Source organism: Nelusetta ayraudi, unplaced genomic scaffold, assembly GCF_046127955.1.
Source record: "Nelusetta ayraudi isolate G7.1 ecotype Tasmania unplaced genomic scaffold, CSIRO-AGI_Nayr_v1 ptg000084l, whole genome shotgun sequence".
NCBI classification, from domain to species: Eukaryota; Metazoa; Chordata; class Actinopteri; order Tetraodontiformes; family Monacanthidae; genus Nelusetta; species Nelusetta ayraudi.
Genome location: NW_027466134.1, coordinates 3,049,132 through 3,118,691, shown reverse-complemented (window position 1 = coordinate 3,118,691; position 69,560 = coordinate 3,049,132). Strand labels below are relative to the sequence as shown.

The 69,560-nt window shown below is 43.1% G+C and overlaps 6 protein-coding genes across 9 annotated transcripts in view; 4 read left to right on the top strand and 2 right to left on the bottom strand.

Moving 5' to 3' along the window:
• Positions 1–3,131, top strand: part of LOC142900929 (regulator of G-protein signaling 21-like) — a 7,812-nt gene extending 4,681 nt beyond the window's left edge. The window contains exons 4-5 of the mRNA XM_076045555.1: positions 1,093–1,259; positions 2,092–3,131. Of these exons, the coding sequence (XP_075901670.1) occupies positions 1,093–1,259; positions 2,092–2,259 (335 nt within the window). The 3' untranslated portion in view covers positions 2,260–3,131. The remainder of the gene's footprint in view (positions 1–1,092; positions 1,260–2,091) is intronic.
• Positions 3,132–15,091: 11,960 nt separating this feature from the next.
• On the top strand, positions 15,092–17,916 carry LOC142900905 (regulator of G-protein signaling 1). Its single transcript, XM_076045517.1, has 5 exons — positions 15,092–15,380; positions 15,475–15,558; positions 15,745–15,800; positions 15,918–16,081; positions 17,403–17,916. The coding sequence occupies exons 1-5, from the start codon at positions 15,118–15,120 to the stop codon at positions 17,586–17,588; spliced, it is 753 nt and encodes a 250-aa protein (XP_075901632.1). The 5' UTR covers positions 15,092–15,117; the 3' UTR covers positions 17,589–17,916.
• A 5,195-nt stretch (positions 17,917–23,111) lies between these two features.
• LOC142900789 (regulator of G-protein signaling 21-like) lies at positions 23,112–26,761 on the top strand. Of its 2 annotated transcripts, none has more exons than XM_076045312.1 (5): positions 23,112–23,557; positions 23,931–23,990; positions 24,311–24,372; positions 24,459–24,625; positions 24,796–26,761. In XM_076045312.1, exons 1-5 carry the CDS (start codon positions 23,478–23,480, stop codon positions 24,982–24,984), a joined length of 558 nt encoding a protein of 185 aa, XP_075901427.1. In that variant the 5' UTR covers positions 23,112–23,477; the 3' UTR covers positions 24,985–26,761. The 2 variants fall into 2 exon arrangements, with proteins under 2 accessions (XP_075901427.1, XP_075901426.1); XM_076045311.1 differs by having other exon boundaries at positions 23,119–23,557; positions 24,308–24,372.
• An 11,961-nt stretch (positions 26,762–38,722) lies between these two features.
• Positions 38,723–41,008, top strand: LOC142900660 (regulator of G-protein signaling 21-like). Its single transcript, XM_076045073.1, has 5 exons — positions 38,723–38,875; positions 38,994–39,068; positions 39,444–39,505; positions 39,736–39,902; positions 40,030–41,008. The coding sequence occupies exons 1-5, from the start codon at positions 38,790–38,792 to the stop codon at positions 40,222–40,224; spliced, it is 585 nt and encodes a 194-aa protein (XP_075901188.1). The 5' UTR covers positions 38,723–38,789; the 3' UTR covers positions 40,225–41,008.
• Positions 41,009–48,882: 7,874 nt separating this feature from the next.
• On the bottom strand, positions 48,883–56,063 carry uchl5 (ubiquitin carboxyl-terminal hydrolase L5). Its single transcript, XM_076045282.1, has 11 exons — positions 55,857–56,063; positions 55,112–55,175; positions 54,932–55,037; positions 54,395–54,520; positions 53,409–53,470; positions 51,651–51,781; positions 51,051–51,114; positions 50,685–50,787; positions 49,741–49,854; positions 49,358–49,456; positions 48,883–49,244 (listed from the first exon to the last, which is right to left on the bottom strand). Exons 1-11 carry the CDS (start codon positions 55,930–55,932, stop codon positions 49,200–49,202), a joined length of 990 nt encoding a protein of 329 aa, XP_075901397.1. The 5' UTR covers positions 55,933–56,063; the 3' UTR covers positions 48,883–49,199.
• A 586-nt stretch (positions 56,064–56,649) lies between these two features.
• On the bottom strand, positions 56,650–59,568 carry glrx2 (glutaredoxin 2). Of its 3 annotated transcripts, none has more exons than XM_076045285.1 (4): positions 59,499–59,568; positions 58,302–58,364; positions 57,977–58,153; positions 56,650–57,015 (listed from the first exon to the last, which is right to left on the bottom strand). In XM_076045285.1, the coding sequence occupies exons 2-4, from the start codon at positions 58,359–58,361 to the stop codon at positions 56,857–56,859; spliced, it is 396 nt and encodes a 131-aa protein (XP_075901400.1). In that variant the 5' UTR covers positions 58,362–58,364; positions 59,499–59,568; the 3' UTR covers positions 56,650–56,856. The 3 variants fall into 3 exon arrangements, with proteins under 3 accessions (XP_075901400.1, XP_075901398.1, XP_075901399.1); XM_076045283.1 differs by lacking the exon at positions 59,499–59,568 and adding an exon at positions 59,263–59,477 and having other exon boundaries at positions 58,302–58,362; XM_076045284.1 differs by lacking the exon at positions 59,499–59,568 and adding an exon at positions 58,460–59,250 and having other exon boundaries at positions 58,302–58,362.
• Positions 59,569–69,560: the final 9,992 nt, after the last annotated feature.

Genomic DNA, 69,560 nt, shown 5'->3' with positions numbered 1-69,560 from the left:
CTGTCAGGGCTCCTGCTGCGATTTATGCAAAGCTATTTGTGTGAATAACGCTGATGTTCTCAGCTAGCGGTATTTGTCGCTGCTCCCCGCGGACGAGTTTTTTTTTTTTTTTTTTTCTTTTCACGGCTGCATCAAAATCAGAGCTTTGTGAACACTCCCCCCACGAAAAGGTTAATGGGTGTGAGGAGAAGATAAGCAGCGCGGCACAATTACATGACACTGAGGCAACGTGCCATTTGGATGCAGGACTTGGTTTCCGATGTTTTGAGGTTTAAAGGCGCCTCCTCCGTATACGCGGCAGAAAACCGGTCTGGCAGTTTGCCGCCTCGCCTCTTTGTTCACCGACACCTTTGAGGTTGGAGTGTGGAAAATATCAAAAAATATTTAACCTTCACCAAAAGCATAGGACCCAGTCGTATCTCCCCTCAACCCTTTCATATCTCTCATTTTGAAGAGAAATGTGGTAAAAAAACAAAAAAAAACAGGTTTGTTTTTTCAATGATTCGCGAAAACTTTAAGAATTCACTTTTACTTCACTCTCCACTTAACCTTTTTTTTTTTACCCTTAACCATGAGATATATATATATATATATATGTATATATATATATATATATATATATATATATATGTATATATATATATATATATATATATATATGTATATATATATATATATATATATATATAACAGTTCTTCTGTCAAGAAAGAGCAGTGAATGACACTGAAGGCTTTGCTTTGGCGAGACTTGAGTGAAACAAAGCAGCGCATCAGTTTCGGTCACGGTGGTGATGTGTCCTTTGCACAGAGAACTCCGTTAGCTGCAAGGGAAAGCACTCTGTTTGGCTCAATTTGATTGTACGAGACAGAAGGTTTGCCCAGCCACCTTTTAATTTTCTTACTTAAAGTGCTTCCATTTCTGAAGGAGACAAAGGCACGATGGGGTAGCGGCACATCTGATAAAAGCACACGGGCCACATCCTTAAGGACGCGGAACATTTGAAGTACCGGTACAAGTGCTTTGGATTGACAGTGTGTTTGTGTGTGTGTGTGTGTGTGTGTGTGTGTGTGTTTGTGTGTCCATCTGTGCAGCAGGCCAGCTGGTGTTTGAGAACTTCTTAAGGACAGAGTACAGCGAGGAGAACCTCTTGTTTTGGTTTGCCTGCCAGAAATACAAGAAAAGGACCATCGAGACAGACATGGCTGAAGCGGCCAAGATGATCTTTGAAGAGTTTGTTCAAGTGGACGCCCCCAGACAGGTACAGTATGTCTTTGGAGAAAAGTACTCCAGGCTTAAAGGAGGCTGCGTGGGTTTCATTGCACCACTAGGTGTCGTAGTTTTGCACCGCTTGTGCAGCAGAACAGCCGCCTGCGGTGGCGTCCGGCATGCAACACTATAGCCAATAAACAGAGGATATGGTGAATGGACTGTGCTGATATCGTGCTTTTCAGCACTTTGCAAAGCCTCTCATACACTCTCACTCACACACACACACACACACACACACACCAATGCAAGGCTCCGCCAGGCCCACTGGGAGTAATTTAGGATTCAGTGTCTTGCCCAAGGACACTTCAAACCGCTGACCCTTCAGTCTTTATACAACCTGCACCTGCAGCTGAGCCACAGCCGCCCTGCTTGTCAGTCATACAGTGATCATGACTGTGTTTCGGACGATATCAAGTGAAGAAGTGAGTACTAACGAATTGCAGAATAATGTTGTGGGCAAAAAAAGGTTCATTGGTTATTATTCAGTATTGTAGGCGACGATGTTTGTGAGTTAGGTCATTATTAGTGTGATGCCACGAAGCCGCTTTTCTGTACTTAACGACATTGCGCAGTATGTCACATGTAGCTTGTTTATGTGAAAATGTTCAACAACAACTCCAACTGTTTGGATAAAACCATCACTGCTTCACCCACCGTTGCTTGCATTTCCATATTTTCCCCTAATTGCATTTCTTTGGACTGTTTGCGCCTTTTTTTCTCTCCTCTCTCTTTCTTAGAACACAAATAACTTTGAGGCATTTTGCATTCCAATGAGCTATTTCAACAGGACATGCAGCTAGAATGTGCTGTTTTCTTAACAGATAAACATTGACTGCGTGACGAGAGAGGAAATCAGCAAAAACATCTCTCATCCGGCGCCAAATTGCTTCGACAGGGCACAGAGGCTGATATATGGACTGATGGAAAATGACTGTTATCCCCGCTTTCTTAAATCAGAGGTCTACCAGGCTCTGCTGGAACAACAATGAAAGAACGCGGGGAGGGGAAAAAATAAATGAAATAAGTAAAAGCTTGCCCGACGCCTCCGCAAGTGATTGATTCTACTCCTCGGCCGCCTCTCCTCAGAACCAACAAAACAAGCGCTGTTTGCAGTGGCAAGAGGACACACGGAGCTGGTAGCTACGGTGCCGGCAGCCAAACATGATCCAAATAATGCATTAAGCTGCATTTCAACTCCGAGGCTCGGCTCTGATCGCTTTAAGGCACAAAGAGCTGACATCCACTTCCAAGAGGCTGAGAAAACTCTTCTGTCTAATCTACGGGGGCCTTTGTCTCATCTTTTTGATTGTCTGCACAAGTTGTAAAGTGTCAGTTGTCTATCTCAAGGTTTGTGTGCTTATCGCTTGCTGTTCACAGCCAGGGTATTAGAGAGTGCGCGGTGTGGAGCAAGACTTGGTCCTTTGCTTGCAGCCGACTGTTTCATTCCATCCTGCGCCCTTCATCTCTCTGTCTTTGTTTTCCCGTTCCCCGCTAACTTTGTCCCCAGATAAAAGTCACAACATTGTTTTTTTTTTGTTTTGTTTTTTTTCAAAAAAGAACGCTCTTAGCAGGCGAGAAGATAGAACTAATATAAAACTATACTGTTCTTGTGGAAAGTTAACTCTTGTGCGATCTCTGTCTCTAACTCTATTAGCCTGTATTTTTCTGATTCTATTGCAGACACTATGTGTTGTTTTTTTATTATTATTTACTGCACAATAATCACCAGTTGTAAGTTAAAAAAAAGTAAAAAAAAAAAAAAAAAAAAAAGTGTGTGATATGTGCATGGGAAATATGGAGCAACGCTGGTATGTGAATGACTAATTTTTACTTCTGTGTGCAAATAAAGGCAAAACTCTGTAAAGTGCGTGTTGTATTTTGGTTCTTTCCACCCACACTCATGCCGCCGAATCTGGAAGACGTTGCAGAAATCATTGCCGCTTCACCACTTTGTAACAAATGTAATATGAATGCAAATCAATTGCGTTTCCAGAAGATTAGTTTGCAGTTAAAGATGTTTTTATCTACCCAGTTGGTTTTTTTTGTCTCACTGCTTTTGTTCCACGTGAAGAAAATATAACAAAATTGAGAGTGCCCGACTTTCACTAACTTAGGCAATATGACCTACATTAGATTCACATTAGCTCCTTACCAAGTCTGAAAGCTTGAAAATGCTCAACATGTTCTTTATGAAAGAGAAGAAATGATAGAAAGTGGGTGTGGCTCGTGACTTCGCGATAAGGAAATAAATGTGGGTCCTGAGACTCGACTGGTTGACAACCACTCCTTAATCAGTGGTCAGGTATCGTTTGTCTGTACGTTATATCGTGCAGTTTTGCATCTTCACAGTCGTGCAAAGCCAGACAAAAGGAACGCCCTGGCAACCAGAAACCAGGTGTCATCAACTTGCCTTCGTGTCAAGAAGCTTAAAACATGATCTGTGTCACAATCCTCCCTGTGTCAACACAAACAAGGAGGCAGGGTGCAAAATGTTACCCAGGCCCTGCGGTCAATAATACGAAGATGATTTATGAGAGGCGCGTTGAAACATGTCGAGCACGTCAAGCAATGCTAAATGAAGATGTAGCAGGCAGACATTTGAGGGAGCTGAGCGGGTCGTAAACAACTGAGTGGCATAATGAGATGCAGGTGTGCGAACAGACGGGAACGAGCGTCGAACAGGTGAGCCCAGGTGGGCGGGAGCGTCCGAGGACATCTGGTGGCCAGGTGGTGAATGGCACCTCTCCGACAGCGCACGCGAGTCGGGGGAGGGAGAGGGGGAAGTGAGGAGTGGCCGGAGGTGGAGAAAAATAGATGGGCAGACTCTGCAAATGAAAGGGGAATAAGTAGACAGAAGTAGTTTGGCACCAGCGCAGTGGGAATGTGGCACAACAAAACGAGCGGCCCCACAAGTGTGTGGGAGGCTCTCTTCACAGAGGGGGAGGAATAATAACAGCCATAAAAAAAAGGGTAATTTGCATCAGATTGTGTATCCTAACAGATGGCGGTAATCAAGTTGACTGTGCGCACTGAAAGCCATCAGTGCCGCACGGCTTCAAATGCTGTGATAAAAAAGGGAGGGACGTTAAATGACGGATAATGTCTGCTTTCAGGCAACTGAAGGATGAGGGGAGGAAAACGCAACATACACAAACAATATTCTCCACACATTTCCATTAGAAGTTCGCTGTCATGCCCTTTGAAGCGTCTACGCAAAACTTCCCTTCACAATCTGCCGTCGCCCATGTTTCCAGCAGGTGATCCCAGTTGGAGCCGAGCACACATCTGCTTCCCATAAGCCTCCTGATAGTCTCAGCTGATTTGTACGTTAGCCACTGTGATGATTCACAAGCAAGCGCAGGGAGAATCATAGTAAAAAAAAAACATTAAAAAGGTTTGTTTTTATTCAATCATACCGTCATCGTCGGTTTATCATGAGTGTCCAACCTGATATCATTTGTAAGCTTCTTCCATTTCTAAAGAAGTCAAATCAGTCACCTTAATGAATTTGTGATGCCCTGCACAAAACCTTCTTCGTTCCACCTGCTGGTGACGACTTGTTGATTTGTTGAGGCCCTGGCCAATTAGCACCTGGTTGACATCACCTGTTGACTGTATGAAATCCCGAGCATCACCAGTGGAGTGACAGCGTTTGGTGGAGACGGGGGCTTGGTTTAGGGCAGCATTTCCCCTCACTGGCCGCCTCCAGTGGTTTGTCAACACTGAAGACTCTTCCCCTGCTGTGACCTGGAATTCTGCTGCCACTGGCAGAATTTAGGGACCTAGAACTTCCCCCTGAGATGACAGTTTCTGCCCTCAAAGTGCTGCAAATGACCTGTAGAAGACTGGAAGACCTCAACCAAACCAAACACTTGTTGGGTGACAGTGTGGTGCCAGTATAATAATAAATGCCTCATGGAAAAACACAGAGCTGTGTTCGCCACCGCAGAGATTAGACCAAACTCAAACACCAGCCGCGCTCACGCTATTCATAGCCGTTCCTTCCTCCTGTTTGCCACTTCCTGCTTCCGTCAGCATTACAAGAACAATGCAGCCTTATGTCTGATGCCCACACATGGCTTTTGACAGCGTATCTCAGTTGGTGTTTTTAAGCACACTGTAGCAGGAAAGATAAAGCGATGCCGTGTTCCGGGTGTAACCCCACTTCATCCTGAGACGGCCGGGACAGGCGGCAGGACCCAGTGACCCTGAGTGCAGGACAAGTGCTGATATGAATGAGTGGATTGATAGCAGGGTAGCAAGCATAATGCAGCATATAGCATTTCATAACTCTGCTTAACAAAGGTTCAGTTTGTGTACCGGGTGCATAAATGAGCAACATGATAATAGTGGAGAGTTTTGACACTTGAAAGATTTGTGTTGTCGATGTCAACCTCAGCTTCCAAGACAGTCAGCGTAAATGATGGCACCCCTCATGGTGTCATAGCATCCCATTTTGTTTGGTAAGCAGATGTTTCCAGTTCTGCACAAATCCAGCGCATGCTGGTACCACGACAGGTGGAATCCGACAGTCAGTCACTGCTATATTCCAACAATTTTCATGAGCTTCTAATTATGGCGGTGAAAACCATCACAAAACAAAGAAAATGTATTTTTTTTTTTTTTTTTTTTTTTAAAAGGTCACTTTCTTCGTTCATAGCAACCGACCAAAGCCATCTGTGCAATACTAAGGGACCAAAATGAAAATTTAAAAAACGGCAGGAACGTTGAATCCCATTAGTTTTTCTCTTTTTGTGTCGCAGCGCCTCGGCTCTGCAGGCGCTCTGCTTAAAATCCTTCATGCACCTTTCAGAATCTACACGTGCATCTCCACAGGGCAGCCGCGCTGCCTGCCATTCCTCAGGAAACCTTCTGCCAGCATGATTGGAGGTCCAGCATTATCAGATTGTACTTCTTTGCCTTGCTGGAACCCAGCATGGGTTTAATACCTGGGAGAGATGGGACAGGGATAGGAGGGGTTGAGTGTGAGGGTCGTAAAGGGAATAAGAAATCTGTCACTTGGAGGATGGAGGAGTGCAGGGGTTTGGACGGAAAGGATGGGTGAGGCGATGAAGAGGGTATCGGATGGAAGTTGGGAAGAAGATTGAGGGAAAATGTAGGATTAATTCAAAAGAGGAGCCAGCGATGTGACAAAAATGTGAGGCGAGACCATCAAGGCAGGGATGAAAGAATGCAATTAGTTGATTAGTTGGGGCCGATTTGAAAAATTCTAAATGAGAAACACGGCAAAGACGAGGTGAAGGATGGATGACAGTCTGGCAGGAAGGAAGGAAGGAAGGAAGGAGGGAAGGAAACTATGCAGAGGCCCCAGCAGGACCACCTCCTGTCAGCGGCACAGTTTTAGATAAAGCCCCAGGACTTCGGACCGGAGGAAACACTGGTGTCAGACTTCGCAGTTGGTGGGAGATAAGGAAAACACGTCGCTGCTGACTGGCCCCAAACTCTCCCTTCTTCCCAACAGGGGAGACGGACACCACGCTGTGCCGGCGCTGCAGACTCCCAGAGATTAACAACTCCTGCGGCAAACCGCCACTACTTTATGGAAGGAGTGGCGAGTCTGTGCCCTCTTCAATATTTTTCCATCCAAGGATCCGGCAGTGTTTCCTCGACAGCCGAGTCACTGTGGTGGTGGTGGTGCTGGGATGACTCGCAGACTTTCCTGTCATAAAAGTGCTCTCATTTATTCCGCCAGAATATTTACAGTGAAATATCTATTTGGGGGGGTGGAAAATCAAGCTCATCCTGCACGTTGACATAATGTCCACTTTGTTTTTAGACTCTGTAACACAGAATTCTGTTTTACATGCGGACGGCTACGTTTTCATTTTTTTTTTTTTTTTTTTTTTTTTTAGGTCTACTTGAAGCACCGGCTTTGGGATTGAAAGTTATTTTTTGTGCTTCAGGTAGTTATTCGTTGTACATAATTTACATAATTTTTCTTTCTGATATTTTATCAACCACATAATAACCGCTTCAAGAGATCAATCATCAAGAAAACAGTTTACATTTGTTTTTTTTGTTTTTTTTTAAACAAAAACCAAAATAAACCATCCACATGTATTTCTGAAAACAAAGTGATTTGGTGTGGCTCCTACATTCGTAGTGGTTGCTGCCCATTAAGACAATATTCAAGTAAAATCATCCAAATTACAACCTTTGGGTTTATCTGACAGCCTCAACGCAGCCATCCGGGCCATCGAGATTGGCAGTGTGTCTGTCTATCAAATGTTCTTAAATCAGTGTTTGAAGTTGGCCACTAGATGGAGACGTGCTCCTGCTTTTTATCAAAGTGCACTGAGCCGCTGTCACTTTGAACCGAGTGTTTGAACTCGAGTTTAGGAAACGGTTAAAAAGAAAAAAAAAAATGATATCCGTTTTCACACCAAAATCACCATATGAAGCATTGATCTCTCAGTATTAATTGTGACCGTTTCATTTTCATTGCATTTGGAGTCTCTTCCACGTGTCTGTGGGCAAAGGCAGGTTCACATCTTGGACGAGTGGCCAGTTTATCGCAGGGCCACAGAGCAAGACAAACAACACACACCTAAGACCCATTCAGCCAGACGAGCTCTCAGTCCTCAGACGAGATCACGTGCGCCATTTTGGACCGTGGACCTTATTGCTGTGAGTGCAAACCACTATCGTCATGTGACTAATGCTGCCATACTGCTTGACTTTTATTTTATTGCACTCATTATTCCATTATTATTTTCTTAAAAATATGTGACCCCAACATTTGCTGGACTCCAGTGAGATGATGTCATTGTTCGCGCATCAGTTTTCTGTTATCTGAGTTCTTGGTTTTGTTTTTTTTTTGTTTGTTTTTTTAAACCAATGGAAACCATAAAATCAAGGTGGGTGAGACGTGAGCGGTGCAGTGTGGAGGATCCCTGCTGACAGTCAGATCAGTCGGTCGCATCAGGAACTGAAGTGTGACGCTGGCTGCAGGGTCTTCAGTCTGGGGACCCTGAACGGTATAATAGGAACCTGTCAGTCTGACTTCCCCTGAATTCGCCCCCGGGCCTCACGTCCCCTGACAGTCCAACGTTGTTTCACTTCCACACTTTCTGCTGGAGAGAAATCTTGCGACACTGATTTCCCACCGTGTCAGACGGAGGCGACAAGAAGCGGCTTGCAACATCGGCGACAGCTGACCGACGCTAAAAGAAAAAAAAGAAAGGAGAGTTCCAAAAAGTTTTTGTTAACACAAATTTGTGAGTAAAAATTGTTTTTGGTACGGAAACATGACTTGTTATGATATTCAAGAAAGGGAAACATGGAAACCTTTCATTGTGAGAAGATACGTGAGGTCAAGCTTGACAGTTCTCTGTACGACAAAGAAGAAGAAGAAGCGGACGGACAGACAGACAGACAGACAGACCGAGTTTGTATCCTGTCACTGGTGCAGTCTGATCACCAGCCAATGGGAAAAAGAAACCGAGACATCAACTTCCTTTTGACATGTGATTCATCTGCCAGTTCCCTACCAGGCGTTTGCCGTCTGGATGTGCCGTGAGTCAAGTTTTAAGACACTCCCCCCCCCCCCCCCCCCCCAAAAAAAAAAAAAAAATACAGAAACACCATTGATGAAGTGGAAATGTGGCGTCAATTCTCCCGTGAAGGCTCATGTTGCCTTCTCCAATTCAGCAGTTCAGTGCTCTTTATTCACACGAGGTCAAGTGATGCCCATCTTTGTCCGCAAAATCTTGCGTCCAGGGACCATTGCTAGTTAGCCACGTAGCCGCTGACGCAAACTCAGCGGCTCAACTGCAAATTGCTTTCCCTCAGATTCCCACCATGCAGGCCCCCAGAGTCTAAGATTGTGGCCCGTTCATTCCGATGGGGTCGCTCACCCAGCGCACACGGTGAAAAGGTTTTTGGCTTCCGCATTAATGGGCCCAAAGAGCGTGCGCAGTAGTGTCACTTCCCATCATGCCTCTGTAACTCACATGATCTATTTGGCCAATCTGAACGTCACCTACAGACACGTCAGGCTGCAGCCAATCAGAGCGAGCTGAGACACAGCAGCACGTACGACGATGTGACGTCACGCTGGGAATAAAATCTTTTCTACAGATTTTCTGGCCTTCATCATTTTTTTTAAAAGACTAAAAGACCATAACTGAAAAATCTACAATAGAAAGATTTGCTATGGATCGCATTTGAGGTCACAGCCGTCCTCTCAGCCGTTTTAAAGGCCTTTATTTTTGTATTGTGGTCTATGGGAAAAATGCTTTTGGACCCATGGGATTTTTATTTTTTTTTAATTTATTTTTTAGCTGCAGTACCTCAAGTGGCCACTGGGAAAGATTTGGCGCACATCCATGATTTCTACTCTCACAGCATGATGGGATCTCAACTTGCTTTGCTTGTCACCCCGCAGGAAAACAAACGACAGCAAAAAAAAAAAAAAAAAGGCTAGCAGTGGCTCAGCCGAGGCCTGCTCTGCTCTGCCCTGCTCTGCTCTGCTCTGCTCTGCTCTGCCCTGCGTGCGACGCCTCAGATAGAAGGACGTCTCGCCGTGACGCCAAGGGGCACATTCCCCGGTTCCCCTTTTGGTGTCTGCGATAAATCGGTCCGCCACGTTACATAAGGCCCGCGCACCGCGCCAAGGAAGTTTGGATCACGCGCAGGCGGCAACGCAAACATTTACAAACGTGGAGCGGGAGCAAAAAAAAAAAAAAAAACGCCCTCCGCCGAGTGACCGTTGAATAATCGGCACGTAATAATGCAAAGCGTCGTGCAAACAGAGCACAGTGGAAGGAATACACCTCTCCGCTTTCCAAGTGCAGAGCAGTCGTGAGCCACAGAGCAAACTTCCGGCCAACCCCGGGCCCGGCATGATGACATACTTGAAGAAATTTCCATTATTATGCCAAGGAAATGTCTTAATAGTGGTTGTGACACCTACGCAAAAAAATCCTCTCGAGCTAAACGCTTCAGCTTTACTGCTTTACCTGTCGTACTGGCAAAACCCCCCCCAAAAAACAACAGGATTTTTGTCCTGCAGGTAACATAAATAAAAGCTCCTTCCTTTATTTCTATTATCTTTTACTATGTCAGGCTGTCTCACAGAGTCAAAGTAATAATGTCAGTGAATGATGAAATACTCGGTGCCTGCCACAGCGTCTTTGGCACACTGCGGTTTTCTCTATTGAAAGGTCCTACGCCCTCGGCCCTCATGAGGTGCAGTATGGCAGCAGGTTTAAGAGGCTGAAAATAAAGGAGTGACTCCTCCGTCGGAAAATATCTGTTGATGACAGTTTGCTTACTGTTTTTTCCTCAGGCCCAGACAATGGCTGCAGCTGGATGGTGAGCGAGAGCCTTGAATGACAGGAAACGGTCAGCAAACCCAGTTTCCTTTCTTATTTCTGGAGAGAACCCTACAGTAAGAATGTTGTGAAGGGATTTTTTTTTTTTTTCTCACAAGTTTGATGCAGGGAAAAGGCAAATCGAAGAGAAGGATCCTGTCCTCTCTTTTTTTTTGTTCTGAAAGTAACAAAACGAGCGAACAAAATCAGAAAAAGTTTGGAAAATCGATGATGTTCGTTCTTTTTAAAGGACTGTTGCATATATAAAAGTCAAAACTGTCAACTCTGACTCTTAATGCCAATATATTAAAGCAGGCGTTGCTAATATTAAATCCAATCCAATGTGTTCCATTCATCTTTACCAGTTTGTGAAACCTTTCCAACACGTGTGCCAGCCTTTCCTGCAATGGAAGTTTTGCAAAATCACATTTTTGTTTGATGCGCAAGTCCAAATTTCTTTCCAAATTTCGAGACCTGTTAAACTTTCATCTCTCGCAGTCATTATTGCAAACATGAAGCAGGCATTTCCTGAGCTGGTGCTGTGAAAACCTTTCACGTGCACACAGAAGTCCAGTTCATTTTGTCTCCTTTTTTTTCACTTCTCTCCGACTTCCTTTTTTTTTTTTTTTTTAACTGCTGCGCTCAAGGCTCGGCTGCCTTCAGAGTGACAGCAGAGCACAGCGTCTGACATTTTAAGTTTGACGGGATCTTAAGAGAATCGCAGGCGACCAGAACAAAATGTTCTCTGTGAACTATTGCAACAATTCAGCCTCCAAGGTTCACGCAGGTTTGGATGAACTGTGAATGTTTGTTGACCTCAGCGCGTTGAGCTCTGAGTCCTTCTTTGAAACAAGATGGACATACAATATACAGCACATCCTCCTACGTGTAAGGCATTGCTGTGTGATCGAAGAGGTGCCATTTGTCTTTGGTCTTGAAAAATGATTAGTCCTACTTCAGGTGGACAGCGCTCTAACTCTAGAAAGCTAATGGTAGCATCAGAGGTTAGCAACGTAGCCTCAGCGAGAAGCCAGCAGGTTTGATTCCTGACCCAGAGGCCTTCCTGTGTGGAGTTTTTCCCACTTTTCCTCCTGCTGACTCTAAATTGGATGTACGGGATTTGGACTCTGCACTCTCACACTGGTGGAGCACATCAGGCATTAACTACAGGTGAAACTAATCAGGGAACGGGAAGCAAAACTAAAAACACTGACAACAGGAAAACAGATTTCAAAATAAAACAGGAAATACAAGAGACAAAAGACACACAACACAGAAGCTTACAGTTACACATTACTCTGTGAACTTAGTTCACTTTAAAATATGTGAACTAATACACACTTCATACACTATTTGGTGGATGGGATATTTAGAGGTGTCACAATGGCAGGTTTGATTGTTGACTTTGTCAAATAAAAGTTCAAAATACTACAAAATAGAGAATGTTTCCAATTTGTAGTACAAACGGCTCCTGTTTTTTTGTCTTTATCTATCTATCTATCAATGTTCCTTTGTCTTATCTATGTCGCAATCTTTCTTTTATTAGCCGAGATTTTCCAGTTGTCTTTTGTGTTCCATGTAGTGGCTGGTGAGAACAAAGCGTCTTTCAGTTCTGTTTCCACATTGACTGATGCGCTTCCTTGATGCCGCATATTGAACCTTTATCTATCACACTCCTACAAAATAGGAAAAGAAAAAAAAAAAGCCTGATGTCAGCGTGAAGCTTTCCACATGGATGGAAATTATCTGTGACACACTTCGCACAGTATTGTAAGAAATACACATTTTGGGGATTACTAATGGATTTCCAGGAACAGAATTTGGATTATTTTTCATTGTTTTCACACGAGGTGTACACGGGTGCTATTACACCTTCTACTGAGACACTGAGAGTCAAGAGAGAGCAAAAAGAACACAAACGATTTGGACGCACAATATGTGATCTTTAATTCTGAGTATGTATGAGTCCATCTGCAGAAATGAGTGGCATGGATTTAAGTGGTTCACAAGACTGAACGAAATCTGTTTTAGCATCTAAAAGCATTGAGAAAACGTATAAGCAAACAACTTCCTCCGCAAAACTTTATTTGCAAGATGATCCTTGGTGAGCGGATGCAGCTTAGTGGACACTGCACTGCATGTGCTGCTCATTTCCACCTCATTTTTCAATGAAATTGAAAAAAATGACAAGCTTCTATCAGGCTGGGAAATCTTCCATATTTTAAATGATGTCATTTTACATTTATTTTGCAGAGGCTACATCAGAAAAAGAAACTTGAAGAACACTGAGCCCAACTACATGGATTGAAAAAAAAAATCAAAAAAAATCAAAGAGCAAAACGATGTGTGTTGCATGCAAAAATGTTCTTAAAACTCGCAGAACATTTACATTTCTGACTCGACCGCAATTACGCACGTTCAATTTGCAACTACCCTGTGACGCTCAATCAAGCATGCAGTATGAAGGGTGTTGCTACGTGTGAAGGCAACTCCCTGACTTTGTACTCGTGCCCACCAAACTTCACTTCTCATTGGGAAATTTTGAAATGGACCCAACCCACTGCGTTTCTTTAACCACATACCACCGCTTAACATGATATTTTCACCCCCATTGGGCCACTGGAAACCACCACTGTAATGCCCCTCATTCTAGACTTTGTGCAGGACATTAGCAATTTATTTTCCCACAACCATTGCCAATAAGTTGTCAAATAAAACAACAGCAATTTGTGTGTAATGTACACTAGCATTGAAAGGTTTGGACACCCTATGAATTGAATGTCTTTTCTTTCATTCTCATGACTGTTGACATTGCAGTTTCTCACTGAAGGCATCAAAACTGCGTATGAACACGCATGGAATTGCGTAGTAACTCAAACACGTTTTATATTTAAATTCTTCAGAATATCCACCTTTCATAAAAAGCATATTCATAGTTATTTATCGTCTTTTCTTTGCTGCATAATTACATATATTCTGCTCATATATTTGAAGTCTTCAGTATCTACTGCATTGGATAGTGTGTCCAAACCTTTGACTGGCAGTGAATATGTGACAGTGACTGCGCTTATGGCATTTGTCATAGCCAAAGTTGTGTATTTTCAGAACAGAAATTGTTCTATCAATTGCCTGGATTGCCTTTTTTTTTGTAGTCTCATTATTTTCAGACTCTTCCAAGACAACCTTCTGTCTGTTTGTTGTGCTTCTTTTATATGACCCAGGGCACGCTTCACATCCAGGATTATAAATTTCATTCATTCATGGCGTTCTCTCTAAGAAAATCACTTTTTCAGCATTTGTCTGTCTGCCTCTATAATTAGCAGAATACAAGAAAGAATGCCTCCAGTGTGGAGTCACACCTACATACTGTACGACAGTAATAGTTGTGTCAATTTTAAACGGCAGCAATTTTTTTTTTTCCTCTAACCTGTTCTACTGTAATCCTCCTTTGCTACAATAGAACACTTCATACTTTAAACAATACGTTCCAACCACTTTCCACTTTTCATTGTCTTGTACCAGAGTTGTTTCCAGCCTGTGGGAATATTAAATATTTTGTTTAGAGAAGCGTATGACTGAATCTGAAAACGCCACAGGCTTTTCCACTCGCCTTTGTCCCCCATCTGACCAGGAGGAAGCCGTGATTGTTCCACTTTACTCAACTCTTAAGAAACACGGTTGGCCTGCTCAGACAGACAGAAGTCTTCAGTGTCCCCTTGGAGCAGTTTGGCCACAGCACAGCAGCACATACACGTGCGCACACACACACACACCAGTCAATAAATGATGACAACAAAACAGTGCAACATGAAAGCATCACATCACAGGAAGCCTGTGTCATAATCCAACAGCTCAAAGTGTGAAGGATCCAAAGAATGCTTTCAATTCAAGAAGGTGAACCCAGTCACTTTTTTAAGTCGGTTTAGTTCATGAGGTGTTTCAAAGAGGAGCTCTGCCTCACTTTCACTGAGATTATGAAACTCCGGGGACGCTGTGATGGTTAAATGATGTCTTGCGTGGAGAATGAGGCAGGTTGGACACCCGTCATGGCCTCGCCTAGCCGAAAACCAGCCATACACGTTCTAGAACAGCGACCCAGTGTCCCAGATCTCGTCTCACGAGAAACTATGAGACATATTGGACTATAAGCTGTAGGTTTTACTACACTGATCAGCAACAGAAGCATTTACATCGTTTAGGGGTTGGTTTTGTGGTCTTGTGGTTGGAGTCATGTTAAAAGAACAAACTTGTTGAGTTGACTTTTCATCTGACGGGAAATGGGAACGGGAACCTGTTTTTTTATTGTTTTTTTTTTTACTTTGCTGATGTCACTACATGTGATTGTGCGATGTCGCAGCACAGTATGCTATTTGTCACTATTGAACAATTTTCTGTTCCCACCACCTCTGGGCATTTTAAAAGCCACTTAGAGTGTCTACCAAATTCAAGCAAGATGTCTCACGAGTCCCAAGAGGCCTCAGAAAAATCTGATCCTACTGGAATTTTACAGCTATGAGTCAAAGACACCAGCAGCTGAATCTACAGCAGCCTACGTGTACCAGCAGGCCCACGGCGTCACAGGTATTACACCTTTTCCAGATCAGGGCGAGTGCAGGAAGAAACATTAGAACGCTATTCGTAGACTCGGCAACACTGGACTGTTGGAGCTCCACACAGGACAAATACAGGGATGTTAAAATGCCCAAACTTCTGTTTTCCAAAGTACGTTTCAGTGAACTTAAGGATCTGATGCAAAATGTGAAGCGGCCCAAAAGGTAAGACAAGACTGACCCGAACTATGTCATTTGAAAGGGCAATGGAATTCCTGTGTACGTCGTTAAAGTAAATTTAATTTGGTTTCTTTCTTAGATTCGATATCGTTCTGAGTCGGAAAAGCCGCAAAGACGTCATGGTCCAAAAAATATCAAACGAGAAGCATCGTTCAAAACTCAGGTAATAGCGCCACACCAGGAGCGCACCATTTACTTTCTGGTACTAGTACAAGTTATATAGAACAAAAAAAACCCTTGACCACATTAACTAAATGATAATGTATTATTAAGAGAAAACACAAACTTTCCCTATCGCTGTGCTCCACATCATTAGTCATTATCAGGGAAACTCTGACTTCTCTTGCAGTCGGTGGTCAGACCGCAAGCTCCACCCAACACTGGAAAAATTGCTACACAATGAAAGTAAGAAAAAAAAAAAAACAAGAGGAGAAGGAGAGGCTACTTGCTGGCATGTTGTCTCACCACAGCATATATAACATAACATATATATATATATTTTTTTTTTTTATCTTGACTCAGGATATCTAACAGCTTTCCAAGGCTTCCTGAGATCTGAGTTCAGCGATGAGAACATCGAGTTCTGGCTGGAATGTGAAGACTTCAAGTCGGCCTCGGCGGGTGACCTTCCCTTGAAAGCTGAGCGGATCTATCAGAGGTTCATCCAGCCAGCAGCCTGCAGGGAGGTCAGTTCATGAAGAGCTTCTGAGGACAAGACTCCACCTTCCTTGCTTGCTGTGGATGGTCACAAAGCAACTTTGACCACCCACTACGATGTTTTGTTTCTCCAGGTGCAATTCTGCTATACTTGAGTAGACATTGGAATTATTTTTTCTTTTGTTTCTGTAATGTTAGTGTGATAACAGGTGGCAGCTCAAAATGAAATTATATTTTAAACTCTCAAAGTAATTACAATTGTTATCAATCAAAACATGTTTGAAAAGCACAAAAAAACTAATTTTGTCAATCGATATATCAAACTGTAATCAATATATCAAATTGTCTTCATTCAGTTGTACTCTTGAGTAGAAAAAAAATGTTTTAGTGGTGAACATTAAAGACAAAGCTCTGATCCACACGCCGCAGAAAGAATTGAACTTTGGCCGTCACTTGCATGGCCATTGTGCCATCCTACAGAGGAAGTAACGAGTCGCTTGCTTGTTTTACTTCATGGTACATGCGTTTTGAATTTGCATTTTTATTTTAATTCGCTAAAATTAAAAAAAAAAAAAAAAAAAAAGTACATTAGCTTTCACACCTACTTCCAAGGGTTATTTCCTTCTTAAGGAGGAAGACGTGAACAGTCTCTCCTCCTCCCTGCCATTGTTGACCAGCTTTCGTTGTTTTGTATCCTATGTACAAGATTCATGCCTGCATGCAACATGTGTATATGATTACGATAGAGCCTTGAAATTTTGAAGAGACATGAGTATGATGTACCATAATAGGGTCCTTGCTAACCCAGGTCCTGATGGTGTCTGAACCTTAACGGCTGCCTCACATGATTAAGATTAAAAAAGATAAAAAGAAACAGACGCATCATCGCGATTTTTATTGAATTTTGAAGTGAAAGGGCAAATTGGCTCAAGCTCTATACGTCCGTTTGAGGCGTGACCTCGAGCTCCTTTTATGTGCAGCAATGACCTGTGCAGTCTGAGTCTGAAATGTGACTCATCTGTCGGCGGAAACACGCAGTAGGTATGTCGTCAGTGGGTACGAGAGGAACTTGCATCACTTGAGGAGAAAAAAACAGCTGTTAGATGCTAAACTATTGCTTAGTCGACAAAGGTCAGGAGACTCTTGGAGACTCTATGATTGATTCATTTTTGAAGCAATAATGTGGGGGAAGGAGGAAGTCATCAACTGTCATACACACATACACACCCACACAAACACACCTTCACCTGAGCTAACCTGTGGAATAATTTCCTTCATGAAGTGTGATGGCGAGACGCTTAAAGTGGACACAGTGTATTTATACTCTTTCTTGGTTTGTCTCTCGTCCAGATCAACGTCGACCACCACATAAGGGAAGAGATAAAGAAGTCCCTGAAGCAGCCGAGCATCTCCTGCTTCAATGAGGCCCAGAAACAAGTTTACCTGCTGATGGAAAGAGACTCTTGGCCCAGATTCCTCCTCTCTGACGCCTACCTGTGCCTGAAGTTCAAGTCAAAGACCCTTTGGTACATTTAAGTGAGAAACGAGGTGATCGCCACACGGTGATCCTATCCTAATCCTCGCAATCGTTCTGGAACCCTATTTGGCCAAATGGAAAGATGTTTCACACCGCAGCCCAGCTGGAGGTGAAGTCGTGGAGAGATGTTGAAAATAAAGAAGCGGGAAATGGATAGAAGAGGATGTATGCAGGAGAGGAGTTGTTAGTGCATGAGAGACTTATAAGAGTGCAGATGACTGGATGTAATACTGTATGTGACTGAAGGTCTGAGTAAGTGGCAAATGACCCAGTTTTCATAAATGAGGAATGAGATCATTGAATAAATTTTACTGAACTCTTCACCAACTTTGACTTTATTTCGGATATTTATTTGTAGACCCCCACACTTAACATAGTGTGCTGCTTCCATAAATGTGATCAGGATACAGGTTTTAAATTTATCCGTCTGACTGTCCAGGAAGAGGCGTGTGGATGGGTATGAGTAAGAGAAGAAGAAGAAGAAGAAGAAGAAGAAGTTTCCACTGCTCACCCAGCAAGAAGATTCTGTTTTTGGTCACATGTTCTGCTCTGTCCTCTAATTAGGTGCAGAGATGACTCAACACACCGGCAACAGAGTTTACCAAACTGGAAAAAAGTAACCCCGCCGTAACCCTTGATCCCTCTCGGCTCTGTAAATGGCCTTATTCCTAAAAGCTGTGCCTTAAAAAGGAGTAGCGAGGCAGCTAATAATAACCCAGGAGCTTAAACGACAACACTGGAGTCATCGGACGACCTGGTGCGGAACAGATCAGAGCGAAGGGGCTGCCTTGTTAGGGGAATAATCTCATCATCCGCAGACAATAACGGTCGAGCACTTCACTTAATGGCCGTGTTTTACTTTGGGGGGGGAGAAACGCCAAATGAAACACATCAAAAACAGCACATTTATAAACACATACAGGAAAAAAGAACATACACAATAGAAATAACCATTTTTTATTATTATTATTTCTGAGGCCTGTTTTTTGTTTTTTTTTGGTTTGTGTTTTTTTTTAAGCACACCAGATGGCAAGTTACCAAAAAGAAAATGCCAATTAGAAAGTAAGTTTAAGTCTTGGAGAATTCTCATTGTTCTCATCGGCTGGTCAGAAAAGAAAGACAATGCAGGCAAAAGTCTCTTTTTTTCTGTATTTTTTTTTTTTTTTTTTTACTGTCTTCTGGCAAAGCAGCAGCACAGTGATTGGAAACATCTCTCCGTCTCCTCTCTCGTCTCCCCAGCTGGCTCCAGCATTTGCTAACTACCAGAAAGTTGCTTCGGCTTTGATGCGATGACTCAGGGCCGTACATGGCAGAGGTGACTGGAAGCCCTGGCCATGTTCGTTAAAGTGTTTTGACAAAAATACTGTCATCAAGGTGGAGGATCGTCTTGACCTCCTTTTTTTTTATGTCAGGCGTCGTACTTTCAGACAAACCTGGACAGGAGAGTGTTCATAAAAACACGAGGTGTGGTTCACACGCTGAAAAAAGACGTTCTTTGCCAACAGCAGAAAAGAGAAAAGTCACTGTCCTACTCCGTTTATGATAATGTTATAATTATTATTATTTTTTTTTTTTTACCGTTATTTTGTACGTTTTTTAGCCAGAACAGTTTGCCGCTACAAAGTTCCCTGATTTTTAATATCCTCCACGATTATCCCTCAAGTGTCAGTAACGCTGAGTATATGGGGATGTCGGGGGTTGTTCCTGATAGATGACAAAAGTGTCATCTGTCGTATCATATGGCATGTTATTCTTCACAGCCAATCTGTCGCTCGCCGCTTTCTCATAGCCCGCCAAGGTTGCCATGGCAGCCTTCAGGGTAGAAGGAAGTGAGCCCTCTCAATGGCACGCTGTTAGTCAAATGTGTCACATTTGCGGAACTTGTCCAGAGTTGTAAGGCAGTGCCTTGGCCAATGTAAGACATCGCCGCCGAGTGCTGCAATTCTCTGAATGGTGGCTGTAAAGACAGTGAAATATGATGCGGCGTGCTTTTAATTCAGAGTGTTTGGAGACTGCTGTTGGCGACGGCTGAGTACTCGTAACCGTGTTTGGGCAAAAGAGGGTGAGGGAGAGCGGTATCAGCGGAGCTTGGCCGAAAGGCAGAGAGTAAGAGAATAGTCGGGGCATCAGAGAGTGAGCTGGAGTGACAGGCTGATATCTTTCTTTTATCCAGTGTGAGCTCCTGTGAAGTGCTTCTAATTACAGGCTTAACTGTCCTTTTGCTACTCCTTGGGTTTTCCACTGGGAAACTGAATAACAGAGCTCTAGTTGCAATCAAAAATTAGTTCTCCTCCCTTGTATTTTTGAAATTTAGTTTCTACTTAAAGGAGATTTTTTTTTTTTTTTTTTTTTAAAAACCACTGAGAAACCTATTCAAATCTCACTGCACAGTTTTCTAAGCCCTCTTTTCATTACATCTGCACTGAACCGGCAAACATCTGACGTAATTTGTTTCGTTATGTGACTTTTTTTTATCAACCTGAAATGTTTTCTTTCCCTCTTTCACTAGCTGCGTTTCCATTACCTCTAGAATTGCGCAAAAAAAAAAAAAAAAATCTAAATATCGCAATAAAAAAACTGGTGATGGAAACGCCTAAAGTTTGAGAAACCTCCCAAATATCGCTGAACGGTTTTGACGCTCTCATGAGGTGTTCCTCAGATGTATCGATATAGAACTATATTGTAAAAGTGTCATGGAAACACATTTTTTTTATAATTACACGTCAGCAGATGTGACATTTTGGAGGATGTACTTTGTCGAAATTTTAGAGATATCGCTTCTTTTTTTTTTGTAAAAAAAATAAAATAATGGAAACACAGCTACTCTCAGCCCCCTGCTAAAAGCAACCAGCAGAATACATGCACCTCACAGCCAAACGTGCTCTGACCCGTCTGATCAATTTGCAATGAGGGACAGATGGAGTGACTCCTCCGTCACGCTTCCTGCCAAAGTTTGGGATCAAGCAAGGCGACTGTTTGCGCGCAAAAGAGCTGAAAGTCCCTCCATTGAGAGTTGAAGCTGCTGCATACACTATTTTAATTATTCAATAGGGAGAAAATAAAACAGCACAGTGCTGGGTCCCTGTTTTAATAGAACGCATAGGCCCAAAAAAAATCTGAGACGTCTTTGAGGCAACAGTGGCGTTTTGTTTTGCTTCATGTTTTCGAACCCAGGGCTTTTGCTTGAACATTTCACTTTGTCTCTGTGCCTGCGAACATGTTTTGTTTGTAAGTACAGAAGAAGAAGAAGAAGAAGAAGAGTGTAATCGCTATAAAACACTTCAAGATGGGTTAACGTGGGTGCAGAGTGAGAGGCGTTTGGGTAACAAAATAGCCAAGTCCAGTTGCCCCAAACTCAGCTCTCAATGACTACGACGACCTGGACGACTGAGAAGCTCCACAGACGATGTTCTGCTATGTTAATGTGGATGCTGTTGTACACAATGTTGCAGTGCGGTAAATGTAAAGTACAGAGTAGAAGAATTGGTTTGGGTTCTGATCTGCTTGGTTTTGTTGCAGCAGACAAAGCTTTTAAACCCCTCCTGGGTGTGTTGTTCGGAGCATTAATCAGGTCGCCGCAAACAGAACCAGAGTCACTCCCAGCTGTGTCCTTGAAAGGAACCGCACACGCTCACAAAGACATTTACAAAACGAGCTGGTTGCACTCTTTAGTTCCATGTTGCTCAACGAATATTCTAGCTGTGACTTCGGCATTGTGTAAAACCAGAAAACATACTACGATTTGTGCTGTGAGGAGTACGTCTTTGCTTAAAATGAAAATAAGCTGACAGTGAAATGATAGCGCACCCCACAGGCATCACAAGGACTTTATAGACCGAAGACCTACTGACGGGTTTTAAAAGTGATTGTAACATGAAGTTTGAAGTTGAATGGGAGTGTACGGGGTGAAGTGGACTTTCTTTTTAGATCACTGATATGTAGATAATGAAGCAAGCAATTTGAAAACTGCCTACGGTGTTCACATGAGCCCATAAAGCAGACATAGAAAATAGTAAGACAAAAAGTAAGAGACAACTTTTATAGGGACAAAAAAAGCCATTGAACAAAAGAGAAGAACAGATTAACAAAAAGTTATGAAAACAAGCCATCTAGCAAAGAGAGAAGGACAAAGAATGACAACTTGCACATTTCTAAATGGGACAACTTTTTTCTGTGTTAATGTGCTGAAAAAAACTGCGTGGATTTTGCTCAACTTTCTGTCGCTAGTTGAGCTGATTCTGTGGCTTTTTTGTTTGTTTGTAAGTTTGTTTTAAATGTGGGTGCAGCTTCACTCAATGAGCGCTGGTAGCTATCTTCCCGCTTGCTAGTGCTAGCAGTGAGCGGCTTGCCAATCACAGGGGAGTGAGCTGTTCCAAGACAGAGCCACAGATGGAGCAGGTAGGGGGGGGGGGGGGGGGGGGGGCGAGAGCCAAAACAGCCTCTTCAGACTCAGTCAGAGACATGCTTGTCTTGTGAGGCCTGTAAAGCTCAAACAAAGAGGTTTTTTGACCAAACACAACATGTTTGTTGTTGGACATAGACCACTAAATGGATTGATTAAATCTGGAAATAGCAATAATAGGGTCCGATAAGATGAAAACTTTGGGATTGCAATTTAAACCCTCTAAATTCCCAATGTTCTCTCTCTGCTACTCCAGTCCGCTCTCAATCTCGAGCTCTGCAGTATCAGTGTCATCAGCGCGACTCACACTAATGTCATCTGAAGCAGAACCATTCGCCAAACGCCTGACCAGTCACAACAAGCTCAACTTCTGGCCGAGCCAAGTTTTCCTCCCCACCCTCAGTCTGTTTGCCGTGCCTGCCAACAGGCTCCTGCAAGTGTGAGTGCCATGTTAGACTCACAATTTTTCTCTGTTTCTCTATTAGTCTGTAAACTCAGAGTTATTATTATTAAATTCTGCACTGTCAGACAGCTGCCAATGGAATATGTTATCTTTATAATAAATGTTGTTTCTGTAGTGATGGTGTTTTTATTCACTATTATCAATCAATGCTTAAGTTACTTCTCATAAGGGATGTAGAATACAACAGTGATCAAAAAGACAAACTGAAACATTCACAAATCCAGCTGGAAACTTTTTTTTTATACTTAAGCCTCACAAAAAAATAACCCCAAGCTCAGCAATATATGAAGTACATTTTGTAGACAGATTTGAAAGTCCCTCAGAAGGGGTTCAGTCTAAACTTTGGCCACATTATGTGTTACTGTCTGACAATCTTTTGACTTCCTGTCGTCTCTCTCACTCCCTCTGTTGCAATCCATTGGTTGCTTCCTGTTTTCAGAATGTGTCTTTGGTCTCGTGTTGCGTGAATTCTACCCCACATTTTTACATTTCCACGGCAGAGTGAGAGAATTTGAAATTTGCCGGACATTCTGCGGAGAGCAATATCGCACGTAGTGTCTTCAGAGATAAAGGTCCTAATTTGCCTGTCACATTCACATTTGCATCGGGCAAAAGATAACGTTGACACAGCTCAGAGACTCCCGACTGTTTCAGTATAAAACAATGAGACGAGGGTACGATTCTCCAGCATAAAAAGGAGTCAAATAAACAAACAAACAAACAAACAAACGAGCCAAAAATCAGGGATATGCATCAAGAGAAGGGAAGCGTGCATGCAGTACAGTGTGAGTATGTGTTGTTTTTAACAGTGAGGTAGGAGGAGAGGAGGAACAGGAGAAGGAGGAGGAAGGGGTGCTTCCTCTTCAGTCTGCGCTGAGCTGCTGATGTATCCCAGCAGCCCCGGTCCATAGCAACAGAAACCCTTGGTATAAAAAGCTCGGTAGCAGGGGAAGCCCTCCTAAGTGTCTCATAGCTGCAGCATGACCAGGACCAGGAGCCTGAGAGTGAGGACTTAGCAAAACAATGCCCAGCCTAATCGACGAACCACCCAACACACAGCACTTCATCATGGACCGCGATGACAGGAAGAGAAACAAGAACATGTGAGTAAAAAATAAATTAAAAAAAATCAACTTTACTTTAGATCATGGACGACATCAGTCAAGCCCACATTTGTCATAGTTTTTGAAGAAAAGCAATTTATCCATTAGTTGATCAAATTTGCCAAGCAAAGTGTTGCCTCATTTAATTCCCAAGGCAAACACCAACAGAGCGGAGTTCTAAAAACAGCGTGGATGCTTGATGGAATCAGTTGGAAAAGGCTTTAACCTGCTTGAATAGTTTACGTGACTACACAGTCTGTCTTTTCTCCTCACGTACTTGCCGCACGGACGCTAAGACAGCTTTGAACAACTCACTTGAGGTTCATTTAATCCAAAACAGTGAATTATGACCACGTTTCTTATCTCAACACAGCGGAAAGAACTTCATGTGCCGACTCCAGTGTATGTTCTCACACTCGTCAAGCTCTGAGAGGTAAGGAGACTTATGGAGTGTTGTGCATACATTTTGGTTCTAAAATAGCCAGCCGGCTCCCCACATGTCCATCTATGGCATCATGAAATGATTCAAATGAACTGGAGACATCATGTTTGCCTTGGCACGGCACGCACGCATGCCAACATATCCCATGGCTTTGACATTTTTCTTCTTTTTTTTTTGTATGAATTTGATAAGCACATCTGCTGTGCTTTCTTGTTTACACTGCTTCTGAGGCCTTGCAGTTCAAGCCCAGCCTTATTTTACCCCAAATTTGATTCTGATTGAGTAATCTTACTTGCGTTCTCTTCCAGCAGGCTAAGTTTAGAAGATACCCAACAATGGTCACAGTCACTGGAAAGGCTTCTCGACTCTAAATGTAGGTTTGCTTTTCCTCTGGCATGGGGTTTTAATTGACGTGAAAAATGTGTTTAAACTACATAATGGTTGTCGCCGCTGTTCCAGATGGACTGGCTACTTTTCGCACCTTTCTCAAGTCCGAGTACAGCGACGAGAACATTGAATTCTGGCTCACCTGTGAGGATTACAAGAAGATCAAGTCTTCATTCAGAATGTCCTCGAGAGCCAAGAAGATTTATGAGCAGTTCATCAAGGCTGAATCGCCTAAGGAGGTAAATCCAAGACCTCCTTACACCGGGACACTACCCCCCTCTTAAAACCCACACTTGTTCAGTGCGAAAGAAATTCAATTTGTGTCAAAGTTCACAATCTGTAACCTGGATTCCTTGTAATTTGCTGAAGTAGCCTAATTGCCATTCCTTTCCCCTCTGCCTCATTCCAGATTAACATTGACTATCACACCCGAGAGCAGATCAAAAGGAACGTCAAGACTCCCACCCTGCACTGCTTTGATGACGCTCAGAAGATCGTCTACGGCCTAATGGAGAGAGACTCGTACCCGCGGTTCCTGCGCTCTGACATTTATAGAATTCTCCTGGAAAACCTCACCGCCGACGCCGCCAAAGGATGAGGACGCCTTGGTGGGGAAGGGATAGAACGGACGTAAGTCCCATGACTGGAACGCTTGGGCTCTTTCAGGAGGAAGGGCTGAAAACAAAGGAGGAAGCAGGGCCCACCCCGCATGCCATAGAGACACAAAAAGAGGCCTCGCAACTTGTTGTCGTCAGTAGGTCCAGAAGGGAACTGCGCCTTAGTCACATCCTGGGGGGATCCCCACGCTTCGCACTTCAGCCCGAGGACTACAAAAGAAAGACTCAACATTATCCGCTATTCTGCCCTGTAGTGACTATTTGGAATGGATGATCACTCCCTATACTGTACATACCGCTCATTTTAAAGACTTTAACCAAGTGAACTAATGAAGGCTGAGTGGTATGGGGGTGAGGCAGGGGGGGGGGGGGTGAAGCACACTTCTTTTTTGGCTACATTTTTGCAGAGGTGCTTCCTGTACACACAAAGATAGACAATGCAAGATGTTGCGGTCACATTTGCCACGCTGTGTGTGTGTGTGTGCGCGTGTGTATATGTGTAGGGGGTGATTTACCTATCCATATGATAAATGTTGGACTGGACGTAGCTCTAAAGAAGCCAACAAATTTATTGGAGACTATGTCCTCCTGACTAAAATGACACCACTTCGTTCTGCTAGAGGCAATTAGTGGCACTTTATCGCAGATGTAACTATTTTCTCCCCCCCACAGACTGAAGTGAGATGGGGTTATCAAAACAAATGTATTTTTTCTTATTAGGGGGGATTTTGTGCCAACATTGGTGTATCTTAAGCTAATGACTTATTAATGGTGAAAACAGTTCATATTTTTATTTTACGATAAAAAAAAAAAAAGGGGGGGGGGGGCATTTTATGTTAGCAACACGTAATTACACATGTTTGATAGAAGGGCATCTGATCTGGACAGAGGTTTGAAAACTGCCTCCGTTCTGCAGCATCTGAATCAAAAACCTGGGCTCAGGACTGAAAGCTCCACATATCTACAGGATTAATTTCGCATGTCCATCTTACGAAGAGACTTTAGAAAGTTGGATGGCTGTCTTGAAATGCCTTGGACTATGAATTGATGAACCCTTGCCACCAGGGGTGGTAACAGCACAAGGCTTTTCATCTGTGCGTGGAGGAGACACCTGAAGTCACTGTCCAAAGCCAGTCCAAAGCAACAGAAAGCCTTCGCTTTTCTTCTGCGATGTGGAAATGCCGACCGATTGTATAAAACTGCTGCTGTTGCGGAACGTGCATTGCGCCTCATGCAAGCTAAAGACTCAGAGAAGCTACACGTTGCAGTTGTATCAGCTAAACTCAACTCGGAGGTGCAACGTCTTTTTCCTGAAAGGACTCTAATCGGTCTGGTTCCACTCCAACTGACTGCAAACCTTTAAGATGTTTTTTTTTTTTTCTTCTTCTTCTTCCAGATGAATCCGTGACACTCTGGACCTGAAACTTTTCGCATTACAGTTGCTGTTCTTGCATCAGTCTTCACCAGATTCTTACAGCAGAAGCTTAAGGGATTGCAATTTGCATTGATGGAGTGAAATCTAGGGTTAGAATGTTTCACATTGCATGGTAGGAAGAAACAGAACTCCGTGTATACGCTGATGATATACCTAGTTTGTGCTTTCCAGAGCTTGCCGTTTGTATGTGTTCTTAGGAGTTAACTTAAAGTTTAAACAAGGTGTTATTTATTGCTGTTGTCACAACTTGAGTTTGTTGCAGTGTTGAAGTGTGTGTTCAAATGTTAGCAATTTAAATTACATTAAATTATTTGTATTGCCTACTTGAAGCAAAAGAAAATTATTCACACACACACACACACACACACACACACACACACACACACACACACACACACACGTGGCTTTGGATAATGAATGAGATGTTTGCATAATGACTGTCTGTTATATGTTTAAAGCAATACTCCACCACATGCACATGGAAACACGAGGACTGTGCCAAGTTCTTGGAAGCCTTTGGCTTATGGAGAAGCAACTATAGCGTCATTGTAGCCAAGACTTAGCACTTCATCTCACTCTGCGACAGAGAATATATACACAGAGTTTTTAAAAATAGAGCTCCTGCATTTTCATGCTGCAATATCACAGTATTTTGAAAGTCGGTTTGTTATCACCATGGTGAAATTTACCCCCGATGCACGTGCATCTGCGTCCATGCTCCAGAGCAGCTGTTGACGGAGGGTGCTTATCAGGTAGTGTGATCATCCCACTTGCTTATAGTGAGCCAGGTCATTTGGCTCAGGTCACCGATAGGAGCTGCATCTTTTGACTCCCAAACAGCTCTTCTTCTGCTGTATTTATTCAAAACATCATCTGAACTGAAGAATTAAAAGGTTAAAAAAACAAAAACAAAAAACAATCAGTTTTTAGTTTTTTCATTGCATTTGCCGACAGCTGAAAACACTCAATGAATGCATTTTTGAAACCACTTGAAACCAGATAAATTTTTGTTTCATTTGATTAAATTGAGATTAAAGGGTAAAAGTAAAAATGTATTGATTGTTTCTTTTTGGCACTGCAGACGCAAGAAGCATGGGGGAAAAAAGAGTAAGAACGATGATTAACAGAATTTTAGAAATGTGTATTCACTGGACTAAAGAGACAATTAAAAAGGTTTTAAAAAAAATAGTACTGTATGTGTTTAGTTTATTCATTCATGAATTTGTTTACATCTTTGACTGACATTTAATTGTTTATGTAAGAATGCACTCATTTATTTAATTTTGGCACTCTTAGCACTACGAAGCCTGCATTAAATAAATGCACTTTGATGTGATCATGACAAAACTCTGTCAAGACAAATGGCTGAGGGATATGGAAGGCTGCCTGGAGTGTAGGAGGTGATTAATCAAGATAAGAGAGAAGTTGGGCTGAGTCTGTACTACACGGTAAACATGGATAAAATTAGATATAAATAATATTAATAAATATATAAATAAATGTCATCAGTTTAGTGGAAATAATTGCACAATTTAGTGTCTACAGTAAAAACACTTCAACTTGATCAATAATACACAAATTCTCCTCGCATCTTTCCTCGCTTCCTCTGATGTCTTCTAGTTAAAATTGCCATTTCTAAGCATTTTCAGCAGCGTTTAAAAAAAACCATCTTCAGTGCTTTAACCTATCTGCTTATGTGACATCTGCTCTTACCTTATCTTCGTACAGGGAAAAATCAGCAAGAACTTCATTAGCAATGAAACCCTCTGCTCTTCAAGGAAATGCAACTCTGGCGAATGTCTCTCTGCTTTCCTTAATGTGGGTCACTGTGATATGATCAACAGACTTTTGTGGGTGACAAAAACAGCGAAAGTGAAAACTAAAATAAAAAAACGCTTAGGAGAAGTCTCTGTTTCAACAAGGAGACATCAGAGGAAGGTAAAAGGGAAAGGAAACAGGGAGATGAATGTCATTCATTGAATGACTAAATACATCATTAATCAGTTTGAAGAAAAAATAAATAAATAAATAAACCGCAATATATTTGGTTGCAATGCCGTCATTTCCATTATCACAATGGGCTGTCTTGCAAACAAGGACAAAGACCTGCTGCTGCCATGTTATCATTTGATATACACGGTTGGATTCAAAGAGGCATCTCACTGAACTGGCTCGGTCGAAAGCAACACGTCACAAAACTTTTTTTTTTCTTTTTTTTTCCCCCACGTGGATCCGTGACTCGTGTCAATTTTGGCATTACAGTTGCTGTTCTTGCATCAGTCTTCTCCAGATTCTTACAGCAGAAGCTTAAAGGATTGCAATTTTGCGTTGATTGAGTGAAATCTAGGGTTGGAGTGTTTCACACTGCATGGTAGGAAGAAACAGAAAACTCCCTGTATACGCCGATGATACACCTAGTTTGTGCTTTACAGAGCTTGCAGTTTGTATGTGTTCTTAGGAGTTGACTTAAAGTTTAAACTTGGTGTTATTCATTGCTGTTGTCACAACTTGAGTTTGTTGCAGTGTTGAAGTGTGTTAGCCACTTAAATTACATTAAATTATTTGTATTGCCTACTTGAAGCAAAAGACAATTATTCACACACACACACACACACCACAATTACAACAGACTAAAAAAAAAAAAATCACTTCTAATAATTCACACTATTTGTTCCAAGGAGAACGATATCAAAAAGGAACATGAGTCCTTCTTCTGGTCTGAGAATTAACAGTTGCTTTCTTTTGGGTTTGTGGTATTGTTTACGATATAAACTATATTATGATGTGTCACAACATTATGCTCATTTTCTTTTTTATTTTTATTTTTATTTTTTTTACTATCGCAGAACTTTAACCTCAACACGCTACTGTGTATCAAAACCAGATTTAGCTGGTTGTTGACATGTGGCAGAGTACACAGCTGACACGTGGACTTGTGGAATGCAATACTTTGCCATAGAGGAATTAAGTCTCGGTTCTGGGATGTAAGAAATACACGTGTCAGTTTGTTCCGGTGTTTCAAGTTCATGCTGAGTCTGAACTGTGAATCCCCGTCTCGCTATTACAACATATGAGTGGAGCAAGCATCAAAAAAGCATCAAAATCTTTTTTTGTTGGGGTTTTGGATCATATCCCAGCTGTCTGGATGAGTTGAATGAGTTTCAATAGAGGAAAAACAAACAAACATGCGGGGGGAAAAAAAACACCCATCCATACTGAGGCATGTTTGCAGATTGTAAGAGGAAATGGTGGAAAAGCACAAAGAAAAAAAACGCAAGAGCAGGGACAGTCCGAAGATTTCACACAGAACCTCTTCCTCACTTCCTTTCTGTAAACTCCACAGAAATGCACCGTACAACACAACCTTTACAGCAGCCCGACACAAACACCACACTCTAACACTGTGTTAGCGTGTGATGCTGTGCATGATGGGGGACTTCTCCTCACTCGCTCCAAAACACCTCTTTTTTTTGGTTGCCTTTCGAATGACTGACAATCACACAGCGATGGACTGCGCGAGAACAACAGCGGCTGCGTTGCCATAAAAATCCTCGTCGAATCTCACGGGACAAGATTTGACGGGAATTACGACTCTTGCGCTCCACACCATTCAACGGAAACACCTGCAAATCGCTTTTATTTTGCAAAAAGCTGCAATGGAAACGCAGCTATTGACTCAACGACATGGGGCATTTGCACACATGCAGGATGAGGTCAGGCTCAGTTCTCTGCCAAGCACAGGCACTATCTTACACACTCACAGGTGTGTTAGGCCGGTCGTGAATTCCGTACACATCGCAGGACGCTTTGCTCGAGTCCCATGAAAACATCCTGGTGGTGCTGTGTGTTTTACCAACAGGCAGGTGTTCTGTGAGTTTGTTCCTCGTGGGGTGTGGCCTGCACTCTATCAGTCCAGTCCAAATATGTTCCTTTCATTCGCTCGGGTACGCCATTGGCAATCTGAGTAAGAGATAGCGACAATGTTTCCTTCTTTGATCACACTCAAGTGGTTCCAAGTGCACGTGTCTCTTCAAATGGTTGGCAGTTTTATAGTTTTATAGTTTTTTTGTTGTTGTTGTTGTTTGTTTGTTTTTGAGTTTACCTTTAGTGGCCCTGAGCTGTTCTTATCAGTTGAAATGACTGATAATGAGGTTTTATTCTGCTGCACACAAGTTGAGTGTCGGTGAAAATCATGGACGTGCTGCCATTAAAAACGTGAGAGAAATAAAAGTGACATTTGAAAGTCGCACATATGGGATATTGCCTGGAAAGAGAGGCATTGAGCAACATACTTTAGAAGATAATAACTGAGATGATATGAATACTAAATGGACGCCCTGGTATACAAATTACTTGCATATCTGGTGGAGAATTGATCATGTATTTCTGGATGTTGTGTTCACTGTTGTAATACAGTTACTGTTACTTTTGCTTCCTGATTTTAGGACACTTTATTTTTGCAGCGTCTTGCCTGAGAGTGGACGGGGAACTTATCAATGAGCCAAAGTTTTACACAATTTATTATCATTGATAATAATTATTTTTATAATAATTCAGCAACCATCTACCTAAATCCATTCAGTGACCTTCAATCTAATTTTTTTTTTTTTTTAAATGATTAAAGTCGTAACTGTGAGTAGTTAACGAGCCTAGCTACGATAGAGCAGACTGGCGGCTAACCTCGCCAGTGGGCAAACATTACGCACAGCAAAAAGCTACTCTATGCTGATGTTTGTTTGTTTTTTTTAAACGCTGTGTTTGTTTACCTCATGACACTTTGGTGGCTGATGTGGGATTTTCATTCATCAAGTCACCAGTTCATCACAGGGTCCCATGGAAAGGCTAACAACCCGTCTCGAGGTGAGGCAACGGTGCTAATTGCAGCACTGTGCACTCACACGCTGACACGGGATCTTGACTGGCAGGTGAGACTCAAGAAAAGCAAATGTCGCTGTGTGCAGAACAAGTGGCGTCATGGCATCCCTGGTAGAAAGTAACATCAGTCGCCCCGTGTCCTCTGCTCTTTGTCACGCTGCCAGTCACATAGTGTTCTTCATTAGTCTCCCCCCCGTCCCCCGCTCTCCATGCCACACTGGTAGACAACAAACGTTTTGCAGACAGTGAAGGGGAAATGTGCTCGGGAAAACAGTTGCATTTACTGCTAACTCTCTACACTAGTGCTTGTGATCGTCAGTCTTGGGTCTACCAGGAAAACCGCGGCAGGTAATCCGATAGCTTAATTAGAAAAACTTGGTTGTACGCCGAGTACATCGGACGCCCGAGCAGCAATCTCAAGTTCTTGAATCCCGACATTCATTGTTGATCCTGGCATGAAGTCTTGATGGTAATTCCCGAGAACACATGTAAACCCGAGTTGGTGTTTACACTTGAGAGAGACGATCAATCACAACACCAGGAAAGGAAGTTTCCAAATTCAGCGTACAAATCTAATCTGGAAACACAGTTCAACGTGCATTAGCACTGGACTAGTCTTGACCTTGATGAAGAACTCTGCCGCACATCTTCTCACCCACAACCGCTCTTGTGAACACAATGCCCCTGTCCTCCGATGTCTCCACTGCTGCCCCCACCAAACATCGGCTCGATGTTCAAATCCTTCTCCTCACTCACTGAGCCAGAGGTGGGCAAGCTTTTTGACTGTTGGGACACATAACAGTCAAAAAGCTGACAGGAGCAGCAGCAGATGGATGGAGTGTTTCGGTGACCCACCTCATATGAGGAAAAATATATCATGGGATATGTAGAAAACATGCTTTAATGTCAATTGAAAATGAACAAAAGCGTTTTTTGAAGCCACACAGTACACCTCCCATGTTGATATTATAGCACGCCTTGTGAGTGCATTTGTTTATATTTTTCATGGCAGTTTGTCTTTTATACCACCACAAAGGAGGAAATAGACAGAGTCAAATAAAAATTTCAAATGGCAAGTTATTTAAAAGAAGGAAAAAAAACAACTCCTGGCTGCAACTATCAGACTTCCTTTTTTCGAATGCTGTGGGAGGATTGTTGCCCCTCCGCATATTCGGTTTTCCTTTTATTTTTCAATCATCAGAACAAGACGGGGAATTGAGAGCAAGCGGTTTGAGTTTCTTCATGTTTCCTCTCTTGAGAAAATAACTTTATACCCTAAGTAACAATTGAAATGCTATGCAGGTCACTTTACATGGATCAGGTCAAGATCACGTCCTTCTAGCCAAGTGTCCTCACCAACCAGCACTGTGGCCTCAGTGGCAGGAGAAGATTGCTTTTTCAAAGGCGGACGCATAAGCGGATCCTGAGTCCTGAATTAAAGGTGGGAGTTCAGCCAGAAAAAAAGCAAAGAATGAAGCAGCTGAAAGATCTGCCACCAGTTCTATATATGATGCCTGATTATTTCAAGCGATACACATGAGGAGACATTTATATTTGATTTTCTATTTTAAATGAGACCAAGTAGATATTTTTTAAGAGGTAACTAGACCTTCACAGGTCAACACAAGATTTACACAAAGGCTTGAAGCAACAGATTCCTGCACTGTAATGCGATGACAAAAACACCCACATCATAGGTTGGTGATCACAAGACAGTCGGACAAAAGAGGTCACGGGAGCTTGTCCACCAAAGCTTATACACAGTTGTATTTCTTACTGCTGGACTGTGTTGATTAATTGCAAATGGATGAGAACTATTCCGAGCCACTGGGAGGAGGAGGATCTTTTTCTTTTTTTTTCTACAAGGTTGTGTTGCCCTAGTTAGTGGTGGTTAAAGTTTAAAGTTTGGTTCACCGGGGTGTGCTGGCACTTGACGCATCTCACCCAGATTCCACGTGAGGTGACGTCTGGCTGGAGCAGCTGCTCTTGTTGGAGTTTCATCCCACAGTTGCAGGTTGACCTTTAAACAGAGGTCGCTGATTCTGTTACCACAGGGCAAAGCCCATTCAGCAGGGTTTATCGACCAATTTCCCGCATTATTTGGACACTCGTATTTGTTTTGGGGCTCGGTGCACAACAAGCTGCGTGTGTTATTAACCTCCAGGGGAGAGAAAACAAATATCCCAGGCTAGTTTTAGACCAGGCGTGGGCAAACTATGACCTGGGGTCCCTATGCGGCCCGTTAAGCTTTTTAATCCGGCCTGTCGAATTTGAAGAAATTACATTAATAGTAAATTAGTTAGCTGCATATTATATATATTTTTTTTGTCTTTTAATTGTCATGTCAATACAGAGCTAAGTACTGCGGGGCTTGAAAAAATATTTTGTTGACATTGAAGCGCAGGTTTTCTACGCACCATTCCACAGTGAAAAGCACAGCCTGGTTTTCCAAATACCGACTTTCCCAACAGGAGAAAGGCACAGTTCCTACGAGCTGATGCTGGGAATCACCTCCGTGCGTGAGGCGCCCGGGACGAACCTCGTCCGTCGCCTCAGTGGAAACTTGGCTCTGCTCTTCGTCCACTTTCAAACAGACGGCTGCTTACACACACAGCCGGCGCACCATAATAAACACCCGCGGGGCGGACGCAGCATCTTTCACCCCGGGCCGCAGCAGCAAACTGGTTCAGCAGTTCGACGGGGGAGCGATTATCACAACGCGACGCGCCAGGTGACGCAGACGCGTTGCAGCCCAGATAGTCCGGGACAAACTGCGCGCGTTCCACATGTGTCCAGTTCCACCCCCGATAAAAGGTCCCTGCTGGCGGGTTTTTCCGGAGATGATGTCAAAGTCAGGTGGTGTTCTTCCTGGAATGGGGAGTTTGCAGTTTTCACATGGCCACGCACGTTAGGCCGAGTTGATGGGAAACAACTCTGAGATGATCTGCTGATTGTTAAAGGCCAGCCAGAGCGCGCACGCCGTATTCTTATCCCTAATGTTTGCGCATTTGCTGTTTGTTGATTTTTTTCTGATTGAAATTTCAGCAGGCCTGCGAGTTTAAAACGATGAAGCGCGCAACTGATTTGCGAAATTGCACCGCTAATTACGATAAAAACACAAAGACGTACCAAATATGGGGATGACAGACGCTTCAACGACCACAGTTTTGTATGTAAACAGTGAGTGGATGGAAACATGGCAGCGATGATGCCATCATGAGTGAGCAATGTTGACTGAAAAAACACGTCTGTCAAAACTGGCCCTGCAGGTCCAGCTCAGCAACAATCACAGATCTTTTTCTCTTTCTTGCAAATATGATATCCAAGGAACGATGGATCTGTGTGTTTTAATCAAGAAAAGGCATTTTTCAACGGTTTGTCAATGTCAGATGGATGTCCAATATCCAAGAACAACATTCCGACAGCTGCTCTTTTGTTTGTTTTTTCTTCTGATAAGGCGCTTGATCTTTGCTTGATTTTTGGTTATTTATGGCAGGGGCAACTTTCATTCTTTTTGCTTAAAAACAAAACAAATGAATCGTTCCCTTTGTCCATTCTGTGTGGAGTTTGCATGTTCTCCCGGTGTTTGCGTGGGTTCTCTCGGATGGCTTGTCTGTCTCTATGTGGCCCTGCGATGAACTGGCGACTTCTCCAGGGTGTCAGCAGCCTGCCTTCACGCAATGACAGCTGGGAGAGGCTCCAGCAGACCCCCCGTCACTCCAAGTGCAGGACAAAGCGGGTATTGAAAATGGATGGATGGATAAACTGTTGGAAAATGTATAATTATGAATGCAATATTGTAAAAGCAAAATCACAGCTGTCCAACAAATGGTGCTTTTTGGGGAATCTGAAGACTTACATATCTCTCCATGTGTATTTGTGTAAGTGCGTGTGTGTGCGTGTGCGTGCGTGTCGCTTGCAAATATCTCCTATTTGCAGGCGACATAAGTCAAACTTGTAAATGGCACTCAAGTCAAACAAAGCGCGTTGAGTAACGCGGCTTGGGAAACGTCTGCGAGCGAAAGAAGGACGTCACTCGCGACCTTGACAAACTCCAAGTGGGGTCTTCACAGCAGCGTCTGATCTGCCTCCCCGCTCACTCTGAGTGAGCGGTCTAGACAAGCAGGAATAAAAGGTCCCAACAGGCCAAACAGGCTGGGACCCCGTCAAATGTCCACCCTTCACCGCTGAATCGAGCCAGGATGTCTCAGATACCAGCAAACGAGATTTTTACTCTGATTGTGACGTTCAGAGTGAGAGTCATCCGGTCAACGGAAGCAAAGTATCAACTTCCCCATCACCAGGCCTCGGCTTTCAGGCATGAATTTGAAATGCTGCTGCTCAGCTGTATAGTTTCGGGGAACACAAAGCCAAGGTGAATTGAAAAACATTTTTAGTATTATTTTTAGTATTTTTATTTTTAGTATTATTATTTATTCTTATGATTATATTTTGGTTGAAAGTTGTTCTTGTACCTTTTACTTTTGATTATGCATCTGACCTGTACTGATGTCTGACAACAGCTGCTGGGAAAAGCCAAAGTGAAGACTTCATGCCACACCTCAATCAATTCTGCAAAAACCACAAAAGAAGAGGAAACAAAGCAAGATGGTTGTTCTGTTGGAGGATGCTTCCTCTAAAGTGTATTTACTTTGGTGTAACATGCAGACACATTACGTAACATGAAGACACCTTTGTCTGCCAGTGCTGTCAGATGTGTTGCGGTTTCAGAGCAGAAGTGATGTCAACGTGTCAGGGTTAAAACTGAAACGCTGGTCAACGGTGGCATTTCCAGGATGCCTCTGTTATGTGAAGGTGAGCGACGCTTCGCCTTGACTCATCCGTCAACCAGCCGCCAACTTGTTGGTCAACAGCTCGACTCTGCGGCCGCTTTCACCCTCAACCATCCCTTCAGTGTGGGCGCCGCCACCACCTCCCCATATGGCGCTGAGGGCCCGCAGCCCTGTTGACTTTAATAAGATTTTATGTCCGACTACGTGTTTGTTGACGAGGGATCAGTTCCCCTGGCAGCAACGGATTCTTTAAGCTCCCTAAAAGAGGAGAGGGTTTTTTTTTTTTCTTCCTCCTCCCCGTCAACCAAATGTAACTTATAAGTCCTTGCTATAAATGGTCAGATTTTTTGGCAGAGCGCGCATGCCTTTAACTTGGTTACCAAGGTGCTTTCAGAGCAAGCTGACAGCTACACCTTCAAACAGGCTTAAAGTTCAGGGGGCGTTCCCAGAGAGAGCCTGGAGGCCCACGGAGGAAGAGAGTTACCTGTCACATACTACACATGAACAGACAGACAAACAGGCAGATAGATAGACAGATAGATAGTAGATAGATAGATTTTTTTTTCTTCCTACCTTCTTCTCACCTTTTGTAGTGACAAACACATCCATGTTACACATGGATTCCATTCACCAGGTCACCTGACTGGGACACATGTTGTAGTCTTTGCACTTGGTCTCAAGAGACCACTGAAGCATTCACAAAATAAATACAACTTTATGGGCAACAGTGTGTATATATAGTCTATATTTTAGTCGAATAACTGCCACCTTCTGACCCCTGGCACTGGCACTGACCATCATCAGTCATAGATCCATGCAAGCTGATGGCACTTTAAACAAATGATTTGTTTTCAGCAAAAATGTTTTCCAGGAAAATCATTTCAAGAGCACTTTGCTAAAAGTACAACTGGGTGCAGTGGTGGTGGAGGTTGTGTGTGGGAAGAGGGGTGGGGAAGGGGGGGGGGGGGGTCCAGATGTGGCATTTCACTGTGTTGTGGAGGAGGAGTCGTGCCACTCTGGCAGCAGAGCAGCTTCATCATCTGCTCTTCTATGTTTTGGGAGCTCAAGGATATTTGTGTGTTTTCCCAGCTCTGTTTGCGTTGCCCCCGCTGGATGTTGACGCAAATAAACATAGACATCTCCTCTGAATAAGCAACAAACAGATTGTTGCTTTTTTTTTTTTCTTTTAATCTAAATATACACGCAAGCCACACCCACATTTTTCTGATACCTTATCAAAGCACACGGATGCCACTTCGTCATCTGTGTGCCAAGCAGTCACCCGGCTTACAACAAAACTCCGTAATTACTGGTGCCGCACCCTCTGCTGTGATTCAGTGAATGTGAACACTGCCGCCAGTGTTTGAGAGCAGCGATGAATCACCTGTGCACAACACAAGTATGACCACACGCAAGCAGCAACAGGCTCAAGGTTGCGCATTACAAAGAATTCACACCGCCAGTGTTGTGGGACGATAGTTTTATGTCCAGGCTGCCAGTGAGCTCGACAAGAAAAAAGCACAATGTCTGCTTCCTTTTCGTTGCTTCAACTTCTCGGGGAGGTTAGACACAGAATTTTGAGTCTCTGCCCTTTTTGATGTCACAACAGGCACTGATGACTTGCTGCTACGGCTCCCGGTTAGTGAAACCTCCCACCAGGTGTTTGCGACACCCGCTGGCACCACTTTGCACTCGCCCTGTTTTCATGTGGCCGCTACAGCAAAGCATCAGGTTCAGCAGGAAGCTAAAAATGAGCGTTTTTGATAGAGGCCGTAAACCGAGCGATGAAAACTGCATGCTGTTTTCCGGAGCACCACGATTTTATTTATTTATTTATTTATTTTTTTTTAATTAACTATTAATCTTGCAAGACTGCTCCACGGTAGTCTGGCTAAACAGTGACGGTGATCTAAGAAAAGCCACAATGTGGGACCATTAAGAAAAAAAGCCCAATTTGGAAATGCACACTGGGTGGAAAATTGAAAAAGCATCGACAGTTCAGGGGCTTTGTGTAGAAGAATCAGTAAGCAGCAGCTTAGTGATTGAAAACAAATAGAAAATAAAAAAAAATAAACAAACTTAAAAATTAATTTAAAAAAATGAACAAGGAAAGTGGATAGAAAATTGTATCCAGAAATGGAAAGAAAACTAGACCAAAATAGAGTCTAAGATACGAGCCAATAGCATGAAATTGATTTGTATTAAATACAATTAGAAGCTGCCCATGAGCAGGGAAATGTTTGAACCTGCATTTAAAGATGCTTACAGTTGTGGTTGATTTCACTTCTGCTAGTAGTTTGAGAGAAACCCTATGCAAGATGTGTAAGACGTCTAAGTAAGACCCCCCAAAAGAAAAAGAAAACAAACAAACAAAAAAAAACTCCATCTCACAACTTTATTTTGGGAATACGGCCGTTGAGTCTGCGGTGCACGTCATGTTTTGACCCGAGGCTTATAAATGGAAGCCTGCAGCAAACACAGGGAGGGAATGTTTATGCAGAGGCAGCCTATCATTGCCAGAGGCCCTCGAGAGCCATACCAGGGCAAGTCGTTGTTTACACAGCGGGGACCAATCACTTTAAAGACCTGTCCCTCGCGCTCCGCCCACCTCCCCGGCAGCCTGCGGAGCGACTATAAAGCAAGTGTGACAGGTGAAGGAGCCACAGCAAGAGGAAGCCGAAACATGAGAGAGAACCTTGTTGGTGTGTCGCAAAAAAACATGGCCTTCACTGACTGCATGAAACCTGCCGACCTGTCCGCCGAGAACAAGTAAGTTCACGCGCTGTTTGCTGGTGGGGGGTGCTTGGTGACGGTGACGAGGGAGAAAAACAAAGTCAGGTTTTTTTATGCTTTGCGTCAGAAGACTCAAGAGTTGCTTCTTTGACAGGTGGAGAGACTGGAGAAACAGATTAGGGATGTTTCTGAAGACAAACTCCCGTCTCATCAAGCACAGAACCTACAGGTGAGACTTCTTGTTATGCAATATTGAATTATTATTCGGGGCTGAGCCTCAGCGAAGTCCTGCTCAGATCTGATTATTATTATTATTAGTAGTAGTAGTAGTAGTAGTAGTAGTAGTAGTATTAATAATAATAATAATAATAATAATAATAATAATAATAATAATAATAATAATAATAATAAATGCTTCGTTAAAAAGGATAAGAACATTTGCCAGCCAATAGAACAAAGGGCTTTGAGACGCCTTTGGCTGTGATTTAGCGCCTTATAAATGAGAATTGATTGGTTGATTGGTTGATTGAAGAGCACTGCAAATATTCCAATCAAGCTTGCATCCATAATCGCCACTCATGCATTGCTTCTGCTCTCCCCTCAGGCCGACGGCTGATGACGTGAGTGCCATGTCCCAGTCACTTGACACACTGCTCTGCAATAAATGTAAGAACCAGTCCGAGTCTCTTTTTTTTTTTTTTCCCGCCTGCACAATTACATAAGCAACATCAAAGGTCAGGCTGTATCTGTGCGGTGTATGCGGTATGTTTAATGGCCGCAATAAAATCCCATGCTTTTACGGCTTTGCCCTCCCATGATATGAATAAGCAAACAGCAATGTCCCCCCCCGTGGCTGCGTCGCCCGTCTCGTCTCATATCTGTATTTGTCCCCACAGATGGCAAAACTGCCTTTTGCGTCTTTCTGAAGTCCGAGTTCTGCGAGGAGAACATCGAGTTCTGGTTGGCCTGCGAGGACTTCAAGACCAAAACGTCACACGACGCCATGGTGTCCAAGGCCAACAGCATTTACGAAGAGTTCATCAGAAGCGAAGCCCCCAAAGAGGTAAAAAAAAAAAAAAAGTCCGAGTGTTTCAAATCAGAGTTGATACGAATTATTGCTGGACGGTGACATTTGCCATCCCCCCAAAAAAATTCCCAAGGCTGACAATGCTTGATTGATGTCATCCCAGATTAACCTGGACTTCCAGACCAGAAACGCCATCGTCCAGAGCCTCCAGGAGCCCACGGCCACTTGCTTCTTGGCAGCGCAGCGGAAAGTTTACAGCCTGATGGAGAACAACTCCTATCCCAGGTTCATCCACTCCGACCTCTTCAGAGATCTGTGCGAGGCTGCTGGCGGTGACAGCAGGCGCGTTAAGGCCTAGTCAAAGCCAAACAGCCCGTCCTGGAGTCATTTGTTTACCGATGGGCCTGTGTGAATGGACCACTGATGCTGTTCCTCCCAATGCTCGCCTCGGGCAGCGCGCCCGCATGCAAATTCTGCACACAAAGAGAGTCACGGAAAAAATGCAAAAAAATGGAAGTTTTTCTTTTTGGTTTGTTTTGTTTTTACATTATTATTATTATTATTATTATTATTATTATTATTAGTGCTATTATTTCCGTCCTGCTGAAAGCTTTCCACAGTGGTGCTGGGATGATGCTGTATCCCGCTGCGGGCAGTAGTGCACCGTGCATTTCAAGCCAATGGATTTAAGGTCACGTTTTCTTCGGTGGGACCGAAGACTTGCGTTTTATGCACTTCAGCTATTGGAACTCCGCATTCTGAGCAATGATGCAGCTCAACCTGTTGTCGAGCTTGTGCGTTCCAAGCTGAAAAGCCTACTGAAGTCCTTTAGAGCACTTTTCTCACTGGCAATGCTGTTAGAATGTATTGTCCCACCGCCATGTACATTAGTTCCTGTGTTAACTTAACTTTCACTTGAATGTCACTTTGCTTAAAAGATGTATATATGTGTGTGCGTGCGTGCGTGTGTGTGTGTGTGTGTGTGTGCGCGTGTGTGCTTATGTGCAATCGCACATAAATAATTTAGTGTGGTAATTTATGTGTCAGTGTCAGAATGTGAAATTGTGTGTGTTGATGTTGAGTTTAGTTTTTGGGCAGCTGGAATGACTACCTGTCTAATAAAATGCCCTTTCAACACTGAAGCCTCCTTTATGTGCCTGTTTATTATCTTGGGTTTTTTTTTTTTTTTAATACACTAATGTCAACATAGACATCATTTATTTATGGTGTTATCACACCTTCTCACTGTCCAAATATGTCATTATGTGTCACTATGGCAAGCTCCAGACAGATACAGTATTAGTGTCCAACACACAATTCGCGATGAGCACAAGATATGGAAAGCTATGACGCACTATTGCCACGTTCCACTCCTATTGTTCCGCTATCAGCTGCTCCCTACAACCCTCGAGTTGTTTTGCTAACTGTAAGTGGTGTGAAGGTTGTGATAGCGTCAAAATTATTTGCACTCACCGGCCACTTAATTAAACGCAAAAAAAATCAATTGCTTTGTAACACAAATAGCCAATTAACCAATGGCATCACAACGACTCGACTGGATGAAATGAAGAAAACTTGAATGGAGTCTGAAGTTCAAAGTAAAAGTCACAGTGACTGCAAACTGAACATCAGAAATTGGGGAGAAGTCAGATTGAAGTGACCTGGTTGGTGCCGGGCGGGGTCGGACCCAACCCAGCGACATCACTGCAACTTCTGTGTTGCCCAATATCTATGAGTGAGTCAAAAGGCGGAGCCAAATTAAACAAAATGACACACTCAAACCATGCAGGGTGACAATTCCAGTGCTTAAAGTCTCTTTGTTGTATTATAATGTCTTCAAAACACTATATGGAACTCCCTAGCTCATTATTGTTATTAGGGACTGAGCTCCAGTGATAGACCAGCTCTATGCTTCTATAGCACCCCCTATAGACACTCCAAAACACTTGATTGGCCGTAGCTGGCAATAGGAAGGGAGTAGAGACACGGGACTAAAACCCACGTGTTTGTTCATCAAGACCATCCATCCATCCATTTTCCATACCCGCTTAGTCCCGAGCTCAGGGTCACGGGGGTCTGCTGGAGCCTATCCCAGCTGTCTTAGGGCGAAGGCAGGATGACACCCTGGACAAGTCGCCAGTTCATCGCAGGGCCACATAGAAACAGACAACCATTCACACTCACATGCACACCTATGGACAATTTAGAATGTTCAATTGACCTCACATGCATGTTTTTGGAGTGTGGGAGGAAGCCGGAGAACCCGGAGAGAACCCACGCAGACACAGGGAGAACATGCAAACTCCACACAGAAAGGTCCCAGGTCCGGGCCCCGGAATCGAACCCACGACCTTCTTGCTGTGAGGCGGCAGCGCTAACCACTGTGCCACCGTGTCGCCCTCATCAAGACCTATTTAGTAAAAAATCTTTTTACTTTTTTAAAACTGCAAAAGTCCACAACAATCCAACATGTTTAACATGAGACAGAGTGATAGAAGTGCAAAATGTCAACATGTCAGAAAACTGAAAAATCGACACACTATATAGTATGTCGGGTTTTTTCAGAAGCAAATATATGAGGTGCTCCCGATTGGCGAGCTCCGCCCCTCAGGTATCTGGTAGTGAGGGAAACAGAGGGAAACACACACACAGACACCGACAGACAGGCAACCCAAAGGCCTCAGGGTCGTCACAATATATACTTTAAACAGCTCGAAACGCACCGAAATGACCGTGCTATAGATAGTTGAGCACTGTGTCAGACTCAGTGGTAGAATGCAAAACACCAGCCACGCCCACTATTTAACAGGAGAACACCTGTGGCACGTGCTGCTTGGCAGCAGCCTCCAACGTACACATAAATGGCTCATGTGGCTATTATTAATGTCCGACAGTCATCAGACAGAAACTCACGTGTTTGTCTCATCAAGGCCTGCAATTCACACATGCCAACCTTCACTAGAAAACAAACAGGAAGTGCACAATTTGCACTTATGAGACCTCTCCCACTTCATATTTCACCCTGTAAACATGCTTCAAATCTCGTCAAATTTGCCAAACAGGTCCAGACTGGTGAAACAATTCACAAACATGAGGAGTGAACACGCTTGGCTCCACGGCGCCACCAACAAAACCAAAAGCAGATGTCTAGATATGATTGTTCTCCAGTGACGCAAAAGATAAGTCAGTTGTTTGTCTCACTGGGGAATCATAGTCGTGCTGCAGAAAGCTTATGGTGGGATTTTGTTGCGATGACGGCAGCAGTATCAGCAGTCAGCGGGTGTCGACAACTGTTTAAATGAATAATAATTTAAAGAGCTTGTGTGTGTTCCTTCTTGCTGTGAAGCCATAGCGCTAACTGCTGCACCACCGCGTGGTAAAAATCCCTTTCCTGACGTTTTCAAACGATGATGGTTGTCTCTAGCCTGACTAACAGTTCATCCTTTGCTTCTTTTGTTTTCTCCCCCTGAGACCGCCCCGAGACATCCGTTTTAAGCGGAACACCTAATCTGAAAAATAGGAATTTCCACAGTAAGTTGACGCAGAGAGCTGCGTGTGCTGACTTCTGCGGATCTCGGCAGCTCGGCGGGAATCACAAAGTGCTCCATATCTACGTTAAATACGCACATCTTTCACTTTGGCCGAACGCTCAAGATTCTGCACTCCGAGACACAGACGTACTTTCGCAAGGAATGTGCCAAGTGTTCAGTTTCATCACAGAGCGGCATTCCTCATCTTTCTGGAACATTTCATCCCCTTGTTGGGCAGAAGTCAGGGGCCGCGTCATGACTGCACTGTAACATGTTGGCCAGCAGCAGCAGCAGCCAGTCCTCTACTCTACAATAGTGAAGCTGCTTCCAGCAGTGACCTGCGGCGTTGATAGCAGCTGACAGTGGCCAGACACATGACAGGCAGAGGGGGCCTGCTGTCTCCACAGACATTGAGGCCTTTCGCTGAAGATCCATGACATCGTCGCCTGCAGCCCACCAGAGCGCTGCGCCCTGCAGACCCCGAACTCAGACATTGTGATTTGAAGATAAACCTATTACAAAATACCAGCGTTCTAATTACCTGTGAAGCCGCAAGGGGGGCCACAGATTTCACTGTCGGTCATTCCAATCGTGGCCATAATTCAAAAACACAAGTAAATGGGGCTGTAATGTCACTTCATACTGATGTGATGATGAGGACCAGAATTAATTGACAGTTTATACTTTTAAAATGACAGTTTTATCAGCCATGACTTCAGTGGCCCAGCTTCATATTAGTGATTATCCATCAAACTGCAGAAAAAAAGCACAGGCGCCAATGCGCCAAATTATTTACATTATGAACTGCAGATGGGTTTGTTTGTTGCCAGCTAATGAATCGTACACTTAGTTGATTCTTTCAGGCTCTCAGTGCTTATCCAATCACATGACGTGTCCACTTCAATGGAAGGCCCTCAGTCTAGCCGGTCTATTCGAGATCTGACTGGCTATCGCGACTGACTGTGTCTGCTCTCTGACAGAATACAGCAGCCTGCAATGTTGATTCTGAAGGCAGAACACAAGCCAGCTGAAATATGATTGGCTAAAAACACAAACCGTAATATACAACACTGGAAGCAGTACAATAAAATATGACTTGAGCAAACCTTTGGCTGGTAGTGTATATATTTAAAAAAAAAACAAAAAAAAAACTACTTTTCTAAGTGTCTTTAGGCGAACAGAGAAGGCCTTGCTGGCCCTGATGGCCCAACCTCTGCTGGTGACATCATAGACGTAGCAAGGTGGATCTTGAATGACGTGGAGGAGCTACAGCTTCCAAAGCCTTTATGGCTTCCACTTCTCTGCTGTGCCGAGTTTGGATGAAAGACAACCGACTGAACCAGTATTTTCTCATTTGGCTACGTTATCACTTTTACGAGTGTCCAAAGTCTCTTTCATTATAATGAGCTCTGCCAGGAAACTTCTTTTTTTCCCTGACCTTTAAAGTGGGCCCACACGGCACACACTCCGTTGCACAGTCTGACTATTGTGAATACTTCATCACTGCTTGTCGCGCCTGCCTCATTGTTGTCGGAGTGCCGTGTGCTCAGCTGGCGTCACTGAAGAAGAAAGGGCAGGTATGTGATGAAAAGACTTGCGATTTGCGTCCAGAAACAGCAAGTGCAGTGGGCGTCGCCCGACCCGAGATGACATCAATTAAAGTGAGGTGGGAAGTAACAAAGCACAATGACTTTGTTATCAGGACTTTAAGTATTTATTTTTCTGACAACTTTTTATTTTTACTCCCCACATTTGTACACAAATATCTGTGCTTTCTACTTGTTACTGAAATGAATACTGAAAAAAAAACATGCAGATTGTGTTTAAAGGATACAAATTCTGTTCACAGTCATTTTTTTTTTTTTTTTTTTAAATAGACTTTTATATTTCACTACACAAGAGCATGGTTCAAATAGCTACACTGCAACAAAAAAAAAAGTATATTCTACTTTAGAAGGAGGTTATTTTAGAGTACCTCGGCTGTTGTTATTAAAAGTGTAAACATCCAATAATGGCTCCCTGGTCCTAACTGTTCATGATTACAGTTTGGTGCTGCAGATGAAAAGGAAAACAAACTGTAGTGTTGAGAGGACCGCAGCTATTTGAAATGATCCAGATGCACATGCAAGACCTCTGGCTAGTTTAATCCAGATTGTTCTGTCACAACTTTTTCATTTTTGCAAAATTATTATCAGATGTATTGTTTCATTAATGGGTTTGTTTATTCATTTATTTTAACTGAGGTACATTCCCTAACCTGTACTTTCTTTCTTCAACGATGCAAGGAACTTTATTGTCTTACCAGTTCGCTTTAGGTCTCAGGTCCCGGTGTAAAGCCGGGATAAATAAAAATGCTAAAACGCAAGATTTAAAAAAAAAAAAAAAGTAGGTATTTTCACAAAATAAGTGTACTTTTACTTGAGTAAATGAGTTTTTTTTTTTTTTTTACTTTAACTGAAGTATAGAATGCTAAACTGAAATACTTCTGCCACCTCTGGCTAACAGCGGTGGGTCTCCGCGTGGAGCTGGCAGTGGAGCCCATCACTTCTCACATGTTGCCACGAGGCTTCTTGGCAACAACGATCGGTGATGAGATCCAGCGAGTACTTGAGGTGTGTACCGTATGTAAACACTTGGAGCCATAAATAGCACACAGAAGAAAGAGAGGGAGAGAGAGAGAAGAAAAAAAAAACACAAAAACCGGCCACGCTGTACTTTGTCTGACAGAACGCAGATGCGTCACACTCGAGCGCACTTTAGGAGGCTCGCTGCGTCACACTACAGCGGATCGAGGCACAGCACGTTCCGGGCGTGAAGTCAAGCGCGACTCTTCCGCCCGGTGCTTCGCGCGTGCAAGGCGCCGCAAGTGGATTTACCTGATCTGCCACACAGTGGTCAATAACATTCCCGTGTTCAGTTATCAACTCGGCGCTGTGAGAAAATATCCCAAAAACGCACATCGCGTTTTTTTTTTGTTTTTTTTTTTCTATTGTTGTTTTTTAAGCGATGCATTCAGAAAGAAGTCACACAGATTCATGGCGTGGAATAGCAAGCAAGGCCTTGGGAATGCGGGAAGTGCGTGCTGGTTGATTGGGTGTAACGAATGATTTCGAATATGACGTCAAAAGTGTTCACGTTGGTTGGGGCAAAAAAAAAAAAAAAAAAAAAAAAAAAAAGGCCTAGCAGCAGCAGGCAGCTGTTCTTCACCTCCTAGTGGAGCACCATGTTATTCCTAAACTTGACCAGTAGGTGGAAGCAAACTTCCACTTCACTGTCTCCAGTGTGGCCTGATTTTCCTCACTGTGACAAATAAACTTGAGAAGCAGGTATAGAAGATAGACGAATGAATGGTATCCCTTCAACTAACGAGGTCATTCGTTCACTTTAAAATGTAGGTACGTAATGGATGTGTTTTCAAAAGTATCTACACTGCCAGTCAAAAGGTTTGGACACACCCTATGAACCAAATTTCTTTTCTTTCATTCTCATGACTATTGGCGTTGCAGTTTCTCACTGAAGGCATCGAAACTATGTATGAACACATATTGAATTATGTAAGGAAACAATTAAAGTTAACTATGAGCACGTTTTATATTTCAATTCTTCAAAATAGCCACCTTTCATTAAAAGCATATTATAATTGCATATATCTCTACCATTGTATTTGTACTAATAGAGAAAATTTTGAAATGAGCAGGCTTGGCATAAAACATGCCCATGAGTGCACATGACAACGTTTAACATTGAAAAAGCAACAGCTTCACAAAACAATCTTTTCAACTTAGAATTCTCAGTGGTTTTTGGGGCTGACTGTGGTATGAAAGCAAAATAAGGCCGAGCAATAATTATATGGAGAAAAGGGGGCAAAGGAGGATATTATAAAATACATAAAAACAAGTTACTTCAGTTCACACCTCTGACTGACCCCAGTTGTGTAACACAACCTACACTCCCCAGTGTTTACTGTGGCCCTGACACACAATTTAATTTGCCCATCAAAGTTACAGGTGATCTTATCTTGGATCAGCCCAAAAAAAATTTTGTTTATTCCATGATGCAGGCCTCCAACTAGGATTGCATAACCCACTTCCTCAATAATGCTCGGGCAGGCTTCGCCATCCTAACTGACGGCACCACTGTCTGATGTGCTTTGCTTCCATGGATCCTGGATGCCACCTGCCCTCAACGCTGTCACTCGACATTAAAGTTGGCTCTGTAACAAACAGGCGCATTTGGACAAACCTGTATATGGGGCAACGGTGTGTATCTAACTTACAAACAATACACACACACACACACACATATGTATATATATATACATATATATACATACATACATATATATACACATATATATGTATATATATATATATGTATATGGAAATATGTGTATAGATATGTATATATATATATATATACTGTATGTATACATATATATACATACAGTATATATACATATTTATATCCTTCGTCATTTCAAAATGAATACGCTGCAAATGGGCAACAACAAAATGGTAAATGTCCTCTCTTGCAAAACTGGAAAAAGAATGAATAGAATGTATCTCTGGAGGCATATTTTTTTTTTTTTTTTAATGAACATAAAACTTAGCCTAGTATTACAAGAATTTTCAGAGTAATTGCTATGTTCACATGGGCAAATTAACTAAACGTTCAGGGCATCAAAAGGCACCAACGCTGAATCCGACAGTCCCATAATTTCCCTGTTGGGTGTTCAGTGTTCACTCGATTTGCAGCCGTTGGGGACATGCATGTTAATGTGTTTCAGTATGCATGCAGTACACTACCACAACATCCAGGGCTGAACATTTTGTGCACGCAGCTCATGTCATGCTTAGATTGCACTGGGTCAGTAGTCTTTGAAAAGGTAGGGATACTAAACTTTCCGATGAAATTTATGAAAAATGGAAGGAGAAAAAGTCCATGCGACGGTGAGATATCGTGAAAGTAGGGCATTTAGTTAGTTATTTTAATATTGAAATTTCTTCAAGTTCGGCAGGCCGGATTCAAAAGCTGCGTCCGTTATCCCGAGAATTGCGCAAAACCTAAATATCGCAACAACAAACTGGTAATGGAAACACAAACTTGGAAAAACAAAGATGGATAAAAGGTTTTGACGCTCTCATTAGGTGTTTTTTCAGACGTATCCATGTAGAGGTATATCGCAGAAGTGTCATGGAAACACTGTCTCGCATTGACACATCACTGGACGTGACGTACGGAGTCACGTGACCAGTTCACTTCGAGCGAAAACTCAAAATGTTTTGTTCCTCCATCCTCCTCAAAGCGGAGTCTAGGAGAATTACGGCTCATGCATTTCACACCATTCAATGGAAACTTGCAAATCGCAACTGTACTTTGTTGAAATTTTAGAAATATTGCTTTTATTTGGTGAAAACCTGTCACGGAATCGCAGCTAGTGACTGGCGTCACGGCCAGACTTTGGAAATGATTTAAGAGCCGTCGACAAACATCTAGGCAATTTTATTATGAAAATAAGACAGAACATTGATTGAGCACATCCTTCCTTCCTATCATGCATTAAAGCGGATGGACACACGTGGAGAGAGAGCGCGTGGCCGGACAGTCTCTCTGCTACAGCTGCAGTGCAGTTCTTCAAATGTCTGGGTGCTTCACGGGACGCCACGGTAGGGAAGTGCTGCAAGACCGTCCGTGGTCGTTGGCGTGAAATCTGACGGATGATGCGCCGGCTCTGCGTTGTGGCTCAGTGATGGAAGTGTGACTTGATCTGAATTCTGAATGTTTGCGCGCTGCCGCTGGGTGTTCACTTGGCCTCCTGGGCTTTCTTGGCACTTTGTTTCTCTTTTGCCTGTTGAACACAAAACGACCATCATATGTATGTATGTATGTATGTATATACATACATACATATATATATACATATATGTGTGTGTGTGTGTGTGTGTACACGCTAGCACATACCTTCTCCACCAAAGGTATCAACTGCTGGTACTCTGCCAGCGTCTTCAGTAGCTCCATGATAAAAGGAAGGTAGTTGTGCTTTCGCCGGATGTTTTCAATCTGCGGGAAGATTTAAAACAAACCGAATGTGAAGTCTCAGAAGGAGAGGACAAAGATGTGAGGTATGTGCTGCAAAATAACAATTAAAAAAATAACAACAACTCTGTATTCATGAAGCATAACATACAATGTTTTTTTTTTTATATAGGACATAAAAAAAAAATGTCCTGCTTCAGCCTGATGAGCCATTTTCCTTTTATTATCAGGCCATTTCCTTGAGTTCCCATCCATCACATGATGACAGCATGTGGCTGCAGAGAACGCTAAGCTGGCCACAGACCCACCTTATATCTTTTGAGTTTCTGATTTTCCTCGTCAATGAGGAGCTGGTACTTGGCGATCTCGGACTGGATGGAGCTGAGAAACGTGCTGCTCTGGTCTGTGTCCATTGGTTCGTCCTGGAAACAGAGCACAATGACTGTATTCAACAATGATACAACATGCAACCGTGACCTAAAAAAAGTAAACATGGGTTTTGCATAACAAGAGATAAACAATAATTTAAATATATAACGCTGATTTGCATTGATTCTGAGCGTCCTTCTGTTCCATTCCGTCGTGTGTTAAGCTGCCTCGCCTTTGCTGCCATCTAGTGGTCAGATGTGTTCCTGCAACAGCAATAATGAGGAGCTCTCGAGGTGTGATGGCAGTCACAACCTAACAGTGTACACCATGATCACACGCAACCTAAGTGTGGTTTGTTTCACAGCACAGCACGTCACATTGTAGACAACAGCTCGCACTTAGAATGTGTCTACAGCGTCTGCAGGAAACAGCACTGAAGAGAGATTTTTCTTGAAGGCAGTTAACAGTTTGAACCCCAGGTTGATTACAAGTAAAAAAAAAAATAAAAAATGAATGAATAAAAATAAATGCAATCCACCACGAGGTAAGATTTGCATTTATTGCTGAAATTCCCTCGTATTTTTGAATGTCTGGCCGGACTCGAAGCCAGCGAGTCAACGCGGTGTCGCTGCAAACCAGCAGCCGATACAACAAAGCACCATCTGTCAAATGTGACATCGCAGATTAGAGGATGGGCTCGGAAATAAGCTGCTCTTGACATTTCAGGATCAAACTCACCATCACGCTGTGAAGTCTGACATGTGGTGGTCTTCACGTGTGAAGCTTGTCAGGCAGAAGGTAAAAAAAAACCCAAAAAAAAAACCACACACAACGAAGCCTGCGTGGCGCTGCGCAAGAATGGGCTCCTTTTGCTGCCACTCACCTCAGTAAGCTGGGTCTGGAGCTCGGCAATCTTTCGCTCGTATATCATCTTTCTGTCTGACACGATGGCCATTAGGTTGAAGCGGATCTCTCCTTCGCTGTACCTGCAGATGGGGGGGAGGGGGGGATAATCTTTCAATGAAGGAGAGAAAACTGACAGCAGCAGCAGCAAAGTGAACAGTATAGCGCTCCAATGGTATGAGTTGAACAGGAACTGAAACAAGCTTGTGGGACAAATTGGCTTCACCGCTGCCGTCTTTATAATCTAGTGTGTGGTGTGGCGCCCCCTGCTGTGTCCTTTAATAAATTAGGAACACATAAAATCAGTTTCAGGATGATGGGAAAAAAAAGAAAGAATCATATTTACTTCTGTATCCTTTTCTCAATGACTGGACGGACGGCGCTGATCCAGTCATCCTGGTTGCAGGTACCTGTTGAAAAAGAACAGGTGCAAATAAATGAAATGCTTGCAGGGGTCAATAGACACACAGGGATGCACTGAGACTGCTTTCTTACTGAGCGAGTACAGTATAAGTACTTGCATTTCAGTACTCAGTGATACCAAATGCGTAATAAGGCCATCATAGATTATAGAATTACTTTGATTTCCCCCCCCCCACAGATTTCAGAACAACATTTCTCTGCACTCTCTCTGCAATAAAACACTTATTTCTATTTCAATGTTCTGTACATAACCTGTAAAATTTAAACAAATTTAACAAAATCCATCATATACAGCTGGAATCGGGTTTGTTGTATCAGCACATATTTTACGTGTACGAGTAGAGTACTACTCAACCCCGGTATCCGTACCGATACCCAATACTGGTATCAGTATCTGTGCATCCCTACCTACACAGTAACCCGGAAGAGGGGCTTTTATAAAGTGAAAAATCACCTCCAGCTTGCACCGAGGGAAAATCACAGAATCGGCACAAACAAAACAAAGTGACGTCTCGCTCCTCACCCAGATCGATGGGTCCTTCTCGGAGCCCGTCCAGCTCGTACAGACGGCCGTCGACGGGGACGTAGCTCACAAAGTGAAAGGCGTCTTCGTCCTTTGCTGAGGACTTTGCATCAAATTCAAACATCTGCTGTCTGCAGGGACCAAAACCCACAAAACAACAATTAGAATCATAATAGCCCAAAAAAAAAAAGTCTGTGCATGTGTGTGTGTGTGTGTGCGTGCATGTGGGGAATCAATTTTCTCAGTCACTGTCGATTTTGAAGACACAGGGGTGCACACAGACAGGCTTCAGCAGCTTTTTTTTTTCTTTTTCTTAAATGATGACTGAGAGACTGCCGAGTGCTTAACGACTGCACCAGATGAGGGATCGCCGGCGACACAGTTCGACAAGCCCACTGAGTGCAGCCAACTCTCATGAAAAGTCTCACGAGTTTCACGAGTTTCAAAATGTCAAACACGGGCGACATTTTGCTCGCTGCCGCAGTTTGTGCCTCTTTCTGCTGCTGCCAGAAATCCATTAAAAACAGAAACAAACAAAAATGTATAGCGGACGCAAACTCTACTAAATACTCATGCAGCTGTTTGATTATTGTGACTGATTCCCTTCATCTTTGTATTGTGATGCAATTTCATGCTTACCCAACTATTTTTTTTTTTTTTTTAATTATCATTATTACTGGCAACATGTATTTGTATTGCAGCAATAAGTACATTTTATCCAATTGCGTGCAGTCTGCCGGCACATAAAACACAAACATGTCCTAATTCAGTATTTCTCAACTGGTGGGTTGCGACCCAAAAGTGGCCGTGGAGCTGTTTTGATGGGGTCGCAGCTTTGTGGGGATAAAATTTACACTACCAGTCAAACAAAGGCTTCTCACTGAAGGCATGAAAACTACGTATGAACACACACGGAATTATGTTGGAAACACGTTTTATATTTCAGTCCTTCAAAACAGCCGCCTTCCATAGACAGCATGCTTAGAGTTATTTAATGTTTGTCTTTGCTGCATAATTACATATATCTTGCTCATGTATTGATGATGTATTCAGTATCTATCTGCAGTGTGGAAAGTCGTAAAGATAAAATAAATGCATTAGAACGTGTGCCTAAACTTTATATAGAGGTTCTATGGCATAGAGGTGCATTGCAAAAGCGTCATGGAAAAACTTTTTTTTTCTCATTTACACGTCAGCGGACGTGACGTACGGGGTCACATGACCAGTTCACCTCAAGTGAAAATGACGCGTTATGTTTGGTCGGTGGCGGAGACGGAATATTTTTGACGAGTAATCAAAGAGAAAAATATAACCACCGTTCTTAACAGCAAGCAAACGTAAACAAACAAAAGCAAACTCGGCAAATTTCATCCTGAGACATTTGACAAGAATTCGCTCATGGCTTATGCGCTTCGCACCATTCAATGGAAACACCTGCAAATCGCAACTGCATTGTGTCGAAATTTTGGAAATATCGCTTTCATTTAGTGAAAAAATTGTTATGAAAACACAGCGACGGACAGGTTTCTTCACCAAACTTTACTCAGCGAGTGCTGACTGGTGAGGACGAAGCCCCGCGGAATCGGGTTTGAAAAAAAAAAAAAAAAAAAAGGGAGCGAGTCCTCAGGCAATTGCAGTAGTAAAAAAAATACAAAATACACAACAAATGGGCCCAGTGGAGAGTTGAGAGTGTAGCTAAAAATAACAGGGAGCCAATCAAACAGAGCTTCTCTGGCCGGCGAATGAGCCGAGACTTACCTGGCAAAGCCGTTGTGAACTTGTCGGATGACTTCAGAGTTGCTAAGAGCCAAACCTTTCATCTGCAGAGAGCGAGACGTGGAGGATTATAGGAAGGAGCGCAGAACCGTCACTTCAAACATACATCGCTGCTATAAATAGGGGCAATGTGGGGCACATTTATGTGTGTAAGAAATGGGCCAAAGATGGACTGGGGGGGGGGGGTTGGGGCGGGGTTTAATTTCAGTCACATTAAGGATACAGAAATCTGAAGAATACTGCATTGCACTGTGTCAGATAAACTTCTGCCGCGGTGATTTCACCAAGCGCGACGATCGTAAATACGACAACAGATGGCTTTGACGAAGCAGAGGAGTTCTCCCGCTTACTTTCTAAATGCCGAGCAGCATAGATCAGCTCAGCCTGGGCTCTCCTGAATAATTATTATGGGACAGACAAACTGACTCGTCGAGGTTTCAAAGGCAAGAGGATAAAACTGCCACTGCTCAAAATGGGAGGGGAGGCCACTAAACTCACTCTGCTCCCAAAAGAAAACCCTCTCAACGTGCTTCTCGGGTAGAGCGTCAAATGATGCACTGTTACGTTGCAAAGGCTGACAACTTTCAAACTGAAGAGCATTGCACAGATGTCTGTATTGACTGTCTCAAACAACAAAACCACGACTAATTTTAAATAACAATGCAATTCTGCTATTAAAACAATTATTTACCAATTATTAAAATAGTTATTCACTCGTTTTTTGCTTCCGTCGAGAAAGTCAAGATCTGAAATTCAACGCTTGGCTTGAGTTGCACCTTGAGTGGAGGTATAATCCTGTTTTTACTTCAATTGTGTTTTTTATGATAGTGGGGAAAACAACCATAAAAACAAGTTGCTGACGGACGCCGAAATTCAACTGCGAGCGCGCAGCCCAACATGAATCTAAATAAATGAACCACTCAAACCGAGAGGCAGTTCAGGATTCAGAAAATATACCGTGAACGTACAGCAGCATCGAAACTCTGTGAAAACTCTCGGAACTCTGTCAGGGTGTCGCCGAGCAACATGTCCGAATGGGAGCAGTTGAGCAACACACTGACGATTGCCTGGGTGGCGCAGGCGTTGTTGATGACCTGGGAATGACAGAACACACAGAGAACGGAGCTCAAGAAACACACAGGAAGCAGAGTCCTTAACGCACGACGCAGCGAGACGAATCACGCCTCAGCAAAACCGAATGCCTTCACCTGCTGGTTGTCAGATTCAGGGAGATTGAAAATGAAATACATAAATAATGAAGACATAAGACTGATGATTTTTTTTAAAATCTGAAATAAAAGCTGAGGAACTTTGAATTTTGTTTCGAGATCTGAGAGAATTTGAACTGTAACTCATAATAGTAGCCCACCAAATGAGGAAGACCGAGAGAACAATACCCGAAATCCATGCTAAAATAGCACAGAGCTACACATTTCTTAGTTGCGGACTTCCATGTTAGTAAGTATTGCTCACACACATATTTACCGTAGAGAGGCTGAAAATACCTGTTTAGCAAAGAAGAGGTGGTCAAGCCTTGAATCTTGGACGATGGACCCTGCAGGCTCCTCACCTGGCTGCCATTTGAAGAGAAAAATCAGCCCATGAACTGGCCTGTAGCGGAATAGACGCATTTAAAAAAACAAATCTTGGCAATGCAGTATAATTCAGTTGCAATACGAACATACTTGAGGTTGTCAAAGTTCTCTGGGTCCATACTCCATATCTCTTCAACCTGAGCGCCTTTGCAACCTGCCCAGGACAGACAGGCAGTCAACATGAGTGGATGGTTACTCAAATATCGAACATTTTCAGAAAACGTTGAGCAGCTCCTGAACAGCGTGGTTGCAGCGTAAATTGACAGTTTCTCCTGAGGACGCGTTGGATGAAGAATGAAAAAAAAAACACCTCTTAATACACACAATGTGTGCACACAGGCAACCCCTAAAGTAACGTCCCCTATTTATTTATTTTTATTTGAGAAGTCCAAAATGTTAGGATAAGAAGTGGACCATCTGGCAGTGTTTGAACAGCCCCTGAGCAGCATAATTGCACTAAACCTCTCCTGTGGCCGTGTTTGAAAGACAACGACAACAACAACAAACAGCATCACTCCCCAATTAGCGTTTGTTTTGTCGCGCCGTTGTTTTGAACGCTGACTAATGCTAGCCAGTGTAGCCACTTAGCATCGCGAAATTATTAACTACAACTGCCTACTATTCGTTCGTACGCAATGGGGCATTTTCGTTGCCGGTCTCAACACACAGCCTCATCATTATTTCTGTTTTTACATTCTACGTTTTTTCTCTTTTGCAACACGGTCGGCAAATTCAACACGACGGCATCTCCGTGACAGCTACTTAGCTTTAGCATTCGCATCCCGCCGCTACATTGACAGTGTGAGCAGTTAGCGGTGAGCTAACAGCCACTCACCGAAACCTTTGATTAGTTCTGTGAACACGCCGGGGTCGCTCTCCATCAGACACCACTCTCCTGCACTTCCAGCCATAATTGAAGAATGTGGTTGCTTCTTCAAACTACCGCGCGCACATGCAAGCTGCTAATTTAAACGTGTTGTATACCCGCTAGACTGGCTAATTTTCACTGGAGTGACCTCAGCGCGATGCAGTGCAATATGGGAGATGTGGGCGCGCACGTTTTATGTCAAGGCGTACACCGGCAGATGCGAGGAGAGAGGGAAACTCATTGAGAACAGTACTGAGGGCAAATCTAAAGTCACTGTATTAGGGAAAAAATGGACTGAAGAGCTTAAAAGTGGACGTTTTTATTTGATTAATATGCATACACATACATTCAAGGCATTAGGAAAACGTCATGAATATATGGATTAAAACTGAATCACATGATTCATGACAATATTCACATACAAACAAAACAGTTAAATTCCAAATGGCATTCCCGATATCAATGAAACTGACAAATGCAACTAAATAATATGCTCAAAGTAATTTGTCAAGTTATAAAAAGAACATGCTGTGTTTTAAAAGAAAAACTCAACAAAAAAAAAACTAACGGAGATAAGACGTTTTAACATGAGAACATACAAAAAAAACATGTTCTTTTTATTTTTGCGCAATGAAAACTGGAGCAAAATGCCAGTATTTTATGACCCAGAGTTGTTCACTGTTTGACACTTTAAGCCTCCCCTCAGACACATTGTCGAAAATAAAAATAATGAAAACAGTTCTTTACAAATTTGATTTAAAAAACAAAACAAACAAACAAAAAAACAAACAATAAAAACAGCTTAAATGCGTTTATAAATAAAACTTTAAGCAGCCTAAGATCAAGTAAAAAAATCACTTGGGCATAAGAATAATACAACCCTGTTCAAGTCACATAAAACTTGTAATATGAGGTCAAGCAGGCGGAGAAGAAACACGGGATTGAAAAGTAATCCAAGAACGGTTAGTCATTTAGTGAACTGCCCACTGCCCGAGCCTTCAGCACCAGACGCCGCGCAGCAGGGGGCACACTGCTCGATCAACGGCAACAACTTTCCCTGCTGGTGGAGCTGCTTGGTGTCAGAGCCACCCCCAATGCAGTTTCCATTAATGAAGACTCTCGGCACCTGGACACACAGCATCACAGCATTACCAGGAAGTCGTGGCAACACACATTTGCACAGTAGAGATTAAAAGTGTAGTTTTAGGGAAGCAAATCTTAAACACTTCTTTATAAATTAAATAAGACAATATCTATGCATATTCTATTATTCAAACCTATTTTGACTTCAACTGAGGTTTTAGAGGCGGATGCATTATTGGCCTGGCCTACAACATAATATAATTTTCGATCTCATGATTGTAATTGCGTTCACTCAACCCAATTAAACAAAAAGACTGCCGGAAACTAATGTATGTAAGAAACTACACAGGGTTTTCACTGGTATTTTCTCTACTGGTATGACTAAGTTTTGTATGGCTGGCTTGCTCATGCGAGATTCACTGACAATCGTGGAGTGTTGTGGAGTCTGGAGAAGTTTGCCCTGCTATAGAAACCACTGAGACAGCCTGAGACTGGCTGCCATCTTGCTACGAGACTGAGGAGGTCTTGCAGCAGCACTCGCTGCTGGTTCAGGGCATGAACTGAGGAGCGCTGTGACATCGCTGTCAATAAAGTGTATCGGTGTCAAGGCCAACAAAGGCCAGAAAAAAAAAAAAAGTTGCTGTTGACAATTTAGGTCACCAGCAGGGTGAGGAAAGTGTCCCGGTCAGTGGGTCAGTCGGAGGGAAACACTGGAGTGGCTCTCTACTTGTTTTCTTTTATTGGCCTCTCTTTCAGCACTCTTGCGTAGAACACCATGAACCCACACAGTAACACAGTGCCACTGACCATGAGCAATATGTTCAAAGAAATACCACACTGTGTCGAATAGCATTTTAGTATAATTTCCAACAGTCAGTTATGTATACTCTATACTTTGCAAAGTTCTAACGACTGAAATGAAAATAAAAAAAACAAAACAAAACATTCTGTAGGAGTGAAATTATTTGAAGGAACAGTTTGAAAAAGCAAAGCTAGACTCTTACTGTTCTGGCACCGGTCAACTGCGTGAGGGCTTCTTGCAGTCTTCTTCCATCGTTGTGTTCATCCAGCTCAATCACTTTGTACGTGGCACCAATTTCATTAAACACATTCTTGGCCATCTTGCAGTAAGGACAGGTGGTCTTGGAGAATATCACCACACAGTTCTGAGACACAACCTCCTAAAAGTTTTGCAGGAAAAAAAAAAAAAGTGATTATGTTGACTCATTAGTTAACAGAAAGAGCAAAAGACGCGGCACACAGGCCTTCACAGGGCCGTGTGTTACAACACACGGGGCATAAGTAGCTGTTCAGTCTGAAAGCACTTACCTGAACATACTGTACACAGTTTGGACCGGACCCAGCAGTAGATGATGTAAAATTCCCCATTCTGGCAGAAAAAGAAAAGAGCACATTTGAACATGGGGAAATCCTCAACAATCACCTGACAGGCTTTCAAGACAGCACATCCAGGTTATGGCAATAACCTTAGAAAAGAAAAAGCATCACAGGAAATGTGATGGTTGACATTTATCATAAACAAGAGGGACATGGCTGTTGACGTCAAAATATCCATTTTTCTTTTTTTTTTAGCTCCTGGCTCTGACTGCACCTCGTCCCGAATGTCGCTCACTCAGGGTCTTTAACTGCACTAAGTAATCCAGGATTAGTAGGCTACTCTTTGGTGCCATTTGTAATTAGCGACAGATTAGCTCCAAGTACGGTGCGTTTCAAACAACTGAAAGTTCGGTCCTGCACCTGGGATTGAACAGAGATGCACGAACACGGCTAATGTACTCATTCAATCATGTCTGATATGAATCAGAGGTTTAGTGCGCGAGTATCCTGCGTGCACATAGATTAAGTACTTCAACACGTGACAAATCACAAGCAAAAAAAAAAAAAAAAGTTGAATATCTCACAACACAATGCATAGTCAGTTAACATTTACATGCCGAATTCACGACAAGGGTCTGTTTTAGTGTAAATCTCACAAACGGTGTGTAATTGTTACTGGGCGGTGTATTTAAGAGACCCTCTAAAATCAAACAGCGATATTGCTTCTGAAGTCCTTTGCTCGACAAGGTTGCGAGTCACCTTCGAGACGCGACATGATTTTGACGTAGCATTTTTCTTTTCTTTTTTCTATTTGAGTAAGACGAAAACGACATGCAGCAATTAGGAGAAAGGTTATGGAGGAAAATTGCATCGCAGATTTCGATAGCCTGGTGTGTTTAAAGTGACTACACGCCATGATAGTGTTTTCAGTGGAGCTGAGCAAGGAAACGACCTTCGGCAGCCGGTCCATGCCGCCCTGCGGAGACATCCTGCTCCAGCAAACATGTCGAAGAAGACGCAAACGAACCAGATGGAACAGAGCTCTGGTTTCGAATTCAACATGCGGTTAATGAACGAACGGGTTTCGACGTGCCACACCGACTTCGCTTCTCGCCGAACACTCGCGCTCTCACTGTTGTTTACACACTCGAGCTCGTGTCGCCGTTTCCCCCCCCAGAACTGTACCTTTACGTGACCACCGGAAGTACTTTCTGACGCAAAACGCAACGGCGCCGAAGGTTGTCGTTTATACGACGCAAAGCGGAGGCGTGGCACTCAAGACGATAGCTTCTAGCTATACTATTACTACTACTACTAATAATAATAATAATAATAATAATAATAATAATAATAATAATAATAATAATAATAATAATAATAATAATAATAATAATAATAATAGAACAATACATTTGTTGCAACAGTAAAATAAACATATACATACATAAATTGTACCATACCTACATATACCATAAGACTTTATACTCTTATAAGAACTAAGAATATATTTAATAAAATAATAATAAAACCAGAGGAGTCTGGGAATTTCCTTTATTTTCAAAGCTCTTTTATTTTGAAATGACCCTTTTCTACCCCTTATTTCAGAGGTGCCAGATGTTTTTTATTTTATTTTTTTGCTATCGAGTGGGTTATGCATGACGGTTGGTCAATTTTCCAAGCTGTCTCTCTAATAAAGGAGGGGAAAATATGCCCAAATTATCCTTTCAACCCACTCGACAGAACAGGAATCAAAGCTGGTATAATCGCTGATTATTTCCTCTCTTATCCTCAAAGGTTTTCGTTTGCCCTCCTCCTTCAAATGCAGGGAGAAATGCATCGGTTCAGGAGGAACTATTTTCCATTTCCCCTGTTATCCCAGAATAGGCTCACAGACTAGGGAATCAATTGCATATCTAAAGACATCTGATGAGGCAGCAGTGAAGCGCTTCACTTCAAATACCCCCCCACCCCCCCCAAAAAAAAAAAAAAAAAAAAAACAGGTAGGAAATGCAACGCTTCGAGAGCAAATCCGCAGCATCAAAAAGATCTGCACTTTTCCCCTCAAGGTGCTAATATCTCAACATAAACCTAAAAATGTTATGACAAACGTGGAGAATAGGTTTAAGGTTCAAATGCTCGCTCGCTCACTCGCAGACATTGATATGTGTGATTGGAGTGTTGGGCGGAATGAATCGTGGAGCTTCGACATCAGTGAAGTGAGAGTAAATCCTTTCACTTACTCTGAAAGGTCAAGGTCTTCCTTCAGATGCGTGTGTGTGTGTGTGTGTGTGTGTGTGTGTGTGTGTGTGTGTGTGTGTGTGTGTGTGTGTGTGCTTCCATTCCATAAATTGAGAAGGAGCACCAACCTATGTGATGCTCTCGACCTGAAGAAACCGTGTTTTCCGTTTTGTCTTTAAAGGCACCGCAGAGTTGCTGCAGGGATGAAGATTTGGATAAGACGGGAAAAAAAGGCGAGACTTTATCCCACACCAGGGACTTTCCTTGTGCTAAACCAGCGTGAAAAAACCTATAATAATGCTCCATCATGTCCTCTGAGTGACGCATCCCGCCGCTAAGGTGCTCTTCAGGGCTGCCTGTGTGTTCTGCACTGGTAATTTATTCAGCAGGGCAGTTTGGCCTTCATACCTCTCCTGCGGCACCTTAACCCCTGGTGTTAAATGTATTTCTTTGAATTGATTGTGCCTGACTATATAAAAGTAAAGGTGGAAAAAAAAAAGAAAAGCTGAGCCTCTTTGAAGGTATTCAGGTCGCTAGCATTAAATAAAAATGCACTTTGAATCCGTAGTAAAAAATGAAATCTTGCTATTCAAAGAAGAAAATGAAAAAGTGTGAATGATAGCGGAGGATGTATAGTGGTTAGGATGTATAGTCATGAACAGAGGAAATGCTTGCACGATAATCAAAAAGGGACACACAGCGGAACGTATGCCAAAACTGAAAGCAGGTTCAGTCAGTTTATTTATTTGCACAATTATTACTGGCCTGGGGCCTTTCTGTGGGAGTTCTCTCTGTGTCTGCGTGGGTTCTCTGCAGGTTCTCCCCCGTTCCACCCACAGTCCAAAAACATGCATCTGAGGTGAACTGGGAACTCTAAATTGACCGTAGGTGTGCGTGAGAGAGCGAATGCTTGTTTGTCTTTCTATGTGGCCCTGTGATGAACTGGCAACTTGTTCAGGGTGTCACCCTATCTACCACTAAGAAAGTGGACGAGGTATCCAGGTTTGGGTGTGCAGGCCACCGTAGTTCACGGGAGAGGGGGAAGAGTGAACCCTTGATGTTGCTGTTTCATCTTCAAAATCTCCAAATATGACACACTTGACCTTCAAGTTGTGACTTTGTGACCTGCCAGAACTAACACAATGCTAATAATAAAGGTTTGGCTCTGCTTAAATGACAAGAAAACATAGAAACCTGTTGGCCATATGGATGTACTTTTACTTCTGTAAAGCTCATCTATAGATCAATAGTAGTCTGACTCCAAATTGCCTGATGATGAAATAATATGTTAAAACCCTTTTATGTCACAACACATTTCTTATAGTGCCATTACAGGCACTTTTATTAAGCATTCATAATCTCCTTCATGTAATACAGGTCCTCAATGGGGCGTGAAAAAAAAAAAAACATGTCAAGCTGCGATGAAATTCTAATGTTTGAAAGTGCTGTGTGTTGACAAATGGACATTTTCCTACCCCACAGTGCCAAAGAGACATTTAATTTGTAACACATAATGGGGTTGACATATACTCCCACTTTCACAAGCTGCCTTCAGCGTGTTGCAAAGTTGGGAAACTGTCTGAGCTGGTATTTGTTTACCCGTGCAAACAGGTTGCAGAGAAGAGCATCCATCACCAATAATGAATAACAATGTGCGAGTGTGCAGATCAGAGTCAATGTGTAACAAGATCGAGTCACTCGGAGAAAAGCTTAAAAACCAGAACATTACTCCCAAGATAGACTCGCTGTCATTATCTGTGGATAATTTGTCTTGGAGAAAGAATGAGAGAATGAGGAGCCATTAGTGTGATCCATTTCACACATTGTCTTGTCATTAGGCCTCTGATCCTTCACTTTGACAAATAGACGTCAGCACGGGGTGAGCTGTTGACACTGCCTCCACCGCTTTAAAATCTGTGATATAAATCACGGTATGTTCGTGCAAACACTGGACACAAAAATCGTCACGCATTTTAAAAGGTGTCTGTCACATTATTCGTTGTTTTCAATTTATTATCTAGATGGATATAAAAAAATAAAAAAAAAGTTGGAAAGCTTAATGAATGCAAAACATTACTCATCTAATCAAGACCGGCATGATTCATTGCGTTTGACATCATTAGCTCAGGAGTTTCGGGAATTACTTTCACCCGAGTAAAAATCTACATTTTCAGTTTTGAGGAGCCCAGTTGCTATCTTGTTGAAATACTTGCTGTGTTGAGGAAACATTTTTTTCCACATCCACCAGTGGGACAAGAGAGAACTGGAAAAAGTGAACAATAAAGAGAAATGAATGGGAGAATTTATATACTTGAGAATTCTAAACAAATGTCTTGAGGTGTGCACCAGAATTATCACGAAAAAAAAACCCACAATCATCACCACCACCGAGTGCCCTTGAGCAAGGCCCTTAAACCACTGCCTGCTCCACCAGTGTTGCACTGTGACAGCCCACTGCTACCGGATGTAGTGGAGGTTAACTACCAACGGAATGGGTAAAATGCAGCGAAACAATTTCCCCAATGGGACCAATGAAGAAACTTAACACTGTGCCGTATGCCACTGTAATGCGAGAATAATTTGTATTGCTACATCGCCACATGTATTTACATTTTGGTTAACTCAGCCGGCGAAGATCAAAGTGCTGAGTCATGAGATGTTAATTTTGGCCCCCGCCCCTCCGATGCTTGTTTCAGATGGTTGAGGGCACGCAGCCTCCGACGAAAGAAAATTCCCAAATGAACCCGGCATTGATCAAAGCATGGATAGCTCTCAGCCGTAGTTTGATTGAGTGCTGTGGAGTTTCTGCTTAACAGGCAATTGGCAAAGTGCATAATAACTCATTTTTAGTCAGTTCGTCGATAGGATAACACTAAAATCTATAGCACTTACCATGCGTATAAGTAAAGAGTGTGTCACTGTGATTTTTCATCTCACGTCAGATTAGTCCAGACCTTCGCCCACTCTTTTTCTTTTTTCTTTTTTGTTAAGAAAACTGTCAGTGATGGCTGGCTGCAGTCACAAGTGTTTAGGTTGATTTCAGTGGCAGTTAAAGGGGAAGTGTGCAAGTCGGTCACTTCTGAACTGTTTTCATCTGCAGCGCTCTCTCTCGAGTTTAATGGTGCGTACCACTGTCATAGAAAATTTGGTCCTTCTGGCCGTGCGCATTTTTTGTTCCATTGAAGTCATTGGACCAGTGGTGTTAACGTTTAACACGGTGGAATGCGTTATATATGTCTTTGTAAGAAGTGAATATCGGTGCTGTCTTTTTTTTGTCACGAGCTCGACCCAACACAACAAATAAAAGCAAGAAAATGTACAAAAAAAAGTGTACGCTTCACTTCAAGTGAAAATGGCGTGTTATGATTGAACGGAGGAGGAGACGGGATATTTTTTTTACAAGTAGTCAAAGAGAAAAATATAACAACCATTCTTGGCGGCAGACAACATCCAAATGAAGATTCATCGCAAAATGTTTTGTGCCCCCATCCTCCTCAAAGTGGGGTCTGACGGGACGAGAATTACGAGAATTGTACTTTGTCGAAATTTTTTAGAAATATCACTTTTATTTTGCGAAAAACTCGAATGGAAACGCAGTTGTTGTTGCCGTTACCTGTGATCACTGGAAGCTTGATTTCACATTTCAACAGCCTCTATATATAATATTGGAAAAAGAAAACAAAAACCCTTGCCACCAACAAATGTCAATAACTCAGGATTTTACGGCTGGCACTGCTCTGGGGTGTGTGCCTTTTTCCAAGGGTCTGCACTCAGCTGTTGACTGCTTACACAATCACTGCCCCTGAAGGCAGCACAGCCTTCCAGTGCAAAACAACAGACACTCTGGCCGCAATATATTTCTCAGACAGAACAATTTATGGGCCATCACTATTAATCATTGCCGTCGAAAGGAAGATTGCCTAACTCATCCCGAGGACCCCCCCCCACCACCACCATCCCTCTCTTACCCTCCCCAAAGAAATGTAATTCGCTGACTGCCTAAAGTGCTTACGGGGTGAGCTGCAGATGCATTATGCCCACGCCTGGTTCTCAGGCCTGCACTGGCATTGCAATAAGCAGTGTTGATTTAATATCGTTTGCTGCATGCATTTTCTCGGACGTGTAATCAGTCCGCAAGGTTCTCTGAGAGGCTGTCATGAATCTTACCGGCTATATTGTACGCCCCCCCCTCCACCTCCCGCCCACCCGTTTCCTTCTCCTCCAGTGGACAATCACCAGCTCGCCAGCAGGACGCAGCAGATCCAGCAGCCACTCCTGATTACATTCACGAGTTGGGCTGCCAATCGACTGTCTGGATGCAATCATGCACAGTACAGTTTTTTTTTTGCTTTCTTTGTTTTCTCATTGTTGTTGTTTTGTTTTTTTTTTGAGCCAAATGCAGCAATGCCCCTTCAGCTTTTCTTAGAGTGACTGAAAGCCTATTTGTAAAATGCAAATGAGTTTTAAAGAAACGTCTGAGTTGGCTGATTTTAAAACAAGAATGTCAAGGCAGCCACGATCACATTTAAAGGTCCAGTGTGCAAAATCTGGCTTGCTTTATGATGTTATGTTAGTAATGAGTAAAATGAGTAATTTTGTTTTCCTAGCCTCACTTGTGAGAATATACCTGGAGCAATAAGGGTCTTGCTCCTAGTTTGCTGCGATCTTGCAATGCCATTTTTTCAATGAAGCCTGCCTGACAGTGGCCTGAATTGGAGACGCGCTATGAGGCTATGAGTTTTCTTAAATACCGGGCATCCTTTAAAAATTTTACACATTGCATCTTTAAGGAGAGAGCAGCAACATGGCTGCATAGACGCTATTCTATAGTTTTAAACTATGCTCAAAGAATAAATCCCATCAAATTGCTCAATAGTCATGCAAACATGTAAATACAACACATTCACCCTGATATTCAGGAAATGTCAAGGCTAACTGAAGTGAAAAAAAAAAAAATACAAATATGAATTGAAAATGAAATCAAGACGGGATGAGAGATGAAAAACGCAAAGAAATGAAGACGGTTCTTTGAGCCTTTAATCTTCCAAAGCCACTGTAATTAATCTCTTATCTGCCTTCATCCGTTATGAAACGCCGATGTTGCTGTGGCTTCTTTTTGATCAGGGGCCTCTGTCCAATCAGGTTGAGGAACCCATTTGAGGGGGCGTGTCCTTGTGTGTGAAACGTGATAGTGAAAGCTCCTCTTGCGTATTCTCACCCGTCGCTCCCCAGGGATTTTCAACTCAAGCCTTGATTCTCTGGCGGAAATGAGAGCTACGGGGCGGCAAGGTGTCAAATTTGAATCACTTTGCAGTTCATCGCACGTGTGAGAATTTTTTTTTAAAAAAAAAGGACTTTCCTGTGCAGTGTGTTTTTTTTTTGCATGCTTGATAGAGTGGATATATGCATGGTGGTAACAAGGTTCCTCCTAATCTGACAACAGTTGCGGGTTATTTATAATAATCTCTACAGAATTCCTGAAAAACACTCATTCCAAAACAGTCATTAAATACATTCAGTAACATAAATTAAAAATCTTCTGTTACAATTTGCAGCGATAGCTGAAGCTCATCTGTATCTGCAGAAACTCATTGATGTCTGCATGTCATCCTAATACACAATTTGGTGTAAAATCTTAGCATCCTAACAGCATTGGCCAAGCAGTTCAAGCCGTTCGACCTCACCGAGACTTGTATCTCATTACAAAATAAATTGCGGCTCATAACCGCACAGCTACAGGGGAGTTTATTTCATATATTTTGCCCATATTTCCTCTGTGACAACAAATGATGTGGACGGAGAGTTTGAGCCGCAGAGGAGTAGATTGTTTTTTTTTTTCTTCTTTTATTTAAACGCGTTATGGTTCTAGGCTGCTAGTGTTGCTCAATTCATCAGAAAGCCCAACTTCTCTAAAAAGTAATTTTAAAATTCTAAACTTATTGTAGGCAAACGTCTGCAGGAAATACAGGGGTGGGGTGGGGTGGGGGGAAAATTTAATTTGTAAGGTTCAAATGAACGCTGTTCTCCTCCTCTTCTTCCTCTTCCTCCTTCACTTGTGTCATCTGCAATTTCACAGAGTCCACTGTAGAACCAGCGGACACGGCCGGTGTCAGCGGGGACCGTGCCACCGACAGTGACATTTGTTTTGGGGAAGGTTACGACAAACGTGTCAAGAGAAGCATTTCCCCCACTGCTGTCAACATCAATTGGCGTTTTTTCGTCGGTTCTGTCGAGGGGACAGGTGTGTGTGTGTGTGTGTGTGTGTGTGCCGAAAAAGGACGGGTCACAGCTCTTCGCCATGTGTCACATAGAGGCTGTCTGTGTGTGTGTGTGTGTGTGTGTGTGTGCCGAAAAAGGACAGGTCACAGCTCTTGACCACGTGCCACAGTGTATGCACGCGTGTCTACATGCACATGCGTATGTGCGTCTGAAAGAGAAGAGAAGTTGCCGTCGAAGTCCTCCCTTGTTATTGAGGATGGACTCCGCCCCACAGCGTGTTACTGTGCCACCGTGATGGAGGTGGATACCAGCGGGTGTCGGAGGCTCCAGGCTGCGGTGGAGATTTCACAGCTCCTTGAGCAAAGTAATCCCGCAGCCCTCGACACGAGATGGCAAATAAAAACGACCCCCCCCCCCACCCCCCCACCCCCGGACGAACCCCCGAAACACTTATCGAGCCCCAGCTGGCGCTGATCTGTATCTCTCCGCCGGCGTCGAGTGCTGCTGTTCCAGATAAACAAGGTGGGTGGCTCGCCGTAACGGCACAAGAGGCAGTTTAACCTCTCATATAATCCGCGCATTAATATGCATTAACGCGGCGCACTAGAAATGGCGCCCACCTGACGTGCAGTTGAACGGACTCAGGTGGTTTCCCACGCGGCTGCACAAAGCTGTGATTGACATTTAAATTAGCTCTTGTTGTAAAGGAGTGTTGAGGTGTTCCGCCTTCTCAACGCTCTCCATCGGCTTCGAGGGGGAAAAAAATAATGTTTCCTTTGATCCAACGATAAATGACTTTTCGCCTGCTGTTTGGAGCTGTTTTTTATTCAATTTGCACCCCATCCAAATGAAGGCCAAACAAGGTGCATTGTGTGTAATTCTCCGCTTGAGCTGAAGAGGGCAGAGATGTTTTGCTGGATTGCTCGGCGCTCAAGTCCAGTTTGCTTAGACTGTTTTTTTTCCCCCTTTGTGCAACTCTGTTTCGAGACAGAGTTGCACATATTCACTCAATTCTCCGATAGCTTGTTCCAGGTTTACGTCCCTCCATCGCGCGCACATGTTTTAAAATCCAACATGAGGCTCTTGTGCGCAAGTGCAAAAAAAAAAACCCAGGATAATTGCAAATTGGACTGTGCGGTGCACAATGCGCGCGTTAAGGGGAACTTGCAGCGTTTATCTGCAATAATCCTCAACCCCTCCGGGACCCGCGGGCCAAGGTAGATAAGTGAGCGGCCAGTCGCGGCCGCTGTTCTCGCGTGGGCGGCCCGCAGCAATCACAGGCGTCGTCCTTTTTGGCCGCGCTGAAGCTGGCGATCCATCTTTCCCCAATTCTTTCCAACCCCCGTTCCCTTATCTTTTTCCTTTTCCCTTTTTTTTTTTTTTTTTTTTTTTTCAGGAATCCTTCCCCCAGCCGCAGGTTTATCAGGCAGCTTCAGAGCCGCCATAGCCAAGCGCCAGGTCTCTCCGCGTTGCTTTATCGGGGCCCAGAAATATACGATGACCTTGCGGCGACTTAAAGACTTTTATCAAAAGCACAATAATCTCCCTCGCCAAAAAAGCGCATCGGCGGGAAAATAAATATATAATTAAATAAATGCATGAATGAAATGCAATGAAATCAAATAAACAAGTCAGAAGCAAGCAGGTAGGTTGGCACAGTGAGGGTGACGTCCCCGTCTGCTAGAGCCGCATAGGGAATGAGGTTCTGAGGCGTGCTGAGCGTTCTCAACACCCACACACACACACACACACACACGCACACAAAATTTAATCTATCCATAGCTGCTCACAGAAGAAGAAACACATTAATTATAATTAACGTCCTCCATACTGTATGTAAGAAACAGGGTAGGAGACGCCTTCCGTCATTATAGTGCGTATTATTTATTCCTTTTGGAAAAAAAAGAAAAAGAAACGAGTGCCTGACCGAGTCCTTTCATGTTGCCAAAGAGTTGCGCTTTGTGTTATTTTTATGCGCGGCGGCGTTGGGGAGGGCTGATTTCCTGCAACAGGATTACAGGATGTTTGATCAGGAGGAGCCGTTTCCTCCGTCTCTTCCTCCGGACTGAAGACTGACAGGTGTTTGCTCCACGCCGTCCTTCGCGCCGCCTGTTTCAAAAGATTTGGCCATTTGCTGCAAGCTCTTCCCCTCTTTAAGTCAGTCAGTCCACAACGCACCACAGAGATTCTACTGCCACTAAACGTCGCATGTTCCGTCACGGCGCGTCAATGCAACCGCACACAATTTCAAGGGACAATATGCGATTTCCATCATTGTAAAAAAAATATTGTATTTGAAGCTCTAGTGTGATTTTTTTCTGGAGTACAACGTCACATCCCCACGGCTTCTCTGTCTGTCGATATCAAGACCTTTCTTTCTATCCTCTTGTTTACAAAGCTGGACCTACTCTCATCCATTGGAACAGCTGCCCTCCCACCATTGGAACCAGCAAGAAGCAATCGCCTCTGTGGTGGGTAAATCCTCTGCAACTTGAGAAAATACACATGCAAATAGCTTGAAACATGCCCTGAATTCATGTTAACGCTAGGAAAAATGACACTGGATCAAACCCAGGATAAATGTTTTCCAAAGGGGACAACTTGGGATTCACCAATACTGATACCAGCATTGGGTATTGGTAGCGATACCGGCGTTGAGTGGTCTACTCACACTTGTTAAATACGTGCCGATACCACGGCACCAATACCAGCTGTATATGTAAATTCATTCATTCATTCATTCATTCATTTTCCATACCCGCTTAGTCCCGAGCTCAGGGTCACGGGGGTCTG

Excerpts from the sequence above, each read along its gene's own strand:
- LOC142900905 (XM_076045517.1), top strand. The coding sequence starts at position 15,118 with ATGAGTCAAAGACACCAGCAGCTGAATCTACAGCAGCCTACGTGTACC. Across the intron at positions 15,381-15,474 it reads AATGTGAAGCGGCCCAAAAG|ATTCGATATCGTTCTGAGTC; the intron begins GTAAGACAAGAC and ends TTTCTTTCTTAG. Across the intron at positions 15,801-15,917 it reads AAAATTGCTACACAATGAAA|GATATCTAACAGCTTTCCAA; the intron begins GTAAGAAAAAAA and ends ATCTTGACTCAG.
- LOC142900789 (XM_076045311.1), top strand. The coding sequence starts at position 23,478 with ATGCCCAGCCTAATCGACGAACCACCCAACACACAGCACTTCATCATG. Across the intron at positions 23,991-24,307 it reads CACTCGTCAAGCTCTGAGAG|CAGGCTAAGTTTAGAAGATA; the intron begins GTAAGGAGACTT and ends GTTCTCTTCCAG. Across the intron at positions 24,373-24,458 it reads AAGGCTTCTCGACTCTAAAT|ATGGACTGGCTACTTTTCGC; the intron begins GTAGGTTTGCTT and ends CCGCTGTTCCAG.
- LOC142900660 (XM_076045073.1), top strand. The coding sequence starts at position 38,790 with ATGAGAGAGAACCTTGTTGGTGTGTCGCAAAAAAACATGGCCTTCACT. Across the intron at positions 38,876-38,993 it reads GACCTGTCCGCCGAGAACAA|GTGGAGAGACTGGAGAAACA; the intron begins GTAAGTTCACGC and ends CTTCTTTGACAG. Across the intron at positions 39,506-39,735 it reads CACACTGCTCTGCAATAAAT|ATGGCAAAACTGCCTTTTGC; the intron begins GTAAGAACCAGT and ends TTGTCCCCACAG.
- uchl5 (XM_076045282.1), bottom strand. The coding sequence starts at position 55,932 with ATGGCTGGAAGTGCAGGAGAGTGGTGTCTGATGGAGAGCGACCCCGGC. Across the intron at positions 53,471-54,394 it reads CACAGAGTTTCGATGCTGCT|ATGAAAGGTTTGGCTCTTAG; the intron begins GTACGTTCACGG and ends CGCTCTCTGCAG. Across the intron at positions 49,457-49,740 it reads AGAAACTCAAAAGATATAAG|ATTGAAAACATCCGGCGAAA; the intron begins GTGGGTCTGTGG and ends ATCTTCCCGCAG.
- glrx2 (XM_076045283.1), bottom strand. The coding sequence starts at position 59,372 with ATGTTGAATTCGAAACCAGAGCTCTGTTCCATCTGGTTCGTTTGCGTC. Across the intron at positions 58,363-59,262 it reads GCATGGACCGGCTGCCGAAG|AATGGGGAATTTTACATCAT; the intron begins GTCGTTTCCTTG and ends TTTTTCTGCCAG. Across the intron at positions 57,016-57,976 it reads AGTTGACCGGTGCCAGAACA|GTGCCGAGAGTCTTCATTAA; the intron begins GTAAGAGTCTAG and ends CTGTGTGTCCAG.